General features: G+C 41.0%; 1 protein-coding gene and 1 non-coding gene across 2 annotated transcripts; both read left to right on the top strand.

Annotated features, from left to right (window-relative positions):
• The first annotated feature begins 18,311 nt into the window (after positions 1-18,311).
• On the top strand, positions 18,312-32,099 carry LOC148848673 (uncharacterized protein At3g49055-like). Its single transcript, XM_088948085.1, has 5 exons — positions 18,312-19,409; positions 27,448-27,524; positions 29,715-29,826; positions 29,952-30,068; positions 31,523-32,099. The coding sequence occupies exons 1-5, from the start codon at positions 18,447-18,449 to the stop codon at positions 31,868-31,870; spliced, it is 1,617 nt and encodes a 538-aa protein (XP_088804211.1). The 5' UTR covers positions 18,312-18,446; the 3' UTR covers positions 31,871-32,099.
• Positions 32,100-37,164: 5,065 nt separating this feature from the next.
• Positions 37,165-37,236, top strand: TRNAM-CAU (transfer RNA methionine (anticodon CAU)). Its single transcript has one exon. It is a non-coding gene; the product is annotated as a tRNA-Met (tRNA).
• The last annotated feature ends 14,666 nt before the right edge of the window (positions 37,237-51,902 follow it).

Raw genomic sequence — 51,902 nt, 5'->3', positions numbered from 1 at the left:
GTGGAGGCTGAGCGGGCTAAGGCGGTGTGGGACTTCAAGGACTCCTAGGAGTACCACGATCTCCAAGTGGGGTATGACTCGATCTCCTTCCGCTTTGGATTTAAGCTCTGTCGTTGGTTGGTCTGCAAGAAGTTCTCTAGGCTCAACCTCGATGGCATAACAATGAAGGGCCTGGATCCTGAGACGGCGGACCAGGCGGAGGAGGAGGAGCCTGACTCTCCAGAGGATGAGGATGAGGTGGGGGCAGTGGATCCCTGAGGCCGGTGGCTCTTCTATTTTTTCTTCTCTGAATGAATTTTGGTGGTTCCTGGGTGTTAGATCCCAGTTTTAAGATCTCTTTCTTGGGCAGTTGGGCCCTATTTTACTTTTGTTGAACTCTTCCTAGGCTGTTAAGCCCGGTTTTTTATTTATATAAACATGTAATGAAATTTTTATCTTTTTCTACCAAGTATGGTGTGCTCTTTACTTTTTGCCAAAGCGATTTTATCACCCGAGCTGTTAGAGCTACATACCCAAAGTAGGATTTTACAGTAGTTGTTACCCCGAGCTATCCCTTGGTGCTTGAGGTATTTTTATAGTATACCCCGAAGTAGTTACCATGTATGTCCGAACTATATGTTTACAGGCTGTTCCTTGTTGGGTTCAACCAGTATACTGAGACGAGCTACACTTCATAGGGTTCACACCCGAGCTGCCTACGCTTTTGGTACTAATACTTAGCATTTGCCAATGAGGCGGTTAGGTTCTTCACAGTGCTGAGGTCTTAGTTAGCTCGGCGTTTTAGCCCTTAGGTTGAGGGGAGTGACTTATAGTTCACCCTTGGAGTTCGCCCATGCCATGGAGGCAACTGGGTCTTATTGTGCCGAGGTCTGCGTTAGCTCAGCATTTTGGCCCTTAGGCTCTGAGAGTGACCCGTGGTCTACTCAGTAGTTTGCCCATGCCATAGAGGCGACTGGGTCTTATCGCATCGAGATCTTTGTTAGCTCAGCATTTTGGCCCTTTGGCTCTGGGAGTGACTCGTGGTCTACTCAGTAGTTACAGGTAATACTGTCTTAAGTTGACAATATTCCATGCCCGAGGTACTTGTTTCCCTTCTAGGGTTTTGAGCTCGTATGTTCCTTCCCCGAGCACCCATTTCACTCGGTAGGGTCCTTCCCAATTCGGTCTGAGCTTGCCAACACTAGGCTCAGGTGCCATAACTTTATGAAGGACCAAGTCACCAACGTAGAGGTTCCGCTTCTTGACCCTGGCGTTATAGTACCGAGCTACTCTTTGCTAGTAGGCTACGGTCCTGATATAAGTGAGGTCCCTTACTTCGTCGAGTAGGTCGAGGTTGGTACGTAGCTCATCTTCGTTGGCCTTGTCGTCATATGCTTCTAGTCGTAGTGAGGGAACCTCGATCTCAACTGGGATGACTGCTTTTGTGTCGTAGGTGAGGTTGAAGGGGGTTTCTCCTATGGCAGTCTTCACTGTAGTTCGGTAAGCCCATAGAACGTTGGGTAGCTCGTCTACCCATAGTCTTTTAGCTCGGTCTAACCGTGCCTTCAGTCCACAGAGGATAGCTCTGTTTGTGACTTCTGCTTGACCGTTTGCTTGAGGGTGTGTGACTGAAGTGAAGTTTTGTTGAATTCCCATGTCTTGGCACAAGTTATGGGATTTAATGTCTTCGAACTGCTTACCGTTATCAGAAATCAGTACTCGAGGTAACCCGAAGTGGCACACTATATTTTTCCAAAAGAAGTTTTGTACGTTTCGAGCCGTGATTGTCACGAGAGGTTCAACTTCTACCCACTTGGTTAAATAATCCACTACTACCACTAAGAATTTCCTCTGGCCTGTCGCTGGTGGAAACGGTCCAAGTATATCGATGCCTCATTGTGCGAAAGGCCACGGGCTGATGAGATACTTAAGGTCGGCAGCGGGCTGATGGTGGATATTGGCATGCTTCTAACACTTGTCATACTTTCTGACGAGCTCAATAGCATCTGCTTTCATTGTTGTCCAGTAGGTTGTAGCGCTTTTTGGGCGAGGCCCCTACCCCTCAAGTGTCCACCGCATAGGCCCTCATGAGTGTCACGGAGCATGACCTACTATGGAATTATATGAGGAGGGGGTTGCAACCACTAAGGAATCATAGTTGAGCCTCACTATGCTAGGTCAAGTGCCGACTTTCACAGGTACTGTAATCCTTCCCAGAGGCCTAACTTCCTCTCCACTGAAGGCTACCAGGGGAGTGTTCGCGGGCTTCAGGTCGCTCTCTTGGAGCTGAAGTTGGTCGAAGGCTGCTTTGAAGAGGATGTCTACTGAGCTACCTGAGTCAACGAGGACGCACCTGACTTCAAAGTCATTGATCTTCATCTTTATGACGAGTGCATCATCATGGGGGTAATGGACCCCGTGAGCATCATCTTCTGTGAAGAAGATTGGTTCTTCCATCCTTGGCTGCTTTGGGGGGTTTTGTTCTTCCCTGGCAGCCTTGCGAGCTGATGCCCGATCTGCAGCTGAGGTGCAGCCCACCATAATCAAACCTCCGACTATCACGTGGATGGTCCCCTGAACTAGTCTCTCTTTGGGGGGCTGCTTCGGCTGCTCTACCTGCCAGCTGGACTCGAGAGCCTCTCTACTCTGCTCTCCTTGCTGACCTGCTTTATTATTATTATTATTATTTTGTACAAAATTTCTCAGATATCCACGACGGATGAGCTCCTCTATCTCATCGCGGAGGTTTTTACAATTCTCGGTGCTGTGACCATGGTATTTATGAAAACTACAATACAAATTTTTATTTCTAACATTAGGGTCTGCCTTCAGCCGAGGTGGCCACTTCACATACGGGGCATCCTTGATCGCCATGAGGATCTCGGCTCGCTTCGCGTTAAGGGGCGTGTAGTCCCTTCCTGTTGTTGGAGCTTGGAAATGCTGATTTGGCTTTGCCCCCGAGATTGGTCCTTCTTCTTCTTGCTGTCGCCCTGAGTTGGGGGCTTTGATTCCCTTTTCCTTTTCTCGAGGGTCTGCTCGCCCTTCTGGTTGATCTCTTCCTTCGTCCCTATAAACCGATCTGCGAGCTTGAGGAACTCGATCACGGTCTTAGGCTGGTTGGCAACCACGTGCCACTTGAATTCTTTATGAGTAATACCTCGTTTGGCCATGGTGAGACGAACTGCAAGGTCCAAGTCTGATATTTGTAAACAAGCGTCATTGAACTGCTTGATGTAACTCCGAATGGACTCCCCTTCCTTTTGCACTATGCCGAGGAGGCTTTCTTGAGTTCTTGGGCACTTTTAGCTGGTGACAAAGTGGGAGGTGAAGACTCGCATGAACTGTGCCCAGCTTCTTATCGATCCGGGCGCGAGGTTTCGGTACCATGTGCGGGCTACCCCTTTGAAGGTGGTGGAGAAAGCCACACACATACATGATTCATTGGTTCTTGCTAGGTGCATCTAGGACTGAAAGGCGTCCACATGATCATTCAGATCGAAAGATCCACCATACTTGTCTAGTGGAGGGAGTTTGAAGTCCCTTGGCATGGGGACAACAAGAAGTTCTGGAGACAGTGGGGAAGGAACTGAGAGGAGAGGAGTTGCTTTTACTTCACCTGAGCTCACCTCCTCTTTACCTTTGAGCTCGGGCGAGAAATGGGAAGCAATTCGGCGAGCTCGCCGGCATCTTCACTGCTGCTTTGTCAACTCAGCGTTGGTGCTGCTTGCTTCAGTGTTACCAAGCTCGATGGGCTCAGACTACTGGTGGTAGCTTTGAACTGAAGGGCCCTGCCTGTAGTCTACAGCCAAGACCTCAAACGGATTTTCTGCGAGTGGGAGAGTGTTGGGGTGATGCAGGCTTGACTAGTTGGGAGGCCCTCAACCTGTCCACAGGCTGCGAGGCGGGGTGGCTGGCCTCTCCTTTCTGCCATGGGAAGAGACTTAGCTCTTGGAGAGATCTTGGGCCTGAGAGGCTTCTCCCCGGTGAGGTCGTTCACTCCGGCGGGAGGTCACTATCTCATCAGGACCGTGCTCCCAGGGATAATTATCGGAAGGGAGACTATAGACAAGGTCTCTAGGGAGGTTAAATTGGAGAACCAAGGTCCTAAGTCTCTCCATTGACATGAAGGAAGGACCAAAGCTATCTGGCTCCCTGCCCCGAGAAGTAGAAGCAATCTCGCCAGAAGCCTCCCGAGCTTCCGGAGCCTGCCCCCAAGCTCCCCCTGAGCTCGAAGGGGCGTCATCTTGGTCATCACCCCGGGGATTGACATGGTACGGATACCCAAACATACTGATAAAATCATAAGACTCACCAGGAAAGAGATGAACCAAAAAGACGGTGTGAATAGAAGAAGAGCTCGGGAAGCTGGATGAAGACGTGACCTCAGAATCCGAAAGCAAGGCAAGTTAGCGTAAAAGAAGTAAGGTTTGGGGCCCTCCTATTTATAGCCACTGTGCCCTCGAATCAACGGCTCGGATTAAGAAAAATTTGATGGTTCGCGGTCAAGATGGCTGCACGTCTTCTAAAACCGAAACATGATTGGCTGCACATCTTCCATGATTAAGGTAATGACGGTTGCACGACTTCCAGAGTTAAGAATCACCTCGTGCGCTTTTCGGCATTCAAAAAGTCCAGAGACCCCCTAACTTCTGCATGCACATTTAATGCGAGCAGTCAATCAAGTTTGAACTTCAGGTCAAATCCACCCGTCACACTTCGTGAACTCCTCACGCTAGGGTAGTACCTTTAGCCCGAGGAGTGGGGGCAATTGATGGAGAGTGATTTGACCTTTCCCCTTGAGACGGTGACACGTGGACATGACTCAGCACAAGTAACAACTCAGCACAATAACCTCACTGTGACTAAGTAACGAGCTCGAAGGACGGTTCGCTACGTCACAACTCGCCATAGGGTGAGCTCGCTATAGTGCGAGCTCATGAACCCTCAACTTGCTGAAAGAGAATACTCCAAGGAAAGTCTATCCCAGCTCGCGAGCTAGGATAACTAGCTCGCTCCAATACTTAGGCAAAAAAACTACCCCAAAGGCAACATCAAGAGGAATCACCTCGAAGTACCCTCCCAGGAGCTCGCAATAAGGTAGCTCGCTATGGGATAGCTCGATGCAAGGCAACTCACTACCAAGCAACGCGATGTTTTCAGGAAGCTTCTATCTGACAAGACCGTACCCGCGCCACCTCTCCTGTCTAACGGTGCAGTCCCTGCCAGCCCGACAAGACTGCGCCCACGTCTCTTGACAAATGGTGGCGTGTCTGTACTTCCAGGATGTGTCACTCATCCAATTGGGTAGTACTCTGCAACGGCCACCTGTGCAGCTCTGGCAGATAACGGCTGCGATAGAGGTCTAGTGGCGGTTACGCTTGATTTGACAAGAACGCCCATATTTAAGAGACCCTTGGTTGAAGGGGAAGGGGATTTTATCTCGAATATCTTGAACTTACTTGAACTTTCTCTCGAGCTAACTCAGTGATCTAGCGCTGCCTACACTCTTAGCCTTCTTTGCACTTTTTACTACTTTCTCCAACGTTCTAACTTAAGCATTGGAGTATTCCCACCGGGCAAGTCCCCCGAGAATTCTTCATCGTCTTTTTCTCATGTACCGTCCGTCACCAGCTAGGAGCTAGTCAACTACGAGGTAGGAGTGCCCAGATTGCACAACATCAGTTTGCTTCATGGCCGGGTGCCGAGGGGGAAGCAGCTGCTTGGCCTGAGGCACGGAAGGGAACTACTGTTGGTACTAGTACTGAGAGACCTGATGCAACACTTGTTGCTGGTAGAGTTGGAACTGTTAAAACTACTGCATTTGAGCTTGCATGGCTCGCATGCACTGCACTAGGTCTTCCAACTGATTCTGGTTGGTTACTAGGGGCACAACCGAAGGTGAACTGTCTGATACAGACAGCGGGGAGCTGGGGTTGCTCCCTAGAAGCATTCTGGTTGGCACCATGTCCGGCGTTACTAGAGGATGCCATGAATGCAAAGTCCTCAAAAGGAAAATGTAGAAACTTAGAGGAAGGATTTTTTGAAGTGTTTCCCATAGACGACGCCAAATGATGTTGTTCAATCCAAGCACTCCTAGCTGGCAGCTGACTGGCTCCTACCTGGTGACGGACGGTATCTGAGAAGAAGATGGTGAAGAATTCCCGGGGGACTTGCCCGGTGGGAATACTCCGATGCTTAAGTTAGAATGCTAGAGAAAGTAGTAAAGAGTGCAAAGAAGGCTAAGAGTGTAGGTCACATTAGATCACTGAGTTAGCTCGAGAGAAAGTTCAAGTAAGTTCAAGATATTCGAGATAAGATCCCCTTCCCCTTTGACCAAGGGTCTCTTATATATGGGTGTTCTTGTCAAATCATGCGTAACTGCCATTTGACCTCTATCACAGCCGTTACTACCAGGGCTACGCAGGTGACCGTTGTAGAGTACTATCCAATCGGATGAGTGACACATCCCGGAAGGACAGACATTCCACCATCTATCGAGAGACGTGGGCACAGTCTTTTCGGGCTGGCAGGGACTGCGCCATCGGTTAGGAGACGTGGCACAGTCTGACGGGTACGGTCTTGTCAGATAGAAGCTTCCTGAAAACATCACGTCACTTGGTAGCGAGTTGCCTTGCATCGAGCTATCCCGTAGTGAGCTAACTTGTAGCAAGCTACCCTGTTGCGAGCTCCTGGAGGGGTATTTCGAGGTTATTCCTCTTGATGTTGCCTTTGGGGCAGTTTTTTTGCCTAAGTATTGGAGTGAGCAGGTTATCCTAGCTCGCGAGTTGGGATAGACTTGCCTTGGAGTATTCTCTTTCAGTACGTCGGTGGTCCTCGAGCTCGCACTGTAGCGAACTCACCCTATGGCGCGCTGTGACGTAACGAGCTGTCCTGCGGGCTCGTTACTTAGTCGTGGTGAGACTGTTGTGTTGAGCTGTTACTTGTGCTGAGTCATGTCCACGTGTTACCGTCTCAAGGGGTCGGGTCAAACCACCCTCCATCAGATACAATTTAGGTAAAAAAAGGACACCTAATTCTAATAAAAGACAAAAGTTATCAATAAAAGTTATCAATAAAATAGAAAGTCAAATTGTTTTATAAAAAGAATGCTGAAATATTTATATTTCAAGAAACTTTCTAAATTATAATATAGGTAAAAAAGGACACCTAATTCTAATTGTAATTGCCTAATGGGTTGCCTATTTGGTGTAAAAGACTATAGAAACTAGGATAGATACAATTTAGTTAAGTAGGAACTACCAAACTAGAAGACTAATTGGTTTAGTTCGATTAGGATCGGTTTTGGTTTTCACACAAGAAAACCGAAACTGACCCGATATTTTGATTTATGAATTTTCCCAACCCGAAACCGACCAGTACTGATGAAAACCCAGCTGACTCGGGTTGGGTCCGGGTTGGTCGGGTTGGGCCTTCTTACGAATAGCCCTAGGGGGAATGGCCATTCCCGACCCCCCCCCCCCCGATGCTATTCCCACCACTATTTTCCTGTTTTTTTTTTTTGACAAAAGACCCCTCCATTCCAACTTGTGAAGTAAGACCGCCGCTGACCATCTTTCTCCCCCTCCTCTTCCTCCTCCTTCTCCCAAATCAGTTGCCACTCTTCTTTTTCCTTTTTTATTTAACTCGCTGTGAAATATGGAGGTTCATTTTACAGAGTTGCCCTATTCTTGTTTGTTTTACAGATTCGCCTCCTACTCTGGTGAGACATTTTCTTCTTCGTTTTATTTAATTGTAGCTTAAAAACTGAAATTCCCAATTTGATTCATATTTGGGATCTTCCAAATGGTTTTTGCAAGCCTGTTACAAATTATATTGGTGTTTCCTCCATTTGGAATGAATGACTTAACCGTAATTGTCTTAACAATCTTATAATATGGATCTCCTTTGGCATCTCATCCTGATGTAGACAATGTCCAACATGTTTTTGGTTTTTTTTTTTAATGCTAAGGAAGTAATGTGGAATTTGATCTTGTTAGTGTTTCTTTTAGTTTGATTATTTTATTATTCTTGTATCTCTTGGCACATTATATCATGTATGTTATGCATGGTATATTTCAGGTTACATTTACTGGAAGCAGTACTACTAGAAGCAAGATCATGACTGATGTTGCTCAAGTTGTTAAGGTATGTTTAGGCCTTATTTTCTAGTTATTCTTCTTAACAAATCTATTTTCATTTTTTAAGCTGATAATTCGGTTGGCATGGCAGCCTGTTACATTGGAGCTTACAGGAAAAGTCCGATCGTTCTTTGAAGATGTGGGCATTGAGAAAGGTTAGTGCTTGTGAGCGAGTGGGGTATATTTTTTAATAGTTTTTGATATGGGTGGGGAAAACTTCAATCTTCCACCACATAATTTTATTGTAAAACCTTGTACAGATATTTACTTTTTGTCTAACATTCTGGATAGTTGCGGAGTGGACCCTAAGGCTATGTTTGGTTTGAAGGAAAAGGTAGGAAAAGGAAGGAAAAGATGGAGAAATCAATACAAGGTTTGTACACGTTTGTCTACCTTTCCTTTTTTTTTTTCCTACATTTTCCTCCAAACCAAACATAGCCTAATTGTAACCGCCATTCCTATTAATTAACATCCGATCTATGGGATGCATTGGATTTTTCGAGTGTGCCTTTTTATTGTTTCTTTGGTTCCTATTTCCATAATGACAGTAGTTAACAAGCATGTCTGTATTACAACCAACAGTTGTCCAATAAATACCTGTATGTGTTTTAGTTTATTTAGTAAAGGCATATGTTTCGGTTACTCCCCATATATATAATTGGGATAAGGCATGGAAAGGGTGGTCACGAGGCAAGTTTTTCATGAGTTATTTGAGCTCGGTTTCAACTGATCTTCGAATCAAGCTTGATTATATATATAAAATAAAATATAAAATTATAGAAAATAAAATATATAATAAAAATATTATATATAATATTTTTATTTTTATATATAATAATAACTAATTATTTTATTTCTTAATTTTTAAATATCGAATAAAAAATATTATATATATATATATAATTTTATTTTTATAAAATATTTTTTCTCAATTTGAGCTCGAGCCGAGCCGAGCCAAGCTCGAGCTTTCAACTTTTTTATTCAAACTCAAGGTCAAGCTGGAGCTTGAGCCTAGAACTACTTTGGCAACCCGAACTCAAGCCTCGTACTATTCGGCTCGGCTCGAATCCACCCCTAGGCATGGGTGATGATGATGATGATGATGATATTTTTCAGTTAGTACTTAAAAAACAGAGGATTCAACTACGTTTTAGTTACTCCCCATATGTTCACCATCTGCATGAATGTGAACGTTTGTTTTTGGTCTACATTAATATATAGTTGCTAGAAGCTTAGAACCCATTGAATTTTAGAACATATTGTTCATGTATCCATGCTTTTGCACATTTAGGAATGATGGCTTTCACTATTCATCATGCAAACCTATAAGACTATAATCATACTTTAAGAAATTTCATCATCACAAATTTCTCATCTTTTGGATCATTGTGACTTGAGCGCATATCAAACCAGCCTGCCCTTTTTTCTTCTCTGTTTTCTGTTCAGTGTTTATTTTAGACACTCATTCTCAAATATACCATGGTTTCTCTCTCATTTTTTAGATGATGTGAAGATATGGCATCTCAGAACCTTATGAGAAACTGAACGATCTAACTAGAGGAAGGGCAATAACTAAAGAGAGCATACAAGAATTTATTGAAGGCTTGGAAATGCCAAAGGAAGGAAAGACCAATCTTCTGAAGATAATTCCACCAACTTACATTGGAGCAGCAATTGATTTGGCAGAAGGTCTAAACATAGCTATAGATTTTGTTAATGGGATCCCAATTGGAGGTTTAGTGACTGGTCCAATTCATGGGTAATGATAGGCCCATCAAAACTTTTCAATGATAGGTTCCTTGAACTCCTATGCTATCATCCATTGTGTCACTTGGACTGTAATTAAGACAACAAAACCAAAATAGATATTCTGCTTCTTATGGTTGCATTGTTAAGAGATGCAACTTTTTCCATGAAAGAGTAGGTATTTGATTGTACCTCAACTATCAACATGGACTCAAGTCATCACCAATTTCACAAAAATTTGTTTTCTTTGAGGTGAACAATGATTTTTGTGTTTGTAGAGTTCAACAATGATTTCATAAAAAATTATGGTAGATAATAATATTTTTTGTGGTTTTTATTCATGTATGTGTTTTTCTTTTCATTTTTTTCATAGCCAATGTGTGTATGTGTTGAAAATATATAATAACTGGGATGTTTCTAAGGTTTTTTTAATAGGATCAAAGTTGGAAATTTTGGTTAATTCCGATTCTAGCTTCTACTTGAACCAAATAGCAACAATCAAAATCTGATTCCAATTCCTAAGTGAACTAAACAAACTGTAGGAATAGGTGATTCCTATTTTGGTTTTGACTCCGCTCCTGTATGCGAACCAAACAGATCCTTAAATATACCTTGTGGGTTAACCCCACTAAACTTAAACATACCCTCGTTTCTTCTCCCATCTCATGGATTCTAAAATCCCTATTTTATCCTTAAGAATAATCTTTTAAAACAATTGACCTCCTTTCTTGCTCTATCTTTGCAACCACAACAAAACTTGGTCATTCAAGGATTTGACTCTACTTCTTTACTTGTAATGCAACAACCATTTTTAAGTATCTCTTTATATTTTTGTGGTTTATTAAATTGTAAGTCAAAAATGGTAATATGATAGTATTGTTTGTTTATCATTGGATTGGAATATGATACTTCTTTATTTGACTCTACTTCTTTACTTGTAATGCAACAACCATTTTTAAGTATCTCTTTATATTTTTGTGGTTTATTAAATTGTAAGTCAAAAATGGTAATATGATAGTATTGTTTGTTTATCATTGGATTGGAATATGATACTTCTTTATTTATCATTTTCACGTGTCAACTATAAAAAGGAAAAAAGGCTTAACAAAATGTGGCATTATATTGAAAAAAAATCCATCTTTTATTATTTTATACAAGAATTGATCATAGTAAGTATATTCTCTGACACAATAATAGCCTCCACTCTATGTTCTTGTTTGTTTTGTTGGATGTGAAAACACTTAAAGACATTGCCACTTGAAGTCACTAAACAAGAGGGATAAAGAATGCAAGGACAAAGAAAGCTAGTAAGTTAATGAAGAAGTAAACTCTCTAGAGTCTTGGTCTGGATGTAGTAGGCACGTTAGGTAAGCACAATTAGTGAGCAAGTAATAGCTGTATGAAACATGTCTTAGTTAATGCGTCTTTCATCCAAACGTTTTTGCTCCGTTAACAGAAATTATCTATTATTTTATTATCTTTGTCAAAATGTAAATGAGTCCCAACTCCCAACACGTTTAGGGTTTCCTTTTTTATTGTTTTTTTATTTTTAATTATTTTGACAAAGATAATAAAATAATGGATAATTTCTGTCTAACGGAGCAAAAATGTTTGGATGAAAGGCATGCACATTAACTTAGACATGTGTCACACAGCTATTAAGTGCTCACTCATTGTGCTTACCTAACGTGCCTACTACATCCAGACCCAGACTCTGGAGAGCTTACTTCTTCGTTAACCTAGGACGTGTGTCACATAACTATTACATGCTCACTAATTGTACTTACCTAATGTGCCTACTACATCCGGATCCCTAGAGTCTACCATGGTTGGTGGGTTCCAAATGGAGCGATGGATGGGATTTGGAGAGGGTATTGACCTCTTTGAATTCCCATCACTTCCTTTTTCTTGGGCAGCCACCATCTCTCATCAACTTCTCTCATGAGGAAAGAATGGAAAAGGGGAGGAATATAGAAGGTAGGGTTGTTCCTTAAACTGATTAAACTGACCAACTTGACCTGAATTTGTCGGTTTTTTAAATAGTGCCGGTTGGTTTCAATTCCTCAATTATGAAAACTCGAAAGGTCGGGTTGGTTTCGGTTTGATTGTGCATAAACTGAACCAACCCAACTGTGATATACATATATCCTTGTATTAGTCATTAGCCCTTCATTCTCCTCCTCAATGATTTCACATCTCCCATAAAAAGTTGTAGAGAAACCTTAAAAGAAAAAAGATAAAACTGACATTATAAACAGGTAACAAGGCTTATACCAACCTGTCCTTTGTTTATATTTCTTAGGAAAAATTCCTGATAGGTACCCTGTACTTTAGGCTGAGTGCCAATTTAGTACCCAAATTTTAAAACGTGACAATCTAGTACCCAAATTTTCATTTTGCGACAATCTAGTACCTACCATTAATGGACAGTCAGTCATGTATATCACATGACCTCATATGCGATATAAGACGTTTGAAAATGTCAAAATTACCCTCAGATGCTGTTCATCACCTTCTTTCTTAAGAAAATGAAAGAGGGGCAAACAACTGCTTCAAGCTCTAACAGACCTCCCAGCATCGGATAGCAAGCATTTTCCACTGAATTCTCTAATCCAAGCGTTTTCCGATTCAACGAGTCCCCCACAAAAACCAACCTCTTCCCTCTCATTCTCTCTAGAAAATCAGTTGCATTTAAGCTGTTGGATAACTATATCAGTACGCCAAGCAAGTTTATCTTTTGTAGGTGAAGAGAATAGTAGTAATGCAATTGGAGAAAATGTTCCATAAATGGATGAAAAGTTACTTATTGCCACAAACAGAGTTCAAGATCTAACATAGTCCATTGAGTTCGCTTCTCTAGTTTTGTCCCTTCACTTCACTTCTCTAATGTACATCATTTTACTGGATCTAATATTCATAATCTAGAATTCCTTTTCTCGAGTTCCAATTGAAAATAATCTAGAAATATTTGATGGATTCTGTAATATCCAAGAAAAAGAAATTCAGACTGAGATCTCACCTCGGAATGTCACACCTGTTAGGTTGCCATCTCCATCTTAAGAAAGCATCATCTGGCCTTTTGTTGAGGTGACAATCGAAATCCCTATCAATATAACGACAAGAACCAGCAAGATAATATGATTTTCCATCATCTCTCACCCATTTGCCGTAAAAAATATCACAATTATCAAAAGAACTGTTGACCCTCTTTACAAGTCCAGAATCATTGTAGGAGCTCTTGCTGTTACTGTTTACAGGCAATTTGTTTCTTGAATTTGCCGACACCATTTTTTCTCATTCACAATCGCTTCTCCCGCACTGGAAAAGGTTGCAGTGTTATCTTCCATTGACAAATTACAGTGATGGGTTCTGTCATCAATCCTTCCTTGTTCGTGAAAAAGACATTCGTTTTTCAAACTCTCGGAGGAATCCCTCTCGCGGGTTTTGTCTATAAGCACTTCGACCCTACTGGAGCCCAAAACGTTTACATTGTTCGATTTCTCTGAGGCATTCATTTTATGGATTTCCTCTCCACCCGTCTGCAATACATTAGTGGAGTTTTAGGTGCCTGAAGAAGAAGAAGAAGGGTATTTTTGTTTGGTTGTAAGGATGATTGATAAAGAAAATTAAATGACATTTGAAAGGCATTTTTGTCTTTTTATATGCCACTTAGCGGCTGTTTAACACTGGATACTAAATTGTTGCAAAATGAAAATTTGGATATTAGGTTGTCGCGTTTTAAAGTTCGAATACTAAATTGGCAGTTAACCTAAAGTATAGGATATCTATCTGGAATTTTCCCTATTTCTTAATAAAAAGCTCATAAAATCAAACAATGATGGTTGACAATATATTTATTGCCAGAAAAGATATTAATAATATTATTTTACAAATAAAAAGATGATAAAGATAGATAATGATGGATAATTACATGCGAAAATTGAAGAAAATGCTTTTTAACTTGAGTTTAAAAGAAGAGAACGTCGGTTTGGCTTAAAACCGATTAAACTGACCTTGTGTTACGGTCTGACACCCCCGTGACACTTGGGTACATTTAGTTTTTACTCAATTTTTATTAACTTAAATCAATTTCAGTTGGTTTATAAGTTAACCCGAAATGATCGGTTTAGTTGCAAAAACATGTGAAACTATACCGGCTTGACCCGTGAACAGCCCTAATAGGTGGCAACTTCTCTGGATCAGTTTGTTTGGTGACACTCGTCAGACTTTGGGTTTTTTGGTTATCTTTGAAAATTTAAAGAATGATAAAGGGCTAAAAACGTTTTTTACGACTATGATAAATTTAAATCTATTTGAAAAAACTTAGAGCATGAGTTAATTTATGAAAACTCAAAGTCATGTTTAAGTCTTTTACCCTATTCAAAATGCACTGTAGTTGAATATCAACATTAAAATGGTTAAGAACTTAAGATCACATTTGATCATTCTCATTTTTTCTTTCATAGCCCCAGTTCGGACCTATTATTGACAAGTGGTAGTTATGTAAGCCTCATACATGTTTCTATGGAGTCTGGATAACCTACCCACGAGAACTCTGCCCATGCCTATCCACAATACACTACCCCCCGTGAATTGGTAACATCTCCCCCTACATAATACCATGCAGAGGATGAGATGTTCTCCATGTGTGAATACGATAAATGTGGGCAGAGTTCTTGTGGGCAGGAGATTCAGACTCGTTTCTATGTTATACTTATAAAACTATTGGCTCTATGTGAATTGTTCCTCTCTTCTCATCTTTAATCCTCAAGAGTAAAGACCCCTCAAAAGTAGTCATTTTTTGTATTTGAAATATAAAAATTCATGATAATATTGACACTAATTATCTCATTCACCCTACCAATAAAAATGTTTAGCACCAATTTTAATTGTCAAATTTTAAACTCATAAAAGCCACTACTCATTAAATATCAACTCAATCCTTTCTTAGACCCTGTTTGATGATTAAGTACTTGTTGAATATCACAAGTATTTCTTAGAAGTACTTATTTTAACAACCCTTTAGGTTGTTTGGTAACTCACTTTCAAATCACTTATTATGTTTTTAAGTACTTACTGGGGTGAGAATGTTTGGTAATCTACTTTCCCCATAAGTGTTTATATTAATACAAATGACAATTTTAGCCCTTACTTCACTCATACATATATACAATACTTTTCACATGTTATACTATACATTTCAGTTGAGAGCCCACGTTGACCCCCACGTGGGCTACCCTGTGGATCCAAATAATAATAATAATAACAATAATAATAATAAATTATCATAATAATAATAATAATAATAATAAAATAATACAAATAATAATAATAACTAATATTAACATTTGATAAATAACAAAATACTACTAGAAAGTACTTTTAAGGTGTAGTTTTCACAAAATATTTCTAGAAAGTACTTTCAAGGCACAGTTTATAAAAAATACATTTAGAAAGCACTTTCAAGTCGCAGTTTACACAAAATACTTTCGGAAAGTGCTTTTGGGGTGCGGTTTACACAAAATACTTCCAAAACGTACTTTTAAGGCGAAATTTTCACAAAATACTTTTAGAAAGTGCTTTTAAGGTATAGTTTACACCACTTCCGGAAAGTACTTTTAAGACACAATTTTCACAAAATACTTATAAAAAACACTTTTAAGGCATAGTTTTCACAAAATACTTTCAGAAAGCACTTTTAAGGCGTAATGTAACTGACAGGATTAACACCCATTTCAGTGAAGATCTCAAGCAACTTGTAGGCAAAGCTCAACTTCCCCTTGGCCAAAAAAACTGACAGGAATGTATTGGTCATATCAATATCAAATCAATCATTGCTTCTCCCCTTGCACCCATCTTCCCTTAGACATTGAAAACAACTGAGAGTAGTTGGTAGACTTTACTTCATTGGCAAGTTGATCTACGTAAGGAGATGATGACCAATGATCAATGCTAGAAGAAGTTTCATTTTCACTTTGTGATCTCCCATTTTCATAATCAATTTGTGAATCAGTATCACTAATACTGCCTTCAGATGGAAACATTGGTGTGAAATCCTTTTGTCTGTTTTGTGGGTCTCGCATTGAAGCCTCCATATTATACCTCCATTTGATAAGATTTGGCAGTAGTGTAACATCCCTTACATGTTTCATGAGCCTCTTTACCCAATCCCACTTCCCTTGTTTCGAAGAGGACTTTGGAGACGGATGCCACAAGGAGGATGTAGTGAGCAGACCACACGGAGCTTAGCTTTGCAGATATAGCTTTGCATCGTGCAAAAAGCCGAGTCACAATGGATAGAACTGAGTAAGGATTGACCTAGTTGAGCCAAACATCGATTATCAATAGACATTAGAGAAGCACTGAGCAGACCACACAGAGCTTAGGATTTAACCTAGTGCTATGCTCGAACAAGGGAGTTGGCCAAACAACAGTCCGTTGGCCACTGTTCCTCACCGCTGATTGTTGCCAGTGGACCTGCCAACTTGTGCACTGTTGCTGCTAGGGTTGAGGGTCGAATGAGTGGAGAAGGGGGAGGTATAACCTCATAGGGGGTATTTTGGTCATTATAAAAATTTGCCAGGGGCTGGTTTGTCCTATTATTTTGGAAGAAAGCCAACTTGAAGTCACTTTTTCAAAGAAGTACTTCTTCCCCACTTTTTTACCAAACACCTTTAAGTACTTAAAAACCACTTAATGTGTGGTCCCATGTCTTAAAGACATACTTCTTGAAAGAAGTACTTCTTTTAAGTGTTCTCAAACACTACCTTAATTAGCCACTATTACCTACCAACATGAGCCCCAACATCTTTACGGGGAGGAGGCTAGGGGAAAACTAAATGCAGATAGTGCAGTTAATGTAGCCCATTATAGAACTCAAGAGGGGTGAATTGGGTTTTACAAATTTTTGGTTGGTTTCTCCTAATCGATTTTTTTAATTGAATATCCCCTAATGTGATAAATGATGTGGTGTGGAGACAATAGGTGGCAACTAAAATAATGTCACCAGTGTGAGGCCCGTTTGGCGTGTCTTTCCATGCAGTCTTTCGGTTGTTTACAAGCCAGGAAGACCGATTTTTGGTTTATTTCTGTTTGGCATGCGGAAGATCTAGTCACCAAAAGATAGAATGCTGAAAAGACACGAGAAACCCATTTTGGGCTGATTTCAGGAAACTCAGATGAAACTTCTCGCGTCTTTCGCATTTTAATCTCACGCAAAAAGACGCGCATCTGCCAAATGTGCTTCGGGCTGCTCAGATCTTCATGCAAAAGCTCAATGCGTCTTTTGCATGTCAGAGTTATTAGAAGATCTTCCTAAAAAGAAGCACCAAATGGGCCCTAAGTGTACTTTGAATATATGATAAATGAAAGCTTATAATTGCCAAAAATAAAAAAAGGAATTGCCAAAAAATGGAAGTTTAGAATTTAGTAACATGACAATAGATGTAAAATGTCTAACTTAGAGTGTTGCAAAATCAAAGATATGCAACTAAATAAGAAATTTAGTGCTAGAGCTAAATTGTGATTTCGTGTGAAATAAAATAAAATTTAATACTTACAAAAAGTTGTAAGATTCTCTTTAAGATTAGTTGGGCCCCTTGTACGAGTGACAAGTCAGCACACTTGTTGGCCAAGCAAATTCTTAACTTTAATCATGTTTACTTGGTCTTCACCCCTTCCTTTTTATTTCAAACTTTATTGGAAGATTGTAATTCTTAGCAGATTGGATAATGAATTTGGTTTCCATCTTTCTATTGGGCGATTCACCTTAAAAAAAAAAGATGATTCTCTTTAAGAGATAAAAAATAAGAAGAAATTAACGCCCATTTTATTCTATTCTTAGGTCTTGTTTGCTTTCCGGTAAGTTATTTACCCGAGTAAATGCAATTATCTGGGTAAGTTTTTCTTGGAAAACACTAACTCGTATAAGTGCATATACCCATGTTTTTTTTATTTTCTAGATAAATAAGGTAATGACTATTTTAGCCTTTAAAATCCATTATTAAAATAGGCATCTTTGTCCCATTCAAGTGTTACCAACTTTCTCCTTAGGTGGGAAAGTTATTTACCCACATAGGTAAGTGATACCCAGTAAAATAAACTTTCCCTAATCCCCGCATAAATTTAAAAAAATGAACATAGAATTTTTTATCAATAGAAACCAAAATCCCATTAACCAACTTTGCTTCCTCTCAAAATCCAAAAGAAAAAACATCCCAAAAAGTTGTAAGATTACTCGTAAGGATAATATGCCCTTACATCAAAAGGGCAAATAGTGTCATATAAGGTAATTTGAGAATTCAAAATTATTTAACGCAATATACAACGAGGGGCAAATTGCTGAAATCTAAAAGATCAGGGGCTTTTTTATCACAAAACAAAGTTCCGAGATCCGAATGCAAATGGTAGCGCAGTACTTCCAATACCAACTTCCCAACTTGCAAGGACAATCCCGCCAAGACATAAGTTCTTCCTCCATGTTTATGTTTGACTGGTAGTTTTGGCCTTCTGTGTCTTACGTTTCTCAGTTGTCGAGATGAAAGCCCAACAAGTTTCCATCTTAAATGGATCATCTTCTATACCATGGAAAATGTTCATGAAGATACCAGAGAGGATGGCTTCTCAAACGACGATCAGAATCACTGCGACCATCTTCGCGAATCGCAGATCGAAGGCAATGCTCTTCTCAATGAACTGGAAGCTCTTCGTATCTCATATCGTGATCTCCAATCAAGATCCGTGGTTATGGAGGATAACTTGATCCTCCTTCAGCAGCAGAAAGACGAAGCTCTCAAGCACAATTTCGACCTCGTTAAATCTCTGGAAGAAATCTCAAGTGAAAGAGACGCTCTTCAGAGCGAGCTTCATGGTTTGGAGGTCTCTGCAAAGGAACGTGAGGATGAATTGATTAGGGACCGGGATGAGGAGTTTAAGGAAAAGTTGGATCTTCGGAACGAAGTCGAAGCTTGTCGAGAGAGGATTTCTGTGTTACTGGAGGAAAGGAGCAAGCGAATTGGGGTTTTCTCTCGGAGTCAGGATTTGCTTCACTTAGTTAGGGAGTGCTTGATGAGGATCACGGAGAGAATCAATGAAGAAAAGTCTGAGAGTGTTATTGAAGAAGACGAGCAGATACGAGAGGAGTCTGATTTAGACGAGGAATCAAAGGGATTTTTATCAGAATCTATGGTTACTCATAAACTTACTTTGACATTGGAATCAAGGCTAGTGGAGTACGAAGAAATGAGAAGGAAGGAGAAAAAGGAATTGGAGAATAGTGTGGTGAGTTTGACGGAAGAGAACAGAGACGTTAATAGTTTGCTCAGAATTGCTCTAGTAGAGAAGGAATCAGTTGAAAGGGCCCTTAATAGACTCAAGGGAGGCGAGCATAGAAGGGTGGCGATTCTTCAAATTGCAGAGAGAGGATTACAGAAAGTTGGGTTTGGATTCATGATGGGTGCTTCAAGTGGTGAGGCGACAGATAATTCCAGTCCTAATACATGCAATAAGTCAGATAGTAGCGAATGCGAAGAAGAATCTGTTAGCTTGGTATAGTTCAGCTCCTTCTTTCTTATTTTCTTACAGTTGAACTTTCTAAACATTTATATTAGTTCGCTACTGGTAGACTGAACTAATATTTGTGATTTGAAAAATGGTACCTCATCAGAAAACTAGTTGTTTAAACGTGTTGTGACATGGTTGAATTTGTTTACCATTTTGTCGTGAAATGAAGTTGCTATCTTTCTTTGTCTCTGCTATTTAACAGGATTTAATTCGTTTACAAAAATGCAGGATTTAGTTCTGAGTAGATCATTTGATTATAGGCTTTCTCTTTATGTTTGATATTGCTTTCTAGTTTTTCATCCATTGGAATGGATGTAAGTAGTGTGGTAAGGCTAAGTGTGGTGCTCTCCCTGAAGGACAAAGAAAGGCTGGAGGTAGCGAAGGTAAATAGAGATCTCAGAGTTGACAGAATCGTGTGTTGATCACGGTTTATTCCTCCTTTTATAAGGGGAGATCTCGAGGTCCTAAAGGGAAGGAGTCAAAAGGGGTTCGATACCTATTAGGAAAGGGAATCTTTGATTTGATGTCGGTTGTCAGGAGGACACCATTAGGGTTCGCCACGTGTTGCGTGAGATTTTCCTATGACAAAGTTTCCTTTCGTCCGAGGATTCTCATGGTACACATGCGCTACTTCCCCTCACGGGTCTCCTGTGTTGATGTGGCATGGATAACGCCAGAGCTAATATGACGTGTTTCGCTTAGTTTGTTGGGCGTCTTGTTGTGAGTGCCTTCGATTTGTTGCAGTTGTTCGGAGATCCTTTGGTCCATCGCATGCCCGTGATGGCTTTGAGCTCATCGCAAACCTGTGATGGGTTATGGGCTCATTGCAGGCCCTCGGTGGCTTCCGTGTTGTCATGGGTGTTTCTATCAATCTGGTTTGATGCCTTCATCGTGATCACAGACATAGTGAACCACATGTACTTACAATGGAGATGCCATACAACTAATTGGTGAAACCTTCAAAAAGTGATTTAATTTTGCTTTTATTTAAAAAAAAAATTCTGCATGCGGATTCTGTTTGCTAAATCATCCCCAGTATATTAGGATGTGTCATAAATGCTATTCTTGATCAAGTAATCTGCTACAATGGCATTAGGGCTTCACAGTTCATGCCCATATAACTTATCCATAGTATTATCCAAAACGTTGGCAACCCACAGCATTATAAAAATACCAGTAGACCGATAAGTTGTGGTAGCAAATTTTCCATAAACAACATTATGACTCACAAAAAAACTCTTTCAGGGGACCAAATTGATCAGAACTGTAGTCGCTTCAAATTAACTAGAATTCTCTGATGACAATTGGACTAGAGAAAGTCAATCAACTGCTATTTCTTGATTACTCATTGTCCCACAGATAAGGAAGTTGTTCTTTCTGGTGGTAGTCTTGGAGGCATCCTCCTCAAGTGCTGAGGGAGAAGTTGCAAAGTTGGATGTTAAGTGGTATTGGAGTTGGGGTAAAATCTTCCCATAGTGGGGTAGAATGCAGTCATGTGAGGACTATGGAAGGAGATATGAGAGATATTTTGCAACTTATTTTTTAGTTGCTACTTGGGCCTCTGTCTGAGAATTTTGGGGCATTGGTGTTGATGAGATTTGTGGAGTCCTGACCAGACCTGTTCACGGCCTGGGCTGGGCTTTGTCTCTATATTAACGGAACAAATTCAGGCTCGACCATCGGGCCTAGGTCTTGAGCCCGAGCCTGAAGCCTGGCCAGAAAATTGGGAAAAAAGATTTTCTTTTTTACTCAATAAAAAAACTGATTTATTTATATTAAAAGACCTCAAAACCCAAAAATAATGAAAAGTCTCACTATGGCTTGAAAAAGGAGAAGAGGAACAAAGAAAAGAACATATGTATTTTTTATTATAAAATATATAATTTTAGTTATATAATATATATTATCAGGTCAGACTCGGGCTCAGGCTCGGGCCAGGCTTTTTTGAGAAAGCCGGAGCCCATGGGCCTAAATTCATGTCCAAGCCTGACTTAGAACAGGCCAGGCCGGGCCAGCCCGTTTGGCTACCTGGTCCATAAACAGGCCTAGTCCTGACTATACCACAATTACCACTGTTCCTTAACTGGATTTTGATATTTGAGGTGAAGACCTGTTTGAGATTTGATGATAGTTCATTGCCAAACATCACTTGGAACTGTCAGTTTTTGTATACCTTCTATTCCTGAATGAAGAGAAAATCATCCATAAAAATCCTGCATTTGACTGTAGTGATGCTTTGCATTTCATGGCTCCCAAAATATTTCTCTCAATGTATACACAAGCTGTTTGATGGTCTACAGAACAGTAACCCAGAAATGGGTATTCAAAATGAAAAGAGTGTCCAACAGAGATGAATTACAATTGAAAAGTTGTTCTTGGTTTATATTATTATTATTATTATTATTATTTTATTTTTTCTTAGGAGTCATGTCAAGTTCTCATACAATGCATGAGCTTTTTTTTTTTTTTTTATTTCTCTATTTTCTGAATGGGCCTTCTAACATTGTACAAAAGTGCATATGGTTCTTTTTGTTTTTCCTGAAGTTATGGGAGTTCTCCATGACTTGTACTCTTGAAGTTACAATCTTTGAATAGGGTACAGTTCAGGATGAACAAATTCATCATTAGTAATGTAGATGTTCAAGACTGCTATCAGTCTTCAGCACTACTAAATTTTAGGTTCGAAAAGAAGAGAAAGTATAGAGGAAAGAGGGGAAAGAGTAGTGAGAGAGCAGTAGAACACAAACTTTGAAAGGAAGGACAGAATCTCAATGTTCTGCCGCCGCCACTTCAATTTAATATTTATATGTTATGATAGTTACATGAAATGACACATCTGCCCTTGGTGTTTACATCATAACACAACAATATAAAACTGAAAAAGTAAATAACAACTAGAATAACAGAATAACAGATTGACCATCAGCTATGACTCGATACATTCTACCCTACGGACAGAGTGGGACCACAGCTGTGGGGCCCACATCTCTACACTCCCCCTCAAGTTGTGAGTAAATGTTCATCATTCCCAACTTGGATAGATCCACTTCTAGCTTCTTTCTTGATACGGATTTAGTGAGGATGTCTGCTAGTTGCATACTGGATGTAATGTAAGGGAGGCATACTTCTTGAGATGAGACCATCTCTCGTACAAAATGGCGGTCAACTTCAATGTGTTTGGTCCTGTCATGCTACACTAGATTATGTGCTATATTAATAGCTGTTTGATTATCACAATACAACATCAGGGGCTTCTCATACTCTATACCCAATTCCTCAAGTAGAGATCTTAGCCATAGGATTTCAGCCACTCCATTAGCCATCGACCTGTATTCGGCTTCAACACTGGATTGGGAGACAACACTTTGTTTCTTACTTCTCCAAGAGACAAGATTACCTCCCACAAGAGCACAATATCCGGAGGTAGACCTTCTGTCATCAACACTCCCAGCCCAGTCAACATCTGTATAGACCTCCACCTTCATGTGGTTATTGTTCTTGAACAGTATACCCCTACCCGGGCATCTCTTCAAGTATGCTAATATTCTTTCTGCCGCAAGAAGATGTGTGGTTCGAGGAGAATGCATGTACTGGCTGACAACACTAACAACATAAGTAATATCTGGTCGAGTGAGGCAGAGATATAGAAGCTTCCCTACCAATCGTTGGAACATAACCTTGTCTTCAAGAGGCTCCCCACTCTCTGCACTAATCCTGTGGTTCTGTTCAATGGGTGTATCCACAGGCTTGACCCCTAACTTTTCAGTTTCTGCTAGCAGATCTAGGACATACTTCCTCTGCGAGATAAAGATCCCTTGTTTGGATCTAGCAACCTCAATACCCAAGAAATACCGAAGTGCACCAAGATCTTTCACCTCAAACTCTTGATGAAGGAGCTGTTTGAGGGACTCAATTTCATGGCTGTCATTTCCTGTCACCACAATATCATCAACATATACTGCAAGTAGTGTCAGAGAGGACTCCACCCTCTTGATGAACAGTGTGTGATCTGACTGGGCCTACACATAACCAAACTTCCCAAGGGCTAGTCTGAATCTATCGAACCAAGCTCTAGGTGACTGCTTCAAACCATACAATGCCTTATTGAGCCGGCAGACCTTCTTACCTGTCTCTGTATCATAGAACCCAGGAGGCAACTGCATGTAAACCTCTTCCTGCAGGTCTCCATTTAGAAAAGCATTTTTGACGTCCATTTGGTTCAAAGGCCAATTGTGGCTTGCTGCAAGAGATAATAGAACTCGAATGGGGGTCATCTTGGCTACCGGGGCAAATGTCTCCAAGTAATCTATACCATAAGACTGGGTGAACCCTTTTGCAACTAGCCGAGCTTTGTACCTCTCAATGGAGCCATCCGCATTGTGCTTCACAGTAAATACCCATCTGCATCCAACTGGTTTCTTTCCTTTGGGCAAATCAACTAGCTCCCAGGTATTATTTTTCAATAGGGCATCCATTTCAACTTGCATTGCACCTCTCCACTCCGGGACTGATAGGGCTTTTTGCACTGTTCTTGGAATAAGGACATTAGCAACGGAAGTAAGGTAGGATCTGTAAGAGGGAGATATGCGATCATAGGATAAAAATTGGGAAATGCAGTGGGCTGTAGATGTGGTGCAATGTCGTTTTTCCTTTACGAATGGCAATGGGAAGGTCAAGGTCGTCTACAGGGGGTGAAGTGGGAACAATGGAAGATGTCTCTATGGGCCCTGGGACTGTAATACCTGGACTTGGAGCCGCAGAAGAGATTGGAGCTGGCCTGGACTGCTGATGACTGGGATCAATCTGCCCGCACCGCCTGTGATAGACCCTCAACTCTTGATCCCTCTGACCACCCTCACCATTGCAGCTCTCATCACCCAATGGAATAGGTAAAGGAACTGCCCCACTCGCACTGCTCTCCCCTTGAAGGCAAGGACTCAAACCCCCACTCTCACAGCTCTCCCCCTGAAGAAAAGGACTCTAACCCCCACTCTCATTGCTCTCCCCCTGAGGAGAAACCCGAGGATAATAGGGTGTCTCCTCAAAGAAAGTGACATCCATGGAAACAAATCTTTTCCCTGAGACAGGATCATAGCAGCAATAACCCTTTTGAGTTTGTGCATAACCAAGGAAAATGCATTTGGAGGCTTTTGGTTCGAACTTGGAGTGATGGGGTTTGAGAAGCTGAACAAAACGGGTACAACCAAATGTTTTTAGGGGAACCGTGAACAACTCCTCATTTGGGTATAGAAGGGAAAAAGGAGATGACATATCAAGAACCCGAGAAGGAACCCAATTAATAACATATACCGCCGTGAGGATAGCATCACCTCGGAAGCGAATAGGGACATTGGAGGTAAACAAAATACTTCTAGCCACCTCCAAGATGTGCCTATTCTTCCTTTCGGCAACCCCATTCTACTGAGGTGTATGAGGGCAAGTGCTCTGGTGAATAACCCCATGATTAAGAAGGTAAGATGTCAATGGCTTAGCAAAGTATTCATTTGCATTATTAGATCTAAGAACTTTGATCTTGGCATCAAACTGGGTTATGATCATTTGGTGAAAGTTTTGGGTCAGGGTGGGAACCTCATCTCGTGAACACATAAGATAAACCCAAGAAAACCAGGTATGGTCATCAACAAATAACAGAAAATATCTGTACCCACCCATAGAAGGAATGTGATATGACCCCCAAACATCCGTTTGCACAAGATCAAAATGACGATTTCTCCTTTTATTACTCAATGAGTAAGAGTGTCTACAATGTTTAGCAAACTCACAGCTTTCACATTGCAACTGGGACAACTCAACAGACTCAAACAAATTAGGGAATAGACTCTTTAAGGACCGAAAAGATAAATGACCCAATCGGTTATGCTTTGGCATAACCGAACTCACACTCTGGGAAACAAGTGACTTCTTATCCACTAACTCTTTCCGACGAGAACTCTCCTCGAGCAGATAGATCCCATTCGTCTCACGGCCAGTCCCAATCACCTTCTTCGTCTTCAGGTCCTGAAAAACACACCGGTCAGGGAAGAAGGTCACTGAGCAGCTCATGTGTTTGGTAATACTACTGACTGAAAGAAGGTTAGTATCAAGTTTAGGGACATGTAAGACAGAAGACAAGGAGATGGTATCCGATAGCTTGATGTCACCCTTGCCAGAAATGGGGACAAGAGAGCCATCTGCAATAGATACTTTATCCCTACCAAAAGATAAATGATAAGTGGTAAGCAATGAAGGCAAGCTAGTCATATGGTCGGATGCACCTGAATCTATTACCCAACAGGGTTCAGTGGTACCTGGAGCTGAGGCATGGTAGGTTGAGGCTCGAGTACTTGAATGTGCGAAAGCAAATGTGGCAGGGCTAATGGTGACTGCGGTGGCTGAGCTAAGTTCCCAACTTCCCCTTCCAGTTGTATAAGAGCAGCCCGAACTGCGGCTAAGGTCTCTAAGAATGTGCCTCTTGTGCCAGACGAGAATGCTGAATTAGTATTCACTGCCACATGAACGTTACCCTTCTTGCTTCTTAACTTTGTCGGGACCAAATGAGGATGTAGCTTCCAACATGTTTCTTTTGTGTGTTTGGGTTTCTTACAATGCCCACATACCACATAACTGCTGTTCCCAAACCTGCCTCCGGCCTGATTTTTAAACTCCATTTCGTTCAAGAACCAATAGTCTCAAAATTAGGGTTACTACAGCCAAAGAACAGCACTTGGACTATCAATCATAACCAAAAATTGGTATAGAACCAATCTGTATTCACGGTATATGTGCATGAAACAGGTATAACTGATGATCTGTAACCAACTAGCAATACAACAGCAGCAATCCGTACAGTTCTCACCCCTTAAGAGAGTTCGAAAACCCCAAAAGAATCTGAAGATCAGCTTAGAAGTAGGTCTGATATGCTTGGGAGAATTAGGGTTTTTAATCAGTCCCAAAAGAAAACATTTCAGTTGCACATTCCAATCAGTACCGTACAGATAGACTTGCAGTAGGGTTAATATGAAACTTTGAGGACAGCTCCAGGTAAACCGCAAGGTTCAGCCTGACATTAGGGCTTGCCTCAAGCTTATTAGGGTTTGCTGCAAGGTCACTTTCAGACCCTAAAACAGTTCGGCCCAACAGTAGGGTTTGCAGATCACTTTCAGACCCTGAAACAATTCGGCCCAGCAGTAGGGTTTGCTGTAAAACCCTAGAGAATAGAAGGGAGAAAACCCTAGAATGGTTTGGCCGCCCTTTCAAGATAGATCCAACCTATCTTCTCTGATAGTACTTCTCTTAGAGAATAGATAACTTACAAGGAAAAATTGTTCGCTGCCTTCCAAGGTTACCCGAACCCTAGTCTTCTCTGATTCTTCCTGACCACCAACACTCTGCAACCATGACAAGCTTTCAACAGCTGCTAGCCCTTCTGGCGATCTCCAAGAATCAGTCTGCAAACTCCACCTTTTCAGCTTCCAGTCCTAGGAGATTCTCATGTGGTCGGCTGGTACTAGACTCACATGAGAAACCCTAACTTGGCTCTGATACCATGTAGATGTTCAAGACTGCTATCACTCTTGAGCACTACTATATTTTAGGTTCGAAAAAAAGAGAAAGTATAGAGGAAAGAGGGGAAAGAGTAGTGAGAGAGCAGTAGAACACAAACTTTGAAAGGAAGGACAGAATCTCAATGTTCTGCCACCGCCACTTCAATTTAATGTTTATATGTTATGCTAGTTACATGAAAGGACACATCTGCCCTTGATGTTTACATCATAACATATAACAATATAAAATTGAAAAGTAAATAACAACTAGAATAACAGAATAACAGATTGACCATCAGCTATGACTAGATACATCCTACCCTACGGACAGAGTGGGACCACACATCCTACCCTACAAGTAAGATTTACTCTTATTAATGCACATGTTTGTTTGAGAACTTTAAAATTGATATGTATCCTAAGAAACTTCATTCTGATGGACAACTATTTGGTTTCATCTTTCTGGTTATCCTGCACAGGCCTCAACTGTGGAGAAAATAATGAAGAATTTACGGCTCGAAATCACTCAATTGAAAAAATCCTTGGATGAATCCAGGTATTCGTTTTTCTCTGTTTTGCATTGCATGATGATTTTACTTTTTTTTCATGCTTCTTGATAGAGCATAATGGTGGGAAAAGACTCCTGTAGCTAACCCCAAATAGTTGGGATTTTTTTGATAGGCAAAATAGTTGGGGTTAAGGCTGAGTTAAGTACTATCATGTCTTTTACCTGTATGGGTCATACAGGGAATTGAAGAATGCAAAGAAAGATGAACTGGTGTAGGTGTACAAGGTTGCTATAGGAATTCAATATCCATTGTGTGTGCAAAACTGAAAATTTATCTGCATGTTTTCGCTCTCTCTCTCTCTCTCTCTCTCTCTTTCTGCATATCTGAATTCTTTGGTTTTGTAATATTGGTCATATTTTTCTTGTTATTCTTCAGTTTTGTAATATTGGTCATAGTTTTCTTGTTAACTGTTTCTAACAACTTCACCAATTTTCGCCCATGATTAGGAATGTTTGACCTACTGATGCATCAAGTCTCTCTTATTGTCTTAACAGTGGCAATTCTTGTTTGTTAACTTATAACTGGATTTTTTTTTTACTATATTCTTTATAATCTATCAATTCATTTTAAGTTGTGCTTCTAGGAAATGAGTAATTATAGAACCATTGAATGGGTCATTGGCCATTGAATGAGTAACTATAGAACCTTGGAATATGCATTCAACTAGTTATATATCCAGATGCCAAAAAGTTGTCCATGTAGCAATTTAGGTGGCAGATGCCCCATAATATTAGGCATGTCTATTGAAGTTTTTCAGTTCCATATATCCAATTTTGTAGTCTATGATTTCCAAATACAGAGAGAAACATGGAAACTAATAGGGGAAATGGGATACAACTCTCCATTTCTTAAGATCCTGGACCTGGATGCAGATACAGGTTTCCTATTTAATATGTTTATATCATGCTCAAGGATTAAGGTATCCATATTATTGCATCCATATCCATGGCCATTGGATATGGGATATGCCGCGAGTGGGTATCTATCCCACAAGTCGTGCATATCAACATGATGTGCCTCTGTATCAGGCCATACTGCACTGTAACAGTGGATATGGTCCAATACACACTGATATGGAAGCGTATTGGTGCCTGGTTTGACAAATCTGTATATTGACTGCTTATGGATTTTTTTGAACTTCAATAAAAATTGAAAATTATAATTATAAAAACTAAAATATAGTTATAATTATAAAAATTAAAATAAATAATTTAAGATTTAAGTTTCCCCAAAAAATAAAAAAAAACTGAAAATTATAAAATTAGTTTGTTTTATCTACCTTAAATGATTTATATGTTTATTTTACAATTATATGTTAAAAATGAAAACATATTTATTATTTGAAAAATAGAGTTATTATTTATATAAAAATACTAAATAAATAAAGGTTTTTCAAACAAATTAATAAAAATTGAAAGAGTGATAATTATTGTATGGATGTATACATGTTGTAGAGTCCCGATATTGTTGATTGTAATGTTTCTCTTCATATAACCGATCAAAGTGTGCATTTCTCGTGTTTTTACCTTATTCATAGATAATTCAGCTTTAGGTTTAGTGTTATTAATATATTTTTGTGATTTGTATGCATTTCCCTAGCGAATCCAAGCATTTCCATTTCTTTTGTTTGTATCTATGCATTTCGAAAGTGTATCTGTATTTGAGCTGTCCAATATGATGCCCAATACCAATACTTTGCTCCTTGATCATGCTTCAATATATAGTTTCAAAGCCAAGTGTCATTTCTAAAAACTATTATGTTGCCAAGTTTAATTGAGCTTCTAACATATACAATTTTTGTTTAATAGTATGATTTGTTAAAAGATACCGATTTTCATATTGTATGAGTGTATATGCTATAGTGTACTCTAGAAGTGTCCATACACATGCTGTATCCAGTGTCATATTGGGTACATATTTTGTCCAATGCCAGTATACTAGGCATGAACAGGTTTTCAGGTATCAAAGCTTCTAGTGAGGTTTTTAAATGTGTTGTTGCTTTAACTGTAATCTGTTGATAAAAATATCAGTGTAAATTTCACAATGAACCAATTATGATCAAGTTGATTGTCAATAAGAAATATTAGTTAAAGACCAATTCATAGATTCCTTGCAGGTTTTCTTACATAGGTTTCATATGTTTTGTCATTGGATCTTAAGCATCTATCCTATGGCAGGTCAGACGCTGAGCGCCTACAGAGTCTTACAGAGAAACAAACTCAGGAAATAGCAGACAACAGGTTGTACATAAAAGAGTTGGAAGAAAGAGAGAGTAGGCTGGCTCAAAATGTAGTTACATATTTTTATTTTTATTTTTAAGGGTGTTTTTCTATTGCCTTTCTAAACCACTCTCTACTCATCAGTTCCTCACTTTTCCCTCTTTTTGTTCTCTCTTTTTTGGTCCTGTCCCTAAGGTTGAAGAGCTCATGATGGAAATAACAGAGGCTGAAGAAGAGATTGCTAGATGGAGAGAAGCTTGTGAGTTGGAAGTGGAAGCTGGGAAGAATGCCATTGAAGAACGTGATAGAGAGGTAAACATATCATCCGTTTGATGGTGATTTTTGGTTTATATCAATTACCACATCTTAAGCCTGCTATTTACATCAATTACTCACTCTAAGCTGTGTTGAGTGCTGACCAAAAATAGTCAGGATTAATGCTCATATAAGTTTAGTTCAGTCAAATACTTCACTCTAAGCTGTCTCGTAAAGCATTAAGGTTTATGGATATTTTATGTTCATCTGTTTTACTCAATGGATTCTTCTATTCAGTATATGAAGCAAAACAAACTGTTTAATCTGTCACCTGTGGAAGGTGGAGTTTTAGTCCTTGGAACTCGTTTTGATATGCAAATGAAAGCTGATCTTGACTAGAGCACCAAAGCTCATGCTTTTACAGCTGCTGAAACTGTGTACCTTGTACACAAAGATGCAACTCTTTTACCTGGGTTTGCATATGGCCTCAAACATGATCACACCACAATCTGTAAGTTGATCCAATTAGAAATCTGAATTTTTTTGGTAGAAGATCCAATTAGAAAATCCTAGTTGCATCATTATTTCTTCAGCATTCCCAGCCACATGTATTTTCTCAACTACCCTTTTAGGATTTAGCAATACTGCATTATCCTCCTTTCACCATGCCTACCTTGTGGCATGACATATCTAAAGTCATTTTGTCCAAGATATCCAATAACTATCATTCCTGGGATCAACTAAATGCTGGTTTTGTTAATTGTGTCTTACAAGAAATTTTCCCACTGAAGTACCATGTGAAATGAAATAGTACAATTTCCACCGTGGCTGACTTCTAAAACTTTTCTTTCATATGCAACTCCACATGTTGTTTTTGTTAATGTTTGGTGCCATATCTTTGTTACAATTATGAGCACTTAAATCATTTCTTACTGCATATTATATGAATAGAAGAGAAGGGTTGAACCAATGAAATGATGAATATGTTTCATTTTGCTACTGAATATCATTTTCAAGGTAAATAATTAATTTTCCTTTGTTTTACATGAAACCAAATGCAACCTCAATGAATTTCTTTCCCTTTTTTGGTGAATGATTTTCTAATGCAATATCATTGCTGTCGGTCAAGACATTCTCCATGAGTGGAATGCATATTACCATCAGACCATGTTCATTCTGCATGGTGAAATTGATACAAGCAACTATTACTTTTCTTAGGAATGGTTTCAAATATTTGAGCATTTCTATTCCATGGAGAAGAGAAAATAACAAAGTTTCATATGGATGGCCAGAAAGAAATGCTTTCAGATATCTGTTGTTTCACCATATCTCCCAGTTTGTTGATTTGTTCTACATGTCATTACTTGAGAAGCACATAGTTTCTGAGTTATGTTCCTAAAACTTCTACGCATAGCTTATCTCTCATGTTAATACTGAAGCGCCATTTCCATAAGAAACCCAGAATATGAAAAGGCTTTCATTGAGTATAAAAGGTTGCCTTCTTTTGCCAGGCTGAACTTCTCAGAGAAGAGTTAGAGAAGACAAAGGTCTCTTTGGACTTGTCTAATAGCAAGTTAAAACTGAAAGAAGAGCTAGCTGCTGCTGCTATGACTGCTCAGGCAGCAGCTGAAAGGTCTCTCCAACTGGCTGACATCAGAGCTGCAGGATTTCGTGAGCGGATAGAGGAGCTGACAAGACAGTTAGAGGAGGTTGATAATAGAAGAGACCAAAGTAACCGATATAAGCTGAGACACATCTGTTGGCCATGGCATGCACTTAAGGTGAACCCAAGTACAAGACGCCAGAAGGTTAGACGGATGCTACCAGAAATGGAGGCCTTACTCAATTGCAGTATCTGATTTTGCTTGTTCTTTAAGCTCAAGATTACAATTGTCCTAAATTATTACCTTTTATTTAATTATGTTATTTACATTTCAAGAAATAATCCATTATTTTTCCCCTTTCCAACATTGATCAAAATTCTTTAGAGGTTAACTGGTTAACCAGTAGGGCCCCATGCGACGCATGGGATTTGTTATAAACCGACATTAATGATGAAGTAAACTGTTTCTATAAATTGGCAAGAAATCTCTCATAGAACCATAAGATATACACTTCCCAACACAATCAAATTTGCATTATAAGGGTCAATAACAAAATTCAAAGCAACTTGGTTTTGTTTTCTTTTTTATTTTCATAATTAAGGGAATTTAATTCCTGCCATCTTAAGAAGTTCCTTTCAGTTTTTTTTTTTTTTTTGGTAAACAAGTTCCTATCAGATAGCAAGCCAGAAAAGAAGCCATTAGTCATGACTAAAATTGTTTCTGTCTGATTAATACACCAATATAAATTTATGAGAGCAATTATTCAGAATTGATATTTATTTCACAGTTTCATTCATAGTTTTTCTGAAGAACCTAAGCAAACTACTTTCTTTTCTAGTTAAAATCCAAATTATACAAATTTTGATGGTTAATCTGCTAATACTTTTGATGGTGTTTTTCCTGTCATTTGCTTGTAAATAATGTTAATGTCAATTCATTAAAAAAGAAAAACTATCGTTTCAAATACCCATAAGATTAAAAACATAAATCAACTTAAAATACCACAGAATGGGCAATAAATAGCAATGCCTTGTAGAGCTTGCTCCCATCGTTCACCGAATGAAGAAGTTATTTAGTGGATACCGAGGCGATCTTCAACACCATGGTTTTTAAAACCAATCCGGAGACCGAACCGGTCAGGGGTCTGGTTACCGGGTCGAATGGTTGGCTCATTCCGATAAAAAAATAAAAAATAAATAACAAAGGTCAAAATGGTTTGAACGGTTAACTGTCCGGGTCAGTGGTTTTTTGACCAAAATCAATGATTTTTGGAGAAAATCCAGTTTTGAGGAAAAATGGAACCGGTCATTCCTGGTTTTTCCAGTACAATCCGGTTTTGAAAACCATGTTCAACACCATCAAAGCTTGAGTGTCTTCCTCGCTTAGAGGCACCTCTCTATCCCTCAATTGCTCAAAATGAGGGCAGCTTCACCCTTCTCATTTTTTTTTTGGCAAATAGAAGGCCAGTAGAGCTGGTAATTTTATTTATATAAAGGGGAGATCATGTGGCTAATATTTATATTATATATATAAGACCAATAAGCAAAAAGATGAGCTATAGAATTCCGTTCGCGTCGGACATGTTCTATCTCTATCTGAACCTCAAAGGATTTTAGTAAAATGTAAATATAATCTAAAAGCATTGTTTCGATCCAGTTGTCACTGTATTCTTTACTTTGGATTTTTGTCACAGTTGGCGTTGCATCAGAAAATATTATGACTTTTTTGAAGGTTTAAATAATCCATCGATATATATGCCAATAAAATCCGAAGGCCGAAGAAGACTTATGGGACAATTTTACTGGCTGGAAGAGCTCCCGAGGTTTTCTTTGTATGACAGTTTTAATCAATTGAGCAAGAGCCTTCGATTAAAACACCCCATTAGCCTTGAATACTAACCATGAAAAAATAGGTCTTGAATACAGAGTGGTTCACTGTATGTCTTATTACATCTCTTCTTGATGTGCAATTGCATAACTACACTTCTCCCTTGTAGCTTCATCCTTTAGAATCCGTAACGAGATATATAATTGTTTTATTAAGACCAACAAAGAAAATCAAGTTGCTTTAAAGCAACACCATGTAAACCAAGGGAGGAGTGAGCCGCGTGTAAACAATTAATCGATTTTGTTTCTTAAGGTTCAGTTTGAAAAAATTTTTAAATACAAAAAGTTATAAGATTGCCCCCCACAAGATTGCCCTGCAGTGTCCCATAATACATTCCCACCGCGTATTGGGAATATTTCTTGATGATAATACTATCAGGATTGGTACTATCATCAGGAGATGTTCCCAATGCACGGTGGGGATGTGCTATGGGACGTTGTGGGGTGCAGGTGAGAAATTGGATTGAGTACCAATCCACCCATATTGACCCACTAACCTATTTGCTGCCCACCCTGATCCACTTATTTGACCCTCTAATTCAATTATTCAAATTAGACTTTTTTTACCTTTTCTATTTTAATTGCAGAAGAAAAAACAAAGAAATATATATATATATATATATATATATATATCAACAAAAAAAATCAATTTTTTGAATAAAAATACAAAATGCATAAAAACACAACGAATAGTAAAATATAAATTTAGTGTAAAACATCAGAAATTGTGGAAAAAATTGGAAATAATAAAAAATTAAACAAAAGTATAAAATAGAGATTATAAAAACATAGAAAATTAAAGAAAATACAAAAATTGCATTGAAATATAAAAATTGCAGGAAAATGCAAAAAAAAAAAAATACAAAAAGGTTGCAGGAAAATTCCAAACAATAGCAGAAATGCACAAATTGATAAAAATTTCTGAAAACATATAAATGATAAAAATTTTCAAAAACATATATTTTTAGCCAAAAACCAGAAATTGCAAAACAATAACCATAGAGAAAAATATAGAAAATGATAATAAAATTTTCTAGAAATTATATATTTCTGCTACAAAAGAAAAATTGCAAAAAAATAATCGCAGAAAATGATAAGATAATAATAATCTTCTCGTCATTATATATTCCATCAAAAAACTAAAATGCAATAATCACATAAACTATACAAAAATAATAAATAATCTAAAAAAATGGCTGCGGCTGTGACTCCTGGATCAGATGGTCTCGTCTCACTTTCCGGCATCATCTATCCCTGATTGCTCGCCCCTGTTTCTTCTCCTTGCTCTGTTCAATCGCCAGTAACCTCTGTTCTATTGTCTGTTGAATCGCCAGCATCTTCTACTCTATTGAATCATCGACATCAATCTGTTGTTGCTTTAAAACCTAGGGGGAGGAACACTGACAAAAATCTTTGGAATAGTGTTCCTAACAACTCCATCTGCCATTGGAAAGAGATTATGGTGTAGTTGCTAGGGGCGGCAAGAATCAAGGTTTTAAAAATCGACCCACAACTACAACTGCTTTGGCCATCAGTTTTTGAGTCAGCGGTTCAATCTCCTAGTTCGAATGGATGGCCTGCTCTAACTTAAATATTAAAAATAATTAAAAATAATTAAAATAAAAAATGAGCAAAAACTGTTGTCCGTGTCAAACGGGCCAACAGTTCAACTATCTAAGTCAATGGGTTGCTGACCAAATTAATGATTTTTGTCCAAGGACCAGGTAAGGTGATATGGAACTGGTTGCTTGGATGGTTCCTAGGCCGAACAATCCAACCATTTGGGTCAAAAATAGTTCAAAAACATTGGTGAGAATGCATGGTGGCATCGTTGTAGTGGCTTGATGGGAAATAGCAAGTTGAACGAGCCCTAAATAGCAAGAATGGTGGCTATTTGAGCAAGCCCTAAATAGAGAAGAAGAAAACCCTAAATGTTATAGAGAAGAAGAAACTATCAAAGCAAGGTTAGAAATTTTGGAAGAAGTTTAAAGTTGAGGGTCAATGGGTAACCCTCGATCCAACCCGACCCTGACCCTCCTCACTTTATCTTAATGGGTCATTCAACCCATGTTGACTCATGATTAGAACAGGTGGGTATGGGTGGGTTTTCAAGTGGGTGGATTAGATGGGTCAAATGGGTTGAGGTCAAAATTGCCAGTCCTATCTAGAGATGGATTTATTAAAACCAAAAGGAAAAAAAAAAAAGAAAAATAAATATGAGCTGCCAAGTGCCACTATTGTCACCCAACGTTTTAAAAAATGACACGGAAATAGAACCGTTCTAGCCACCGGTTTCTAGGTTGACGGTCTGACTGTCCCATTCGAACAGACATCCCGTTTTGATAGAAAATTTAAAAATAATTAAAAAATAATTAAAAATATAAAAAAGGTCAAAAACCATTGAACGATCGATGGTTCGACCACCCAGGTCAATGGTTTATTGACTTTTTCAACGATTTTTTACCAGATTCTGGGTTTGGGGTAAAACGGAACCAGTTGCCTGGACAATTTCCAGGCCAAACGGTCTGACCGCCCGGATCAAAAGCGGTTTGAAAACGTTGTTGCCACCATCCTCACCACTGCAACCCTAGAGAGTGAAAAGTGTACCTAAGAGTTTTTCTTTCTTTTTCAATAAATCCTTAAGGGGTTGTTTGATTCACCGCATATAAGCTTCTCTTCTACATATAACAATTTACTAACACTAAGAGAAGCAAAAAAACATGCTTGATTTTTCATTCTAAAAAATAAACTTTGATTAAGTAATTTAAGTAGATTGGAGTATTTAAATTCATGTAGAAGAATTGAGATAGGTAATATATCATAAACAAACTAATGAACCAAACACCACCTAACTGCCTACTCAGCATATATTTTTATCAAACCTATTAAAAAAAAAGAAACAAAAGGAATGGAATGTGTTGCACTTACGACTATTTTTCGACATAATGACAGATGAAGGCCGCAATACCAAACACCAACCAGGTGGTCCTTGTTTGGCATCTTAAACACTGCGTTAATGTCGTATGATATGTAAATATTTCCAATAATAAAAAATATTCTATTTATAAGCTTGATTTAAATAATTTTGTCTCCAAAAAATTGATCTAATTAATTATATGAACCTGACTAATTACAAGATTGAATCACTTTTGAACAGTCAAAAGAAAATGAAACTACACCTTTGGAAAATTTATTTATTTATTTGATAGTTTTCTGATCAAGCTAGAGTCCCCCACCCCACCCCACCCCACCCCAAATCCAGCTAAGTATTCTACATAGGCCATGTATGGTTCAGATCAAGAAGATTTTTATCAAGTTGTCTCAAATAACATAATTGAATAAATTGAACTACTTAGCCTTGGAATCCCAAGAGATTCTAAGGCTTTGGATATCTAGTCAAGAATATTCATTCCATGGGCCATTCTGTAGGATGGGCCGAAGCCCAATACCAAAATGGTCCAACCCATGATAGGTTTGACTAAATAATTGATATTGCCTTGTAGTTGTGTTTGTTACCATTGACATTTTTATAGAGACCAAAAGTCATCGAAAATCCTTACTAGCCAAGAGGCTGTGATGGCAATTAGACAAGAGGAGAATGAGAATGATCCACAAATAAATGAGAAATTGGCTATAAGGAGTTTATGGGACACTTCCATATAAATCAGAGTGGCGCAGCGGAAGCGTGGTGGGCCCATAACCCACAGGTCCCAGGATCGAAACCTGGCTCTGATATGGAGAAAAGTTTCCAAGCTCCCAGATTCTCTTTTTGATTGATAATGGGTTAGAAAAACCTTTTATTTCAATGGGCCGGAGCGGATCCATTAAGCCCAACCCGAGCAAATAATACTCCCAATCAGTAGGACAGGTGGCAAGTTATCGACCCGTTTGATGCCTCTTATTGGTTTTTTTTGGATGAATCAGGTTATTTTTGTTGCTTTTATGACGGAGTTCGTTTGTGCCAGTTTTAACTAACTATAGTTTTCGACTTTTTGTCCATGGCATCTGCCATTACAATTTAGTATCAGCTAAGGCAGTTTAACAAAGCTTTATTTGTGCTACTGCTACCTTTTTGCTTTCGGCAGATCCCGTTTTGATTTTCTAGAAGTGAGTACAAGTCTATATAACACACCATACGAGCCACTGATATTTGTGCACAAGGGTGACTTCAAAGTCATTGTTCATATTACTTAAGCTAACCCCGTTTGTGTTGGGTGTGGGTCCAGCCCATATGAGGGGCTCACTCCACCTTTTCATGTTCCCAAAAGGAGTCGTATTGTGGAAGCTAAAACGGCTCCTGCCTTTTGCTCTCACTCGTAATTAGACTTGTTCATGGGCTGGGCCGGGCCGGGCTTAGGTCGGGCTTTTATTCTTTATTAATAGAAAAATATTAGGCTTGAGCCCGAGCCCGAAGCCCGACTTTGATAAAAAGCCCGAAGCCCGAGTTCGAAGCCCGACCTAATAAAAGAAATTTGATTTTTTCCCTATTCAAATGAATATTATCTATTTTAATTCAAATGTTTTTTTTTTCCTATTTAAATGAACAATGGGCCTACAAGTGAATCAACAACCTTCTTAAATAAAAAAATTTATTCAAATTGACATCACATAGGGTTTTTACTTAGGTTTAACTATAGGTCGGGCCGGGTCGGGCTTGGGCCGAGCTATTTTGGCAAAGCCCGAGCCTAGCTCGAATTTTATGCGGTCCGGGTCGGGCTCGGGCCGAGCTATTTTGGCAAAGCCCGAGCCTAACTCGAATTTTATGCGGGCTGGCCACCTGGCCCATGAACAGGTCTACTCATAACCATCGTAGCAAGACGCGAAGGAGAAGAAAAACAGAGAAAAGAACCAAGGGTTTATGGGTTTTGAGTTTTGTGAAGAAGAGAAGAAAGAGCTGGTTCCTATTTCATTCAAGGGCAAGTTCGGATGTGCTTTCAAGCTCGTTCTTGATGAGTTTAAGTACTGGAGTTAAGAATCCCACTTCAGTTCAGATTTGTTGGTTCTTACTTCATCTTCTTCTCAGTTCAGATTTATAGCAATTTGGTGAGATATAAACTTTTGTTTTGTTGTATCCACCTTGCATTTGGTGATGTTAATGTTGTACTTGTGAGCTAAGGATTATTTCCTTGATGTTTGTAAGTCTCTAGTTGCAACTAAAGATGACTGCTGTATCCATTAATTTTTGAATTGGTTAAAGACTTTTACAGACCATAGGTCCCGTGGTTTTTTCCCGGTTTTGGGTTTTTTCACGTAAAAATTCTGGTGTGCTATTGTGTGGTGACTGCTATTTGCGTTTTTCTGTTACTTGGCTGCGTTGCTTATTTGTTATCATTGTTGTTGGCAAACCCATTTCGACACAAAAACTTGGGGGAAAGGTTCTTGCTGTCCTGTGATTGTTTTTACACTCATCTCTACTATTGTAGTGTATTTTCCCCAATAGTGGTATCAGAGCTGGTTTGTTTAAATTAATTGTTTGTGTTGATATAAATGGAGGAACCCTCGGGTATTATGATAAAATTGACTTCATCGAACTATGCTATTTGAAAACCTAGAATTGAAGACATTCTTTATTGCAAGGATTTGTCCCTATCCATAAGAGGTGATGAAGCAAAGGTAATTGACAAGTCAAGGTGATGAATGGGGAATCATGCATAGGAAAACTGTAGGCCAAATCCGACAATGGATCAACCATAGTATTTTTCACCATGTTGCACAAGAAACTAGGGCAATTGTTTTATGAAAAAATTAGAGTCTCTATGAAAGGAAAACGGGTTTAAACAATGTTGTTTTAATTAGAAAACTTGCACACTTGAGATATAAAGATGGGACTAATATGTCTGAACATTTGAGTGATTTTCAAGCTTTAATAGATCAATTGATCACTGTGAAATTGAATCTGGATGATGAAGTGCAGACATTGTTGTTACTTAGTTGCTTGATAGTTGGTAAACCTTAGTGATTTCAGTTAGTAATTCAACTCCTAATGGCATAGTAGCTATTGACACAATCAAAGATGCCTTGTTGAATGAAGAGTCCAGGAGGAAAGAACAAGGGACTTATTCAAAATCTCAAACTCTTGTGGCAGAAAAAAAGAAAGACAAGGAAGAAGTAAGAGCAGAGGTCCCCATAAAAAAAATGACAAATCTAGAGGAAGATCCAAGTCCAAGAAAAATATCATTTGTTATCACTGTAATAAAATAGGACATTACAAGAATGAATGTATGATCTGGAAAAGAGAACAAGCCAAAGGGAGAGGTAAAGGCAATAAAGAAGAAAAAGATACTACAGTTGTTGTAGCCGAGGGTGATGTCATCATTGTTTGTGATGATAATTATGTCAACTTTGCATGCCAAGACAGTGATTGGGTTATAGATTCGGGTGCTTCTTTTCATGTTACTCCCTATAGTGAATTTTTCACATCTAACACTACAGGTGATTTTGGACATATTCGTCTGAGGAATGCTGGTGCATCCAAGATTGTTGGCATAGGAAATATTTGTCTAGATAGCATTACTAGTTGCAAATTAATTTTGAAGAATGTTAGAAATGTTCCTGATATCTGCCTAAATCTTATTTCCACTAGCAGGTTGTAGGAAAATGCAAAAAAAAAATACAAAAAAGTTGCAGGAAAAGGCCAAACAATAGTAGAAATGCACAAATTGATAGAAATTTCTGATAACATATAAATGATAAAAATTTTCAAAAACATATATTTTTAGCCAAAAAAACAGAAATTGCAGAATAATAAATAAAATAAAATAAATATATTTCAACTAAAAACAATAACCATAGAGAAAAATATAGAAAATGATAATAAATTTTTCTTGAAATTATATATTTCTGCTACAAAAAAAATAAGTTGTCCATAGCTTGGTGGTAATAGTAATTATTTACACAAATGGTGAAGGTTCAAATCACATTACATGCATGTTATTTTTACACAAGCGGCAAAGCCATTTGACTATGTTCAGATTTCGGGTTTGACCAAGTCACTTTGGTTCAAACCGGTCAGACCAACTTGAACTATCCAATTGGATTATCTTCTAGCTAATCACATCAAGGGTGGTTGAACCGTTTAGATCTGGATCAGTCTAGTCGGACCGGACTAGACCAGTTTAGTCAATGGTGGATTGACTTGGATCGGCCCATATCAGGTTTGTGCATGGGTTTGGGACCAAACCAAAAAATCCGAAGTGGGTCAACATAAGTAAATCAGGTCAGTTTGAATTGTGTGGATATTGGTCATACTGGATGGTTCGGACCAGGCAAAGCACGCAGACATCGAACCATCTCGTTCAGAATTGTTTCGGATTCAGGTTGACTCGGATTGACTTATACCGTATCGGGTCGTGCTGTGTGAATACTGGTTGGACTGGACAACCTAAACCGAGAAAAGCAAGCGGTACTGATCCATCCCGCCCATGGTATATTTCGGATTCGAGTCGAGCCAGATTGGTATATGTTGGATTGGGTTAGACTACGTTGAAGTAGGGGTGGAAATTTTTCACCCAACCCGTTGAACCCACCCAACCCACCTAGTATCTAACCCACCCAACCCGCTCATTTACTTGGCAGGTTGTGTGATCAACCCATCACCCAACCTGCCCATTTAAATGGGTTGGATTGTGGATAACCATTGGGTTAACCATTACAGGCATAAGTATTAATTCCTTAGCTTTTTTTTATTTTCTTCATTTGAATTAAATAAATTATAATTAATGCATTAATTTTCTATTAATTATTGACTAAATTTAGCTTTGTCTTGAATCAACACACTTCACCCAACATAAATCCAAATCAATTTGACTCAAGTCTGGACCAGTTCAACGCGGTTTGACCCGACCCAGCATATATTGATTCAGGCGACGCGCATCTGAAATAGACCCCGGGCGGGATGGTTTGGTACCACTTGCTCTACCCGGTTTGGGTCGTCTAGTCCAACTAGTATTCACACAGCCCAAGCCGATCTAGCTTGACCCGAATCTGAAACGGTTTCAGGTGGGATGATTTAGTATCCGTGTGCTTTACCCGATTTGGATTGTCTGTCCGACCAACATTCACACAACCCGACCCGATTTACTTATGTTGACCCGCTTTGGATCAGTTGGTTCGGTCCCAAACCCGTGTACAAACCTGATATGGTTTGGTTGAAGTCAATCAACCATTGACTGAACCGGTCCGGTCTGATCGGATTGATCCAGATCTAAATGGTTCAACCACCCTTGATGTGATTGGCTCAAAGATAATCCAATTAGATAGTTCAAGTTGGTCTTACCAGTTTGAACCTAAGTGGTTCAGTCAAACCCAAAATTCGAACATAGTCAAATGGCTTTGTCGCTTGTGTAAAAATAACATGCATGTAATGTGATTTGAACATTCACCACTTGTGTAAATAGTAACTATAATTACCACCAAGATATGACCAACTTATTTGTTGAGAGAGAGTTAGTTTATTTTTTAAGTCCATAAATATAAGATTAATGGGTTTGGGCAGGTTGGATTGGTTTAAAGCGGGTTTGGGTTGAACCCAACCCATTTATTTTTATATAACTGGGTCATTAATGGGTTGGCGGGTTAGATGGGTTGGATTGAGGCTCAACCCAAACCAAACCCAACCCAACCTGCCCAATTGCCACCACTACGTTGAATTGGTCTGGACCCGAGTCAAATTGATTTGGATTTATGTTGGGTGAAGTGTGTTGATTCAAGACAAAACTAAATTTAGTCAATAATTAATAGAAAATTAATGCATTAATTATAAATTATTTAATTCAAATTAAGAAAAATAAAAAAAGGCTAAGGAATTAATTTTATGTTTGCAAGGGTTAACCAAGTGGTTATCTAGAACCCAATCCAACCCAACCCATTTAAATGGGCGAGTTGGGTGATGGGTTGATCACACATTCCGCCAAGTAAATGGGCAGGTTGGGTGAAAATTTGCCACCCCTAGCCATTGGTGCAAGATTATGGTGTCGTTGCCAGTTGTGACAAGAATCAAGGTTTTAAAAATCAACCCAGAACTAAAACGGCTTTGGCCATTAGTTTTCTAGTCAACGGTTCAATCGCCTAGTTTGAATGGATAGCTTGTTCTAACTTTAAAATTTTAAAAATTTTAAAAATAATTATAATAAAAAATGGCCAAAAACTATTGTCCGTGTCGAATGGGTTGACAATTTGACTTCCTAGGTCAATGGGTTGCTAGCTAAGTTAACAGTTTTTGGCCAAGGACTAGGTTAAGGGTGAAACGTAGCTGGTTGCTTGGATGGTTCCTAGGCCAAACGATCTATCCGTTTGACCATCTGGGATAACAATAGTTCGAAAACATTGGCAAGAATGCATGGTGGCATCGTTGTAGTGGCTTGAGCGAGAAATAGTGAGTTGAACGAGCCCTAAATAGCGAGAATGGTAGCGATTTGAGCAAGCCCTAAACAGAGGAGAATAAACCCTAAGGGGGCATTCTTTTTTTTTCGGATTATGAGAGGGGGAAAAGTTAGTCAACGGGATTTTGGTTCCCATTGACCAAGAATCCTATGTTCTTTTTTCAGATTTATGTGGGGACCAGCCAACCAGGGAAAGTTTATTTGCCTACGTATCACTTACTCGAGTAAGTGATACTCATCTCCTAGGTGGGTAAATAACTTTCCCACCTAGGGGGAAAGTTGCCAACACTTGAATGGAACAAAAATGCCCTTTTCAATAATGGATTTTTATGGCTAAAATGAACATTGCCTTATTTACATGAGAAATATAAGAATATGGGTAAATGCACTTACCCGAGTAAATGTTTCCTAGAAAAAACATACCAAGGTAACTGCATTTACCTAGATAAATAACTTACCGAAAAGCGAACGGGGCCTAAATGTTATAGAGAATAAGAAACTATATCAAAGCAAGGTTAAAAAATTTTGGAAGAAGTTTAAAGTCGAGGGTCAATAGGTAACCCTTGACCCAACCCCACCCTCACCCTCCTGGCCTCATCACTTGACCCTAATGGGTCATTCAACTCATGTTGACCCATGATTAAAACGAGTGGGTATGGGTAGGTCAAATGGCTTGGGATCAAAATTGCCAGCCTTATTGAGAGATGAAGTTCTTAAAACAAAAAACATTTCAGGTAGAAACAACAATGATACCGATACAGCTTACAATGCCCATGACTTCATCTCATAAAGTCATGTATCCATTTTTTTGGTACATCAAGAAATAAGTAATGAACCAACAGAAATGACTTCAAAATCATCTCATTAATTTTTCTCACCCACCACCATCTTGTCTCTTAAATAATCAGATTCATGTGAAAGAGGGAAAATTATTAGCTAGTCCTTTTATATCAGAATATTTATGGCTTGTGATGGTACCCTATACTTTTATTTGACTAATATCAAACTTCCCTTACCATTACTCTTTTGGGTTGTTGTGATGCAATCTGACAAGAGGAGAATGATCCATAAATAAATGAGAAATTGGGCTATGAGGACCAAAGTGTTCAATAACATTCATGGAAAGAGTATATATAAATCAGAGTGGCGCAGCGGAAGCCTGATGGGCCCATAATCCACAGGCTCAAGGATTGAAACCTTTTGTTTAACATTGATAAATAGGTTGGTTATAAAACCTATTTATAAAACCTTTTGTTCAACAAAATTTTCTTTTTGATTGATAATAGATTAATAGGTTGGTTATAAAACCTTTTGTTTAACATTGCATGTTTGGGCCGGATCAAGCCCAACCCGAGCAAGCTCAAGTTGCAACAAGCTGCATGACCCGTCTAATGGTGTGCTCTAATACTCCCAATCAGTAGGACAGGTGGCAAGTTATGGACCCGTTTGAAGCCTCTAATTGGGTTTTTTTGGATGAATCAGGTTATTTTTGTTGCTTTCAACGGGAAAGTGATTTTCATTGACCAATTTTACTCTGTTTCTTTTTTATCAAGTTTTGGGTTCCACAATAAAGTTAATACTCCGCAAGTGATATTCATTTCCCAAATGGGTAAATAACTTTTCTGGTTGAAAAAGTCGTGAATACTTGAGAAACTTTGTACAGCACAACAATAACAATAAAGCAGGTCGGCAAGGGGAGCACGAAAAGGATGCCCCCGAGTCTAGCAACAGACCTGCCGAACCGTTGCAGAAGCAGCCTCCGGAAGAGAGGCCAGTTCGGGGAACCATCCATGTAATAGTGGGAGGTTCGGTGGTAGCGGGGTGTACCTCGGCAGCAGCCCGGACTTCAGTTCGCGAAGCGGCCCTCGAAGAACGGAACCCCCAAAGAGACCAAAGACCGAATTGATGGAGCGCGATCCGGCCGGTCTTAGCTGTCCGCTGCCTTGCTTCCGAACGGGGTAGCAGGGAACCTGAAACGGAGGAGATGGGGAAGCTCTGGGGGGAACCCGGTGTAGAGGCTCCAAAGCTCAAGTTAGAATCCTTCAAAAGCAAGGTAATACCAGATAGCGCAAAGTTTGCATACCTCTGCTGTCGGGGGGCAGGGGGCTCTTATAATCTCTTTGTGCACTCGTCCCGGGGCCCTTGTCAAGTCAGGTATGATTACCCTTGTGCTTGTCAATTTGGCCGTCGTCCTTTCTGCTGAGACAGAACCGTCACTGCCTAACCGTCATCTAACTGGAGGTGGCGGTGTCAGTGGCGGTGGCAGGTGGTCGTTTAGGGTGTTGTCGCCAAACGTCAGATCCCAAGTCAGTCAGGCGCGGCGTCCTTGGGCACGAACTTCCTTAGTGTCAGGCGTGGTACGACTTGTTTGGTTTTGGTGCCAAGCGATGCGAAGTGCTGAGCGAGGCGGTCTTGAGCTCGGAGGTACCTATAGGGCAGGTCAGTTCAGCAAGGTGTATACCGAGCTGTTACAAGGTGGGTCAGTTCGGCGATGTGTATCCCGAGTTGTTACAAGGTGGGTCAGTTCGGTGAAGTGTATCCCGAGCTGTTACAAGGTGTCAGTTCGGCGAAGTGTATCCCGAGCTATTACAAGGATCAGTTCGGCGAAGTGTATCCCGAGCTGTTACAAGGGTCAGTTCGGTGAAGTGTATCCCGAGTTGTTACGCGAAGTGTATCCGAGCTGTTACAAGGTGAGTCAGTTCGGCGAAGTGTATCCTGAGCTGTTTACGAAGGGTGAGTTCGGGCCCCCAGTAGGGAGTTCAGTCCGCTCGTGTCCCCTTGTTCCCGCCTAGGCTTGGCCCCTTTTGCCGAGCTGTTGTTTCTGCCACGTGTCACGTAATAGAGGGGTCGGGCCAAATCCTCCTTCATCAATTGCCCCCCACTCCTTGCGTCGGGGGTCTTGCCATGGTGCGGGGAGTTTTCGCGAGATAGCAGGTGGATTTGTCCCGTCCTTCAAACCTTCTTTGCGCGAGATGCTTTTGCCAGGGTTCTTTCGGTTTCCGAGAAGGCTGGAAACGTGCTTACTCAAGAATGCCGGTGGTTGTGACAGCGTGCCTTTTAAATTTCAAACAGATTCGCGCCGCTGGGACGTGACAGCGGGTCATTTCAAAAAGGCGCGCCACTGTTGTACGTGCGCGGGCGACTGTTAGGGAGACGTGCGGCGTGTCAGTTTCGGAAATACGCGTGTCGAAGCGACGTCGGTTTCAAAAAGACGTGCGCTGACGTTTCGCTTTTTTTGGAAAGACGTGCGCCAATCACGTCTCGACCTTAAGGGTTTGTGCGGTCAGTAAGAATGTGGGCCGTCGGATCGTCTTCGGTTTGCGCGGTCGATTCTTGGTTATTGTAGCTATAAATAGTGGGGGACCCTGGTTGGTTTGTCACTTCTGCGGTTTGTCTACTGAGTTCACGTCCAACCTTTCAGCTCGTGTCCAAGTCTTTTCCAGCTCGTGTCAAGGCTGGTTATACAGTCTTCACGGTTCTTTGGCTTGTTCTTCAAACTTTCCGGTGAGTACTTTCCTGAATCCATCTTTTCTCCAATGTTTAGCTTTGATAGCTCAGACGATTCTTCGAGTAGGGCCGACGTAGGTTCCACCAACCGAGTCGTATCCCCAGACTGCCTCAGTGATTCTGAGGTGGAGCTTGAGGACTATGAACCAGTAGGCCGAGTTGCTTCGGGCAGTTTGGTGTCTACCTCCCGCCGAGGTCGGATGCTAGACAGGTTTGGTCCTTCGACCATGACGCCTGAGGGGCTTCAATCCATACTTCTGTCTTACAATCTTCCTGGGGGGTACACATATTTTATTCCTTCGGGTAGCTTTCCTTGGGAACACGGTCCAGACGAGATCGTGATTTTTCGAGAGCAGCTCGCTGTAGGGTTGTGACTTCCTTTCCATCCCCTTCTCGTCGAAGTCATAAACCACTTCGGTGTCACCATTGGCCAGGTTCATCCGAACTCTATTCGGAACCTGGTGGGGACAGTTTCCCTTTTTTGCGAGCAGAACTTTCCCTTGGACTTAGAAATATTCTCCTCTATCTTGACGCTCAAGAGACAGGCGGGTTCTCTTCCTGGGGGGAGACGGGCATATTACCTTACCCCTCACCAGGGTTTTAAGCTTCTGCACGATCTTCCTAACAAGGTGCTGGCGTGGAAGCGGGACTACTTCGGCGTGCGAAGTGCACAAGGATGGCCTTTTCAGACCGGGTGGGGTGAGGCCGCTCCCGATTTAGGCGTGACTCTTGATAAAGAGACGGTTAAGGGCCTCCGGCAATGGGCGCGGCAAGGCTTAAAGTGCGACCACTACTTAACGGAGGCCAAGCTTATTGCAGCCGGCCTGAGTTCGGGTAGGTTTCTAGCTATGCGGTTCTTGCTTGCTCTGTTCTTTTCGTTTTTTTCTGATGTCGAATTCGTTTCTACAGGTGTCATTAACGTGGAGAGAACTCGTGGGGGGCATTTGTTCCAAGGTATGAAGAGGAGGAAGCGGGTCGCCAAGCGAACTCGTACCGAGCTGCCCCTGGATGAGAAGCCCCAAGCCCCAGACCGTACGCCGGAGGATCTGCCCAGGGAGCCCGAAGTGACTCCACCGGTGCACGAAACTGCCGGGGCGCCTTACGCTGAGACCACTCATAAGGGCGCTCCCGCATACTCAAGTGCTCCTGCTCACTCCGGGTCTGCTCATACGCGGGCTGGGTCCTCGGGCTCGGGAGCTCAAGAGGAGTTTAGGAGCGTGTTGTCGCCGAACTATGCTCTTCAGAAGAGTGGGGACGCTACTTTCCCTGACGAGGTTGCGGCGTGGACCAATCTTCCCTTGAATCAGGTTGCTTGCCGCACCGTAACACATGCCATGGTGGTAAGTTAGATTATGTCTTCCTTTTTTATTTTGTTGCTTCTGCTATTATTTGCTCACTTGTTTCTTTTAGTAGGTGAATTCTTCAATTCATGCCTTGGCGGCCAAAGTGGAGAGGAGCTCGCGACAGGCGTGAGCTGTTGAGGCTGCCGCTCATGCTGCTGAAGAAGCTTTCCGTGCTGCAGAGGCAAATACCCGGGCTGCTGAGGCGGCTGCTTACGCTGTTGAAGAGGCTGCTCGCGTCGCGATGGCCAGGCAGGCGAGGTCTCAGCGTGACGCCGAGGCCATGGGGGTAGTTGTCAAGCATATGGCGGACTTGAAGTTGGATTTGCAACATCAAGTCGAATATCTTCAGGAGGACATCAGGGAGAGAACATAGATTTTTTCCCAAGGCATTGAAGACGCCAAGAAGAAGGCTGTTGAAAACTACATTGCCTCTCCGCGTTTTGATGATCTGATGGTGGACTCTTACAGAAGGGGATTCAAGTTGAGCCGGTGGATGATCCGGAATACGTACCCCGACCTCGATGTAAGTGCCATAACCACTTCGCGTATAACTCAGGAGATGGCCAATGCTGCCGATGGCGATCCGGACTCTGAAGGAGAGGCAGGGCCTTCGGGTGTTGTTGAAGTGCCTTCCGATGGTGAAGAAGTGGCTCCGGGCATGTAAATTTTTTCTTTTTGCCAATGTACTGTTTCTTGCAATTGAGAGTCTTTTTCCCCTTGCTAATCTTTCCCGAACTGTTTCTTTGTCTGCCACTATCCGGGTTGTTAAATTTCCAGGTCTTTTATGCCGCGAACTGATTTTTTGCCAAGCTGATAATATGCTCTTCTTTGTTTGTCTACACCGAAGTTCCTCTTGGCTTGCCTCGTGGCACATAGGGCCTGATTTCGTCCACTTCACTTGGTGGTTTATAGGTAGTATCGCCTTAAGTTCACAATGTTCCACGCTCGAGGTACTCGTTTGCCTTCCAAGGTTTCGAGTTCATATGCGCCCCCGAGCGCTCTTTTTACTTTATAGGGCCCTTCCCAATTAGGTCCAAGCTTGCCCATGCCGGGTTCGGGCACCATAATCTTACGAAAGACCAGGTCGCCGACTCGGAAGCTTCGTTGCTTCACTCCGCTATTGTAGTAGCGAGCTACTTGCTGCTGGTATGCTGCTGTTTGGATGTGTTCGAGGTCCCTTACCTCGTCCAGTAGGTCGAGGTTGGTACGTAACTCGTCTCTGTTCGCCGATCGTCGTATGTTTCTAATCGCAACGTTGGTATTTCGATTTCCGCCGGGATCACGGCTTCGGTGCCGTAGGTGAGGTTGAAGGGGGTTTCTCCTGTGGCTGCTTTTTCGGTAGTTCGGTGATCCCATAAGACACTTGGTAGCTCTTCGGCCCACAATCCCTTAGCTCGATCCAGACGTGCTTTCAGTCCGCGCAAGATGGCTCTGTTCATTACTTCCGTCTGACCGTTTGCCTGCGGGTGCGCGACTGACGTGAAATTTTGCCTAATCCCCATGTTCTGGCACCACTCTTGGAACTTGATATCCTCGAACTGTTTGCCGTTATCGGAGATCAGTACCCGAGGTAACCCGAACCGACATACTATGTTCTTCCAAAAGAAGTTCTGTATGTTTCGAGCCGTAACAGTTGCCAGAGGTTTGACTTCTATCCACTTCGTAAAGTAATCTACTGCAACAACTAAGAATTTTCTTCTGCTTGTTGCTGGTGAGAATGGCCCTAGGAGGTCGATGCCCCATTGTGCAAAGGGCCACGGGCTGGCGAGGTATTTGAGGTCGGAGGCAGGTTGATGGTGGATGTTAGTGTGCTTCTGACACTTGTCGCATTTTCTGACGAGCTCGACAGCTTCTGCCTTCATCGTTGGCCAGTAGTATCCTTGTCGAAGTGCCTTTTGGGCGAGTGCTCTGCCCCCCAAGTGTTCGCCGCACAGGCCTTCATGAGTGTCGCGGAGTACGAACTCGGCTTCGGCAGGTCGCAGGCAACGCAAATAGGGGAGCGTGTACGACCGTCGGTATAACCGTTCGTCTATTATGACGTATTTGGCCGCCTGGCGCTGCACCCTCTTGGCCGCATTGCGTTCTGCAGGGAGGGTTCCGTCTATCAAGAAACTCGTGAGTGGATCGATCCAGCTCGGCTCTGCCTCTAAGACGGGAGCGACCTCCTCTGTCCCCCCGAGAATACTAGGCCGAGGTAAGTCCTCTATGTACACAGTTCTCATATTGTTGTGACTTGTACTGGCTAACCGGGACAAGGCGTCGGCCTCAGTGTTTTCTGACCTCGGGATTTTCCTGATGATGTGTGACCGGAAGTTGAGCAGGGCTTCTTTTACTTTGGCCAAATATGCGATCATGGAGAAATCGCGTGCTTCGTACTCGCCGGTAACTTGGTTCACCATGAGCTGAGAATCGCTGCAGATGACCAAGTGTTTTGCCTTTACCTTTCGCGCTAGGTCTAGCCCAGCGATCAGTGCTTCGTACTTTGCCTCGTTGTTGGATGCCGCGAACTCAAAGCGTAGTGCGTATTCTAATTTTATGCCGCCCGGGCCGCACAAGACTATTCCAGCTCCGCTGCCTTGCCGGTTCGAGGAACCGTCCACGTGAAGGATCCAGGGCTCCTCATCCCAGTTTGCGCTTCGCTTGACTAGGAGAGATGCCACACTGGATGCTACTTCACGGGGTTCGGACTCTATGGGCTCAGGAGCTCCGGGTTCGCCCGAACTGGGGACCTCGGGCTCGACCTGTGGGGCTTCATGGCTGAAAGTGCACCCGGCGATAAAATCTGCCAAAGCTTGGGCCTTGATAGCGGTTCTCGGTTTGTACTGAAGGTCGTACTCGCTGAGTTCGATGGCCCATTTTGTCAGTCGACCGGAAACCTCGGGTTTGAGTAAAACTTGTCTAAGAGGTTTGTCAGTTAGGACGATGACGGTGTGAGCCTGGAAGTATGGGCGGAGTTTCCGAGCTGCTATTACTAGGGCGTATGCTAGTTTTTCTATCTCTAGGTACCTTGCCTCTGCTCCCTGCAAAATTTTACTAACATAATAGATGGGTTGTTGGACCCGGTCTGTTTCTTTTATCAGTACCGAACTGACCGCCTTGTCGCTCGCCGAGAGGTACAGTTCTAAGACCTCGCCCACCTCGGGCCGGGCTAAGGTTGGCACACTGGTGAGGTAACCTTTTAGTTTGTCGAATGTGAACTGGCAGTCCTGGGTCCACTAGAACCCTTTGCCTTTGATTGCCTTGAAGAAGGGTAGGCAGCGGTCTGCTGACTTAGACAAAAAGCGGCTTAGAATGGCTATGCGGCCGTTTAGCCTCTGAACCTCTTTTACTTTCCGAGGTGGTTTCATATCTAGAATGGCTTTTATTTTGTCCGTGTTGGCCTCAATACCGCGCCGATTGACAATGTAGCCTAGGAACTTGCCCGAGGTGACACCGAAGACACATTTGTTGGGGTTCAACTTCATGCTAAACCGACGCAGGATTTGGAAAACAGAATCTAAGTCTTGTATTAATTCTTGTGAAAACTGAGTCTTGACGACCATGTCGTCTACATAGCACTCTATCTTCGTACCAATCAGGGGCCGAAATAGCCTATTTACAAGTCTTTGGAAAGTCGCTCCGGCATTTTTTAGTCCGAAGGGCATGACTTTGTAGCAATACAGGCCAAACTCGGTTATGAAGCTGGTTTTTTCCTCATCGGATGGGTCCATCCTAACTTGGTTGTAGCCCGAGTAGGCGTCCAGGAAGCTTAGCAACTCGTTTCCCGAGGTCACGTCCACTAGGCGGTCAATTCTAGGGAGGGGGAAGCAATCTTTCGGGCAAGCTCGGTTCAGGTCGGTATAGTCGACGCACATGCGCCACTTGCCGCTTGCCTTTTTTACCAACACCGGGTTGGCCACCCAGCTCGGGTAACGGACTTCCCTTATGAAGTTTGCTGCGAGGAGCTTCTCGACCTCCTCGTCGTCCGCTCTCCAGCGTTTTGGGGCTAAGTTGCGTTTCTTCTGTCTAACGGGTCTGACTACAGAGTCAGTATTAAGTTTGTGAGTTATCAGTCTGGGGCTAATGCCGGGCATGTCGGCCGCAGACCAGGCAAAAATATCTAAATTTTGAAGTAAAAAACTCACTAGTTCAGCTCGTAGGGGGTCTTCGATGGAAGCTCCGATGCTTAGTG

Source organism: Nelumbo lutea, chromosome 6 (genome assembly GCF_056320005.1).
Source record: "Nelumbo lutea isolate HS-2025 chromosome 6, American lotus-T2T, whole genome shotgun sequence".
NCBI classification, from domain to species: domain Eukaryota; kingdom Viridiplantae; phylum Streptophyta; class Magnoliopsida; order Proteales; family Nelumbonaceae; genus Nelumbo; species Nelumbo lutea.
Note: the sequence above shows the minus strand (reverse complement) of the source record. Positions and strands in the feature narration are given on the sequence as shown.

What these genes read in the sequence shown, in the direction of transcription:
- LOC148848673 (XM_088948085.1), top strand. Translation starts at nt 18,447, where the DNA reads ATGGAAAATGTTCATGAAGATACCAGAGAGGATGGCTTCTCAAACGAC. An exon ending in AAGAAGAATCTGTTAGCTTG is followed by an intron (nt 19,410 to 27,447) that starts GTATAGTTCAGC and finishes TATCCTGCACAG; the next exon opens with GCCTCAACTGTGGAGAAAAT. An exon ending in AAATCCTTGGATGAATCCAG is followed by an intron (nt 27,525 to 29,714) that starts GTATTCGTTTTT and finishes ATCCTATGGCAG; the next exon opens with GTCAGACGCTGAGCGCCTAC.